At 45.9% G+C, this 71818-nt stretch overlaps 1 protein-coding gene across 2 annotated transcripts; it reads right to left on the bottom strand.

Annotated features, from left to right (window-relative positions):
* Positions 1-30027: 30027 nt before the first annotated feature.
* TMEM260 (transmembrane protein 260) lies at positions 30028-66946 on the bottom strand. 2 transcript variants are annotated; one of them, XM_051768815.1, is made up of 16 exons: positions 66752-66946; positions 61207-61238; positions 60229-60380; positions 46192-46369; positions 43660-43773; positions 40890-41069; positions 38586-38626; positions 38141-38224; positions 37654-37771; positions 37147-37319; positions 35669-35840; positions 34577-34725; positions 33100-33276; positions 32295-32348; positions 31781-31871; positions 30028-30694 (listed from the first exon to the last, which is right to left on the bottom strand). In XM_051768815.1, exons 1-16 carry the CDS (start codon positions 66804-66806, stop codon positions 30422-30424), a joined length of 2043 nt encoding a protein of 680 aa, XP_051624775.1. In that variant the 5' UTR covers positions 66807-66946; the 3' UTR covers positions 30028-30421. The 2 variants fall into 2 exon arrangements, with proteins under 2 accessions (XP_051624775.1, XP_051624774.1); XM_051768814.1 differs by having other exon boundaries at positions 66610-66752.
* Between the last annotated feature and the right edge of the window lie 4872 nt (positions 66947-71818).

The following is a 71818-nucleotide window of genomic DNA, read 5'->3' as shown; positions in this document are numbered from 1 at the left end:
TGCTTCCCGTGGATTGGCAATTAGATGTAATTAGGTCTTGTGATTTCCACATTTGTCCTCATGTCACAAAGTTTACTACTAAAAATGCTCATTTTGGTGGTAGGAGGTTTCTAATTGCTCAGGGCCTGCAGCAGTAATAGAAACCATTGGCAGCTGCAGCACCTGAGTTTGCTGTTGGATCAGGTCATTGCTCCCTGCTCCCAATATTTAGGGTGGATTTTGTAGCTCCAGAAGTCTCAGCCAGCTCTTTGTCTGGGTCGAGGACAGGAGACTTACATTTGCCTGCTGTCTGATAGGTCAAATCAACTAATAATTTGGGAGGTGGGGAGGGAGTTAGAACCCAAATTGAATAGCTGCTAAAAATTAGAGAGGAGGAATTGAGCTCTTTTTTTTTTTTTTTTTTTTTTTAACCTCCAGAAAAACACCTAAGTATTAAAGTGGTAATTTACTTTTGGGATTCAGGTCTGTATGTGACTGACATTACCTCAGTCCCATGCAAGGTGTTTTTGTGTAGTTTGTAGCAGGGACCAGTCTGCTTTGGTTTTCTAAGGACAAGGTGCAACAGGATTAGGATGCAAAGGAAAATATGAGCAACCTGGGCTAGTGGAAGGTGTCCCTGTCCATGGCAGGGGGTTGGAATGAGATGGCCTCTAAGGTCCCTTCCAACCCAAGCCATCCTAAGACTCTATGATTCTAAAAATTAGGAAAATCTCCACAGAGTGAGAATTATAACACGGTGAACTAGGCTGGTGGTGCCACAGCTGCTTCTAGGGTTTAGGTCTTTAAAAACATTTAGGGAAAGAATTAGCAGGAGTGATTTCTGTTTCGTTGGGTGCTGGAACCGGGAGATGGACTGAATAGCTTCCCAAAAGCCTTTTGAGCCTTATCCTTTGGTTTTATGAGCAGCACAAGTCTCTCTGAGCCCACCATTGTAGGTATTGTTTCACTGTGTGTGCATTTGTCACGTTAACTCGTATGGGCACCAGTCTCCTCTCCTGGCTGGGTCTTCTAAGCTCTTAAATGCATTCCCCTGAAGAGTGCATAGCAGAAGGGCGTATTTGACAAGCACAAGTGGAGATAAGCAGCCCCGAGGAGTTTCAGGACACTGAAGAAAGAAAATAATCTTCTGGTTTCTTCTTTGCACAAAAAAAAAGATTTAAAATGACTCCATCCCCTCTGGACTGGAGAAAGAGACACTCTAAACCAGATAATCTCCAGCTCTTAGACAGAACATTTTCTCAGTCGATCTCTGAGATCTTTGCTAAGGAGGTCGGCGGTGTGATCCTGTTTTGCTGATGCACACGGGTGTGCAGGTCTGGGCTGTGGCCACAGCCCCAGGTGAGGAGGGGCGGGAGCTGTTTTTCCCACTCAGAGGTGGATGCAGGCTGCGCTCAGCACCTCCTGCAGATGGAGAGCACAGCACCTCCAGCCTGTGCATCCGTGTGGGCAGACCAGCTGGGCCCCAGCAGAGCTAAGCTTGCCACGTCTAAGTCCATCAGCAGACACCATAAGACCAGCTCTTTCTTAGCCCAGTGCAGATGCTTTTTGTGCCTCTCCGACTGCTTGCCCAGAGGCATGCCTGGGTCACAAAATGCAGGGACTGCTCCTCGTTCCTCTTCCTCACCACACTGTGTGGGCACATCACTAACAGCCAGTTCATGTTCACCCCACAGGTCACTGGGGTGGAGGAGAAGTAGAGCTGGAGGTGCCATCCGGTTGTCCTGATGCTTTCCAGGCATGTGTCTTTGCCAGGAGCGGGCACACTCATGGATAACACATGTGGCTGTGCACGTTCCACCTGCAGAGATGGCAGCTCTTTGTCTCAGTAAATGCTGCTGTGACAAAGCTGTTCCCCATCACTCCCTTTTATTAAATATTTGCGACAGCGCTTTCCTTAAACTCCACAGTCTTGAATTTAGGGCTGACAATGGAGAAGGAGCACAGAAACAGTGCATGTGCAGAGGGATAACACCTAAAAATTCAAAGTCTGGTGGTCCTGATATCATGTGGGACTTTATTTATTTCTTCAGTTGAGCTTTGAGGGGGGAAAAAAACAACCAAGAACTAAAAACTATCTATTTTATTTTTGTCTGGAACTGCAGGGCAGATGAGTTTTGCAGGAGGAATATAAGGCTGCCATCGATTTTATTATTGAGTCAGTTTTAATGAGTCACAGTATTTTTGGAAGGCTTTTAAGATTACTGTAAAGTGCTTAGTTACAGTGGCTACAGGTGCCAAGGCAGGAAAGGAAACAACAAAGAAATGCACAGCAGCTGTATTGCTACGCTTCCCCTCAGAACTGGGATCAGCAGAACAACACACATGGCAAATGCAAAAGAAAATAGGAGAAGATGTAAGAGATGACAGAAGTCAGCATGGTCAGCTGCTACACTAAAGCAAAATGCATTTTATTTAAGGAACTGTCCAGTGCTCCTTGGCTGCAAGTTGGAAAGGGCCACTGACAGACTCCGGATTGCCAGACGTTCAGTGAATCGTGTGCTTGCCTTTCAAGCTGTCCTTTGGTTGTAAGTCATTTTCTCCCAGAGCTGCCAAGCTCTGCCACTGCCATCCTGCGTTGAATGAAACTGTGGAAACATCTCATTTAGCAGATGAGAGAAGGGAAGGCAGAGAAGGGGGAAAAGAGGTGGTGTGAAGAGAAAAAAATTATTTTTTCTTTGTGACTTGAACAGGCTTGCCTCTTTTTTTTTTTTGCCTGTACCATTCTGAAAGCATAGGGAATGACTTTCGGAGCTCATAAGGATGATCTGTGTTACGAAATTATTCAGTGTTTCCCACTAAAAAGAATTCTGAAAACATAAGGAATATATGTACTATAAAGCACATTTGAAACATCCAGAGATGGAAAACAAAGAACCTCAGAAATACAGGGGTAGAGAAAAAGCTTCCAGTCACCATATGATGCGCCACCTGGATTTTAAGATCCTTCACATGATGTTTGGACTCAGACAGAGGCAGGAACTGTGATTTTGGAGAGCTGGAGCTGGAGCAGGACCCATTAAACATGCGCGGGGCTCCTGCATAGCAAGGGATGGGATGCACAGCTGGACCCTCGCATATGCAAATACCAGTCTGTACATGCAGATAACTGCACTGCACTGCAGCCCAGAAATCACCTCTGAGTCTGCAGGCCCATTTTCACTCCCCTCCTGCCACCCCCACCCCTTTCACCCGTGGGGGGATGCACGAAATTCCCTCCCGGTGGAGGTGTCACCGGCGGCCTCGCGGTCTCCTCGGCGCCGGGCGCTGCTCGCCCTGGAGATGCCACACGGCAACCTGGGCACACAAACAGAGGCGGGGAGAGCAAAGGAAACCACTCATCGTCCCCAGTGGAGCAGGCCCAGCCTTGTGTCTGCTCTTCATGCGTGACTGGCATGAGTCCCACCGCTAAGTCCTTGGCCGGCGGCCAGGCGTGGAGTGGCAGGCACCTGTCCCTGCTGGGAGACCTGGCGACCCTGGCGTGCCCTAACGGTTAGTTCTTTTCTAACATCACGTCTACTCGAATTTACCTCAGGATTTCTAACACACACACACACCCCTCCCCGCCTCCTCCGGGTGCCAGGGAGCCGGGCTGATGCCAACTGCTTCACTATGGATAACGCGGGGAGCGTTCCCAAGCTGCGCGCGGGCACCCTCGAAGCGTTCAGCTGTGCCCTGCTCGCCGGAACAGATGGGGCCCATCAAGGTGTTGGTGTCCTCCAGCACATCAGCAAAATGCCCCAGCACTGGGGACAAAGTCAGGAGAGAAAAACAAAGCCCAGCAGGGATCCCTCTGGACTGTCCTTAAAATGCGGTTTGAGGCATGTGCTGAGCGCTCCCACCATGGGGGTGGCAGTGGGGCTGAGATCCTTCTCCCCCCACACTGAAATCCTTCACCCAAGGTCAAGGTCTCTGCACCCGGGGAATCACAACTCTGTGTTGTTGTTCTTTCCCTGGGCTGCATTTTGGTTCATTTCCTTCGGGAAGCCCGTTCCAGCATTTCCCTTTTCTTTTCCAGCACCTTGCACGCAGGGATCAAAACCTTTCACAAGTGACCCTGCTGGAAAAGGGGACAAGGAATTTCAGTTCACAGAGACCAGCCAGAAAGGGGTTTTTTTTCAGGAAGTTTAGGGCAGAGATAGGACTAGGACATGAATGTCCTTATTCTGCAGCCTGTTTCTTACATAAAACTCCACTTTCTTCAGCGTTTCAAATGTGAGTGGAAATATTTCCAAAGCGTGGAGAATTTTTGAGTGATCTCCCATTATTTCAGCTTTATTTATGGTCTCTCGTCCCAATATAGGCACAGTTCACTTATCCTTCTGAAGAAAAAGAACAGAAGCTTTCGCTTTCAGACAAATGATCTGCCTCGGAAATAGGGAAGTTCTCTGCACCTAGTCCTGGGTTTTAATGGCATGAAGTTCATCAGATAGAAGTAATGACAAATGATTTGTCTTTGCCAGTGAAAATGGAGTTTTATTATGTGCAGAAGAAGCTGCCTGCTCTGTGATGAGGAAGAGAGAGTGGCTGATGGCAGAGCATCCCAGCTCTACTGCCTTGTGTCAGGCACTCAGTGACTCTGCAGCCACCTTTCTCCTCATGGAACCAAGGTCTGCAGGTTTCTTTTGTCTGTCCTGTCTCCCTTGACCATGAAACTTTATGGCCCAAACTCTCGCCTGAAAGGAGGACGCAGCACTTACATCCTTGAAGCTTAATCTCAGCAGGCTCTACTACAAAAGAAATAACACAAGGAAAATGAAAGATCCAAATCCTCTCTCTTAGAAATCGATGTTCATTTTGTATTTAGGTTCAAAGAGGTGCAGAAGCCAGCAAAACCAAGGCTGGAAAAACAGGAAGGACTGAGCAAAAAGTGCTTCGTGCTAGAACCACAGCCCAAGACTGGAGTCAGTAATATCCTCAGGCCTGCTCATCTGTAAAAACAGGCTAAAAACAGCCTAACAGCAGCGAGATGAAGGCAAAGCCATCATTTAGGGCAGTGGCAACTCGTTAACCCAAATGACCCGCATCTCTGGCGAGCGCTGACCCAAGGACTCGCGAATTTACCTCCACTGCCCAATAAACTGTCGCTGCCCGGCTTCTCTAATTAAAATAGTCCTGGATTTGCAGGACCTACCCAGAGAATAAACTGGAATTTATCAGATTAGCTAAGCCAGATCATACGCAGAGCGTATAGGCTGGCCAACAGCCTACTTTGGACCAGATTAACCAGCTAAAATAATTGGGGATTTTTGCAAAGTCTGCCCCTAAAGACTGGCATTAAAGAAGCGCACCAAAGACTGAGCATATAGTGCAGCCCATTTCTCTTTACCCTATTTAGTTCTTAGCTTGATGTTTCTTGGCAATTGCTGGGAATCAGCTTTTTGTCTTTCACTAACCAGTGAAAAAATTTCTCTCTCCGCAGCTCCTTCAGGTGAGCTGTGCCAATGGGAACTGGTGGATCTCTGAAAAGGTAGGGAGGCTGTGTTTAATGTATTCCTACATCAAAACTCAGTTGCCCTCGTTCCTACACTCTGGTCCCTGCATTGTCAGCCTTGGGTAATGAGGAATGATTTCTGTGGAGGCTGTGGACTGATGTCTGAGTGAGAGCAGAGCTGTGTCTTGTCCTGATCCAGTCAGATGTCTTTGCTGGAAAAGGATGAGGAGGTAAGAAATTCTTGCAGCCAGAAAAGGACAGAACCCAGGTGGCTATGGAATGCCTTGGGGGGCTGTCTGCAAAACAAGGGGCTTTTTCCGGGGAATGTGGTGCAGTGGTGCATCCCCCCACCTGCTCTCACCCCGTTATGTGCACGGGAGCAGGCAGTGACATTCTGGCAGATGTTTCTCTGTGCCATACAGGCTTTGCTGCCACTCAGGCAAAACAGGTTTTGCTACCAGAGCCAAAGGACTGCAGCCACGGGGAGGAGCAGGAGGAGGAGCAGAGCCAGGAGACACCTGAGAGCTGGATATCCTGCTCGCTGTTCTCACCCTCCCTCAGCAGCCCCTGCCCAAGCCAGACAGACAGCAGAGCCATGGACATCTTGTTCCCCTCTGTGGGTGCAACCACCCACTTGGCTTGTGCCTGGAGCAGGCTTTGGGCATTCTCAGCACTGCTTTGAACCTGTACACAGCCACTTCAGAGGGGAATCAAGCCTGAAATCTTCTAGGACAATTGTGTGCTTTTCAGCATGACTGTTTCAACCTTTTCCTTTCCTTTCCTTCAGTATTTGCTGGGTTTTTCTTGCTACACAGAAGCCATATTTAATAAAATGTGTGAAATATCCTAAAAATGGGAATACTGTATTCTGCTAACTTCAGCTGTCAGATGCATTCACTCACTTCCCTTCTCCTTATCAAGGATCTGTCCAAACATGGGGGAATAGAAAATAGCAGGTGACAATAGCAGGGAAACAGCAGGGAAATAAGATGCTGCTGTCCTGAGCCAGTGCTGGTCTGGAGACCATGAGGAAATAGAGAAGAGGGTAAGTCATTAAAGGACAGAAAAAGACATTCTCCCTTTGTCAAGAACATCAGGAGGTTTCTGGTTTGTTATAAAATAAAAAGAGGAAAAAACCCAGCAGCCAATCCTTTACACAGGAGAACCACAGCTTCATGAGAGCTGTGACTGGTTCATCCAGTGTCTCATATCATCATGTCCTGTAACTCATTCCTCCTTCACTCACAGCTCTGGACAGGACTGGTTTGAGCCCCACACAAAAACATGGAAAACCTCACACCTCTCACTATCTGAAAGCCAATTTCCTTTCTCAGGAGCACACATCCAGCCCTGCATGTACAAGCTGAGTCCTCTTCTGAACCCCTAAATGGACACCCAAAACAATTCTGCACTTCCAGGCTGAAGTAAGGGAATCTGTTGCTTGCTGCTGGTTAGAGGATCTGACCCCAGGATTACCACGAGACAAACAAACCAAATGCTATCTGGCCTGCAAATGGATCTTTACATACCCCAAACCAGGGCAGGCATCTGTTTTTTGGGCAGAGGGACAGCTGCCACAGCAGGAGAGAACAGCTCGGCCCCAGCATTCCGTCTTGGCTGCAGAGACCTGGCTCCTCAGCTTCCACATGTGAAATTTCTTCTGATGTAAACGAGGGAGCTCCAGGTTCTGAGCAACTGCAAAACACGGATCTGAGCACTAAGGTGGCTCTCCAGGGTGCTCAGAGACCTCCCCCAGCTCTAGCTGTGCCCTCACCCAGGAGTGCTCAGAGGATTTGCTGCAGCACCCGGGGCTGAACCCTGGATTTTTCACCGGAGTTAGCATTTCACCCTCTTTTCTAGAAGCAATTCCAGAAGCTGATCTAAGACACCCACATGGGGGATATTATATAACAATGGAGATTGTGTGTGTAGTTTATGTAAAAACACTTAATCTCACAGCTGCTTCCCTCCCCTACACCCTCGGCAAAAATTCTCCCTTCCATCTCCCGTTTAAATACCTGGGATTTGATCATTTCACAGGGTTGGCAAAACAAGCACAATGGAGGCAATGTTTGCTCAGATCTATTTTTGTGTGTATGTGTGCGTGTGAATTTTTGGCAGAATCAGTGTTTGCAAGGAGCAGATAAAACTTTTCTGTTGGAGAGCCACGGACAGCCAGGAATTGCTGCCTGCCAGCAAATCTCTGCTTACTGAGGGAGATCATGTCACTGTTAGCCAGGTAGAGGGGCTGGAGACAGGAATCTAGAGAGCTTCCTTGTTAGGCTGTAAATGAAAGAGTTGTTTAGCAATTACTCTAAGACAGCAAATCTCTGCGTGTGAACCCACTCCAAGATAAAATCCAAACTTGGTTTGCCCTGCTTATACAGCACAGATGCATATGCATCCTGGAAGCTACATAACCCAGTAATATTTTATTCACATCACACTCCAAGGAGCTCACTGACTGGAATTCAATAGAAACTGTTCTCTGTGTGAAAGTAATTTCAGAAAGTAATCTAGTTTATGGAAATGAAAGGCATCAAAACACAAAAAACACTGTTTCTGTACAAGTGCTTTGCTTCAAATATTTGACATGGAAATTTATATAATCCCTCTGGGGCACATGGGTTTCACGAGTGTTAACATCTTTTGAAATGAATTTCACAAATGTTTATTTGGAATACCAGGCATACAAATAATTTAGAATATCAAGGCATCTTGTTGAATCAGTCTTAATGATACAGATCTCAGATGGCTGTGGAGGTTAAAAGGTATGAATTTTAATTGGGTGTATGGAAGATGTCATTTTCAATCATTGCACTGCACTGCCAAAGCTATCACTTTCCAATTCTAAGCTTCCTGCTACCTCCTCCTCGGGCTCCTTCTGTTACTTAAAGACCAAAATGAAACATTTTTCACATTTTATTTGTGTACTGGGCATGTATTAAGTACAGAGTTTGGCTGCCTATCTTGGTTTATACAGACCCCATCACCACTGTACTGCAACACTTCTCAAGCAATAAAAAGAGAGTTGACTTTTTCCAGGCAGATAGTGCTACATTGTCATTCCAGTCTTATAAAAAGTTAAAAGATTGAAGGCAAACAGCGTCGAGGCCATCTACAGCTCAAATGGTTGCTAAGACTCTGGTCAAAGCCAGATTTTACAGCTGCCTTCTCTCTTCCCTGCTCCCATGGTGGGCCCTGATTACATTATGGTACAAATCAGAAGTAAAATTATTTTGCCATTTAAAATCTGTCCTTTAATTAGTAGATCCATATTTACTTCTGGCTTTGGACAACATGATGGACAAGCATGAAAAGACAAACTAACGGGGTACCTGTGAAGGGATCTTTGTCCATCCTTTGTGGCAAAGTAGCAAGGATCCTGTGGGAAAAGATATCATGTGATTGGGTAATTAAAAATTATCATAAGCCATAGGCAGCAGGAAGACAAATTAAGCCTGAAGAGGCTGCCTGAGTTCTGAGAGCTCCTCAGCTACTGAGGGCTCAATATCCAACTTTAACACTCATTTTAAGATTGTTCATAGCCTAGATTTGTAATCAGCAAGATTTTATCCAAGATACTGGGTTTTTTTGCATATGAAAACAAATTTGAGAGAGAAAAGTAAGGTGTGGTTTGTTCACATGAAACGAAGTGTTGGGCTCTTTTGGGCTCACTCACTGGCTCCCCTTAGATGTGTTCAATCAACACAAGGGAGTAAAGTCAGGCCTGTTTTGGGGAAATAAAGTCCCTCTCCCATTCAACAGCCTTGGGCAGACCGTGCCTTCGGAGAAATGGAGCAGCCAAATTTCAACAAACCTCTAAAGAACATGCACATTACTGATAACTTGGCCAAACATGGGTGGATTTCAAGAAGGGCGTGAAAAGCACTTTGTTCCCAGGCAGCACACGGCCAATTTCCTTACTGCTCCCAAGAGCGATGATAAAAGCTCAGCAAATGGCTCTGATTTTTTTTTTTCCTTCTCTATAGATGCACATTTTATTCCAAGAAATCATCATTGTTTTCTTTGAAATGTCCACTGTCGGCAGCAGGAGCAAAATGAGCGAGAGGCAACCATCCAACCCACACAAGTCTGAACCACTGGCAAGAAAAAAACACCTTGGTCTTCTGGTAGGACACATGAAAGATGCCCTGGTATGGACTGAACAGTCAGCTCTACCTGCACCCAGAGTGATGCTGATTTCAACACTTTATATTGCTAGAATTGATGACCTTACATATTTAAAAGGAACCATTCTGGGTCAGGAAACTGATGGTCAGATCAATGACTTCAGCCACTATTTATGGAATCATATGAATCCTAGAATGTTTTGGATTGGAAGGGACCTTAAAAGTCTTCTCATTCCAACCCCCCACCATGGATAGGGATGCCAAGAACAAAAAGAGAATAAATATGTATTTGTGCTTCCTGTGAATAAGTCCCCATCATCTGGCAGTCTGTGCCTTTGGGATTTATGGATATACTGGCCATAAAAAAGCAGGATTGAAGGTGACTGTCTAGAGCATTACTGGGAGATGCTGCACAGAACCTCTGGTGAAAGGGGAATCCATGAGCCTTCAGGGCTGGTTCAGAGTATCAACACCTTCACAAGCAGAAAATATTTCCTGAAAACACCTTTAAGAAACTCCCATTTTAGAAGGCACAGGTTGGCCACAAAATTCCCTTTTTTTTTTTTTTGCCCTCAGTTTCCCGGTTATCCCCACATCAGTGGGTAGTTTGGCCCCGCTGCTGCAGCCTGTGGTGCACGTCCCTTCTCCACGGTGTGTGAGCACACCCTGCCCACTGCCAGCCCCGGAACTCCCCCCTTGTTAAGGCACTCCGGGAGGAACACAAAGTCCTGTGTTTTGCTTGAGTATCTCCCGTGAATAGGCGGAACAAATGATAAGCAAGGAAAGAAAGCAGGGAAGTTGTCCGAAGGAGGCATCAGTTTTCCTCCCTTGCAGCCCTGCAACATGTTCAGGTGGTGTCAGGCCATGAGCAGGGACAAGGTGGTTGGGTTGGCTTCCAAAACTCTTCAGTTAGCAGAGCAGAAGCATCCCTTGGAAGGAAAACACCAGCAGGAGATCCTGAGAAATGCTCATGAGTTGTGATGTCTTTTCTGTGGTACAAACCACCCTTTCCAGGCAGCAGGGCAGGGACAAACAGGAGGGCAGTATCTGCCACAAAGCTGCTGGCTGGGCTGCAGAAGGAGTTCCAGTGGCAGGGTAGAGGGAGTAAAACAATTCCTTTGTTGGAACTGAGGCGGAAAAATGGATCTCCTGTGGTGAAATGACTTTGCTGTTCTCAGGGAAGCAGATCACCTGGTGCTGCTGCTGGTTTTCGGTGACATTTGGCTGTATTTGCCATCAGTAACACGTGGAAGATCTGTCTTAAGGACACTCAAAGCTTTGGGGTGCAAAGGGGTCCCTGACATGGAGAAGAGCTGTTGCTGATATCTGATCCTGTCTGATCCTTCAGCAGCTGCCAACAATGCATCCCTTGGCTGAGCTGTGTGCTCGGAGTGTGGAGCATTCTTTTTGTTCCCAAGAATGTACTTATTTCTTAATATCCAGAGGGAAAAATACCTTTGCATGGGTTCTTGGAGAGGGTTTCACCATTTCAGAGATGAGTTCAACCCCAGCCTCTCATTGCATGTGGACAGCAGCACCATTTCACAGGTCAGTCCCACTGTGTTCAAGTCTTTAGTGCACTGCAGCTACATCTACTTGCCTGGCATTGATGGATGCATTTTTTCTACTGATGGCACTGATTTTACAGGTATCTAATGAAGAGGGAAACCAATTCAGAAAGAAATCTTCCTTGCTTAGACTGTCTGTATACTGTAGGATATAAGTCTCTGGGAAAACCCAGAGTCTTTATGAAGCAAAGGATCTGTAGGATCCCACAAGTGAGTTACTGAGGAGCAGTTGAGAAGCTGAGGAACAGAGGAAAAGGAATGAGTACCTTCCTGCGAGCCTGCAACAGAAAATGAGCATCAAGCAGTTTGAGTTATCAAATCCAAACTCCTGCTGGCAGTCGTGTCACACACTCCCTTACTCAAACCCAGTGCCAAGATGCCAGTGTGTATTGTAGAAAGCAGAATAGGCAGCCATTGGACTGGCTGCTTCAAACACAAAATTTGAAATGCTGGAAGTGCTAAAAATGGTCTTTTGCAATGTATGTGATGTTGCATTAGAGACCACGGTTCAAGGAAAGAGATATGAAGGCGGTGCAAACCACTAGGAGGTAATGATGGAACACCTGATTATACCAAAACCACAGCCCTTCATCTCACAAGCAGAGTATGACAACACTTACAAGGCATGTGTTTCTTCAACCAGGGCACAGACACTTCAACCAGGGCACAAACACTTCAACCAGGGCACACACACTTCATCCGTGTTCATCAGAACATGCCAAAAGCCTGAAAAGCAGTGTCAATTGCCATGGTCATCACAACATGACAGCAGCTCCAGGACTTTCTGGGAAGCACCTCCAGCACCAAAGAGGAAACTAAAACGTCCTAAAACCCATTTGAGGACAAGAAGGGCCTTCTTTAATCACCAAGTCCTTCCCGTCACATTCCCCGGCAACCAAGCCATACAATCCCATTTCACAGGCTGAACAAGCATCAGCTTCAAATGAGCTGGAGCATTTGCCCCAAGGCCATTCCCAAATCTCCCTTGTCTGAGAGTCTCAAACTCTCTTCTGATATCCAGCCTGAATATATTCTTCATCAGTTCATGTCTCTCTGTATTTGCAGCAGCACGGTCCATTAAAGCTCGGCAGCCTCACCCCTCTCACAGTCTACTCACAGCCTTCAGCACACAGCAAGCCAGGATAAATCATCTTCTGTGCCATCTTCTCTTTTCATTCCTGCCTGAATTTAAAACTGTCCCCCGTTCCAGTTCCCACCTGACATCCCCAGTCTCAAGCCCAGCCATTGCACCAAAGGAGCTCGTACAAAGGTTTATCCCAAAAAGCAGAGGGTGGTGCAAGAATGAGATGGTGTCCTTCACTGCCGACGTGAAGCTGGGGTAGACAGATGTCCAGATGATGGGACAACTGAACCAGCAAAATACAACCTTGAAGATGTTCATCCTTTGCAGAATGTTTCTGCTGCACACAGTGCTGGTAGTTTTGGGAATCTCTCTTAAGCTGGGCCAGGTGATCGCTGCTCTCATTGCAAAGGTTTTGGAAATGAGTTTCACAAGCAATCTGGATCTGGGTTGCTCACCTGGTAATTGGGACACACATTTTTTTTTTTTTCCACTGGATACAAAGCCCCAAATAAGCCAACTGTGCAGGTCAGCAGGAGTTGGAGTTTCTTCTTTTTTTTTTTTTAAATTCTCCTCCTCTTTTGTTGTAGAATTGGAGATGCTGGTTAAAAACAGCTGTGTAAACCCACTGCAGGGAGTGAATGTCCCTCCCTCAGCACTTCCAGGCAAGTCTCTATCCCAAATTGTCCCCCGAGACTGTGTGTGCTTTGGGGTCAGCCTGGGCCACCCATGGCACCATTCAGCACTGGGTGTAGCTCGGGCAGCACACAGACAGGCAGAGCAGGGCTGTGCACCCCTCAGGGACTCCTGATGGGAACCTGCCATCAGGACCTGTGTCTCTCCCACCCAGCAATCCCATTCCTCACTGTCCTTTAGCTAACAGCAGTCATGGGATAATTATTCTCCTTAGGTAGATACCAACCCTGGTGAATACTCTGAGCCCCCCCCCAGGTGAAGAGAGGCTGTCAGAGGACAGATCAGGCTCTTCTCAGTGGTGCTGAGCAATAGGACAGGAGGAAAAGGGAATAAAATGATGCACAGGAAGTTCCACCTGAACATGAGGAAGAACTTCTTTGCTGTGCAGGTGACCAAGCACTGAACACACTGCCCAGAGAGGGCATAGAGTCTCCCCCACTGGAGATATTCCAGAACCATCTGGACACAATCCTGTGTCGTGTGCTCTGGGGGACCCTGTTCGAGCAGGGAGGTTGGAGTACGTGACCTCCAGTGGTCTCTTCCAACCTTACACATTCTGTGATTCTGAGAGTTCCTGATCTGTCCATATATTTGGGACAGAGTATAGGAGTCCAGGTGGGCTTTCCAAGCCCACCCAAAGCACCTTCCTCCCCTCTGACAGATGTACCAATGATCAATTAGCCACACTACCCAGAGGGTGGTGGGGCACTGCCCAGGCTCCCCAGGGCAGTGGGCACGGCCCCAAGGCTGCCAGAGCTCCAGGAGACTTTGGACAAGGCTCTCAGGGACAGGGTGGGATTGTTGGGGTGCTCTGTGCAGGGCCAGGAGTTGGACTGGATGATCCTTGGGGATCTGTTCCAACTCAGGATATTCCATGATTCTATGATTCTACCTGTCAGGAGGGAGTTGGTCCTCAGGGCTTCACCCCTGGGACAAAATCACACATGAGAAAAGGGAGACCTCTAGAAAGGCAGGGCTTAGAATTAAGAAGATGACAAAGAATCACAAATTCCTTGTCACCCATTGGTTTTATTTCACTGTTGCTTGAAGAACCTTTTGGTAGAATTTTAAGCCCATTTCAGTATTTCTGTCAGTCTGATCACTCTCATTGCAATCAGTATTTATTTGAGTTTGGACAAGGATTGTTGGGAATGGTGGTAAGGAAAGGTCACATCTACAGGTTGTCATCTTGCTGGCAGAAAAATAAGTTACAAAAACCTCCAATCAGCCTCAAGTGGATTGCTTGGGAAATAATTTTCGTTCCCAAATGCAATCATCTATATTGGATACAATGTTTATTTGTTAAAAAGAAAATAAAAGTGGAGTTTGGGAGCTCTCATGTCTAAAAAAAGACTACTTTTCCCGGCATTTATAAATATTAATTTGGAATGCTAGAGAGGAACAATACATAACAATAATGAGAATCACCAAATCCCATCATTTTTGACATCGTCGTATCAACAGCTTAAGGATTAAGGTGAACTTTAAACATATTGCTTCCAAATAATAATAATAACAATAATAACAGTAATGATAATAACATCAAAATGAAAAAAAAAAAAATAACAAACCCCTTACTGCATTATATATTCCTGATGGCTCCCTTCTTCTAATAACGTTCACAGGATCATCGCTTCGTTTGGATGACATGCTTAAAAAAATTAACCTGGAGAAGGGGAAGGTCTTCTTATCTCTTCCCATTCTTGCAACGCTTTGCTTAGCCTTGCCTTTGTTTCCCACTAACCCCTGACATTGACAGAGTCAAAGGCCTATCAACTAATACCCTAATTTCGGGAGGATTTTATATATGCATATATCTATGCGCATCTGCACGTGGGGACGGTAAATGCAAAAAACCCAGCAGTGTTTGCAAAGATAAAGTTGCACCAGGTGTCAATTTTCACACCTCCTACTAAATACTCGTGGTGGAAAAAAAAAGAGATGCCACAATTTCATTGAAAATCCAAGCTATTGAGATCTAATCGCCCGCTTAAGCTGTGGCTTTATTCAAATCTGGATCACCAATAGGGCTCAGGATGTAAATGAAGTGCAAAGAGAAATAAAGCAAAGGAAGGGGGGAAAAAAATCTATGATAGCCCTTTCCTTCAGCCATTTGATTCCCAAGTCCTTATCAGTCAATTAATGCATACTAAAACTTTAGTGGCAGCCTCAGTTTAACAGACCTAATAGCTCCAGCGAGGCCCAAGCATTAGCCAAACAAAACACACTTTCAGCTGCCTTAATATGAGACTGAAAAAAGGTCAAAATAGACAGGCTTTACAGAATAAATCCTGAAGATCCATTCTAATTTCCACTCAAGGATCTTTTAAGCAGTTCTTGGATGCTCTTTATGGTACTTTGATCCAAGCATAGTTTCATTAAAACTTTGTGGCTTGGTATTTTTAAACCTGATAGCTTCACTAAACTAGTTCTCAAAATGTTAGCTAAGCCGCTATGCATAAAACTACTTTACTGTCATGGTGTCTTCTAATATCACCTAAGTACAGGCTGTTGCAATTTTGAAAATGAACCTTTTTTACATTCACCAGATCTCGGCTTGGGAATTTCTGCTTTCACACTTGAAGGCTGTCTCGTGGTATAAAGGGAAGGTGCTGCCTTACCCCCTTCCTCTCCCCCTCCTTGAAACCTAAAACTAAAATTAGCTGCTGTACCTTATTTGTTCTGGAAGCAAGTTACACAGTACTTTTATCCACTGTGGTTTCCAATTGCAGGATTAACACTGGATGCTGGGGGAAAAAAAAAAAAAAACATACCCAGGAAAAAAAACCAAAACATTAAATGGTGGTTTAAAATCCAGTTTAATGATGGCAGGATAAATTCCCTAAAGACCCAGGAAAACAAATGTTACTTGCCACCTTCATAACGTGGCATGTTAATAAATCTGATTTAACTGCCACAGATAAAAAACCCACCCTGTGTCTCCAGAGATTGTCCTTTGCTCCCCTGAAAATGAGGATGGCTGAAAGGTTAGGCGACAATTTTCTTCCTCACGCCTGGCGTTTCACAAAAGCCTTGATTTCTCGAGGAGCTTTTGTGGTGAGTTTGCATTACAGTAGTTAAGAGAATTACCAAAAGATGGCTTCAGAAGAGGCTGGGCTGGTTTTTTGAGAGAAAATACAAACAAAGGATTATTTTAAAAAAACAGCAATAAAACTGAAGAGGTCGGGTTGGCAAAGGTACCCTGTGCAACCCTGCCTCGAACATGAGCCCAGGGCCAAACTCACACTGGTTTTCATGGGAGCAACTTGGTCAGCATTGGGAAATAAACAACAAAAAAATTACAAGACAGCCCCATAAACTTCTCTGGGTGGGAGACTACTTTCATGAGTGATGGGCATGTAAGAACAATTAAGGTCAAAACAGGAGTTCATATAATTTGTGTAATAATAAATGGAAATGCAACTTCTGCTGTCTGCATGGTCACTCCATGTCCTGCATGGGTATAAAATATCACCTGAGATGGACCTAGTGCTGGTTTTAACCACGAGCCTTTGACCCTCCAGGGTCTGAGCCCAGGATCCCACCCTGTAACCTCAGCTCTGGCCCCAACACCATCAACAGAGGAGGCAGAAGTGAGCATGAAACCCTTGGGCATACAAAAATTCAGGAGATATTCATGGGTTTGGGATAAAAACTGTCCAACTGACCACTTCTTGGGCAAGGGTTGCTGTTGACTATGTTATAGGAAAGGCCACCAACTCTTTGCTCTTTAATTCTCTCAGATGCTCTCCAAAAAGAAAAAAAATAAATGAGGCGGAATTACCAATTTTTGTCAGCAGCCGCTGCCCGGTGGTTTGGGATAAGGCTGTGCCACTTCTCCCTGAGTCCTCATCACCTGGCAGGAATGGCTTGGTTGTTTTCACTGCTTCACACACCTCCGAGGGGTCAGCAGAAAATCCTGTCAACTGAATGGCGGACAAAAGCGTCCTGATGTCAGGTATAAAGAATGCCACCTACAGCTTAATGTCTGCACAAACCCCTCCGACTTCGGGCAAACAATGAGCGGTTTTGTCTCCTTAATGCCCAGTATGCAATCGAGTGGAAATGCTACTTCCATCCTTAATCTACAAATGAAATTAAAGTTGTTGAAAGACGCACGATAAACCGGGATCCTTTGTTTCTTGCGGGAGAGGAGGGGGGGGAAAAATTGAAACCACTAAATATTTTAGCAGATTTACTAAATTTCCAATTAAATCTGGAATTATGGGAGAGCCCGCGTCTCCCTCTCACTCCACCACACGCGTTTTTCTATTTGAATAAAGTAGGTTAAACGCGGCGCTCCCTCCACCCACCCACCCACCTACCCACCCGAGCAGGAATATTAATGAAGCAGATCCCTCGCCAGCGCGTTGGGCCAGCGGGGATGCTCGGGCATCCCCTGGCCCGAGCGCGTGGAAAGGGCTGGTTTATAGGGGAACAGCCTCGGCTATCCGGAGGGAGCGGGATATGCAAGGCAAGAGCACCCTCTGCCCGCTGGCAGGAGGGTCTGGCTCTATTAACATGCCCCCCATCCCTCCCCCTCCTTCCCTTCGCCGCGGAAAGGTCACGGGAAGCAGCTTACACAAGCCAGATGAGGTGGAGACCAAATCAGGACCAAGATTATGTGTCAGGGACTTAAAGGCAGGAGCGGAAGGACGGCGTGCAGCGCTGGTGCGTGCTCCCTGCCTGCTTCCAGCCTTTCCTCTCATCCCACAGAGCACTGGGAATGTCAAAGTAAGGATAACGGGCGTCCCCTCCCTCAAGGGTTTCCAGTACATGTGGCCAAGTTGGCTCAGACTTGGCCAAAAAACGGTTTGAGCGACACAGATGTGTTTATGGATCTTCTAATGTGGTCCAGTCCCGTTTGGAATGGAAGGGAAAAGGGATGTGGTGGTTGGGCCTCATGGGAGACACAACCTCACTGTCCCCTCGTCTGCCTGGGGGAAGGGTGGGGATTCCTTCCCTGCCACAGGTCAAGCAAAAAGGGACAATCAGTCCAACAGGGAAGTTCTGAGCCTGAAGCCTAAACCTGAAGAGAAGTGAGAGTGACTGTAAGGACAGAGTCATGTCTCTGCTAGTTTTGGGTCCAGCAAGTGCGTTGTTCTACTTCCAACACCAGCCGCGCTGTGGAAATGAGGTAAAGGAAGAAGCACGGAGCAACCTTCCCCCACCACATCTCTGAACATCCAGCAGTCGGTGCTTTAGGGGTGCCTTGAGCCAGGATTCTGTATTTTGGATCATCCCCTCTACATTTTGGCTTCATTTGTAATTTCTGACATCTGTGGGGACGTCATCTCAGAGACACAAACACTGGAGAGGCCAGGGAGACTCACCACGAGAGTGAGACCAGCCACAGGAGCATTCCACACAGGCAGCTGCACAAGGAATGTGTGAGGAAGGATTCCCACCTGCAGAAAGGCATGGACAGACCTGCTAGCACGGCTTCTGGTGTTCCAAAACGAAACAAATTTTGTTATCCTTAAACACCTTCATCCTTACCACCTTCTGTCACCCTAGGGTGACATCCACCGCCTGGGCACCACTCACAGGCACAAATCTCTGCTCCACCCCTGCATCCCTGGACATCCCTTCACACCTGCAGGGATGGCTGCAGCTGAATTTCCTCCAGGTTAATGCTACAGCAACATGTCTCAATGGAAAGTTTTGGAAGATGCTCTTTGTCCCCTGGTGAGATCTGAGCTCCAGAGGACACCACCTGAGCATTTAAATGCCCAGTCCTGAGTTTCTCCTCATCAGCCACTGGGATGAATCAGGACACACTGCTTGTTGCCAGGGCACGTGGACAGCTCTCGGCACACCAAACCTTCCTCAGAGGGACTGGAGGGACAGGAGGGACTCACAAAAGCTGCCTTTGCCTCATCACTGACCACAGATCACTTTTCTTATGCATAAGCTGGGACTTTCCCTCCCTGGACTCTCTGCATCCCTCCCTCCCACTCCATCTCTGCTCCCACCCCTTGCCACAGTGCTCAGGGCTCTTGGACACCGTCTTGCACAGGAGAGGGAGTTTCTTGGTGGCACTAAAACAAAATAAAAGCCAGGAAGATCCTTTTCTTTCCTTTGTGTAGCAGCTAAGCCCATGCAAAGTCAGCACAAGGCTTTGCTGTGGCACAGCAGTTGAGAATAAGGCCAAAGAAATCAGCAATTGCCCTTATTTTCTTCTCCTAAAAATGGCTCAATTGGCCCATTGTAACTTATTCCTGCTGTCTCAATTCACATCTTTTCTTCTAGGCAGCTGCCAGTTGATGTTGCATGTTTGCTTGGAGTGGAATATACCAGCGGGCCTGAGCTCTAAAATGTTGTTTCAGTCATATTTCAATATTTAGCTTATACATATCTGTATAAATCCTGGTTTTTTCACAACCTTGTACACCAAAAGAGCTAAATGGGGTTATTTGCTTATTTGCTGTGGTCAGAAAATGCAAATTCCAGCTGCAGAAGTGTTTGCCACCTTGTGTGGGATTTCCCACACTGCAAATGCCCTCGCCTGAGCTGCCAACCTGGGCTTCCTCCAGTGTGGACTGAGAAAAAGGGACTCCCAACCATGCAATTCCCTTGATTCCTCCAGGATTGCTGCCTTGGAATGGGGTGGATCACCCAGTTCTGTGCCAGCTGGGATGCAGCCTGGTGTCCTTCCAGGAGAGGCTTCCATTGGGCTGCTGGGCAGAGAGAAATCTGAGATGCAAAGGGATTCATGTGAGGGGATATTTGGAGAGGTTTCTTCATACTTCCACCCTGGAAAGCCAGTCAGGTCAGGAAATGTCCCATTTTCCATGAGACATCAGTGAAGCCGAGGAAACAGCTGTTTCCCTGTAGGAAATTCCAGGGAAACCTGCAGAGATGTGAACTTAGAATTGCAGGGATGTGCTGACCTTCCACAGTCACCTTCCAGCTTGAGCTGGACGTGACTGGAAACCATGGAAGGGTTTCCATTCTGTACCTCAGGGTGAGGGGGAGAGGGAGAGCAGCAACACAGGGGGTTTTCTGGTAGGCAGGAGCTGTGAGGAAATTTAGGGGAGTGTGGGCCAGCAATGACAGCTCGGACATAAGCGAAGTCCTCATCCTCTCCATCACCTCCCAGCACAATATTTGTGGCCCTGGAGAAGACCACAAGGCAAGTAAATTCATTTTTATTCTTCTTATATTTTTGTGTTCCTCTGCTCTAGCAATAAATGACAGGGAAATACATCCACCTGCCCCTCCAAGGATTTCAAATATTCTTTGCAGCGGCAGGTGAAGGTAAATAAAACATTTTGAATAGTCACTATCTAAATCAAAATAGCCCTGGGACACCAAACCCATTGCTCTATACAGGTTGATTCAGGACATTTCAGCCACAAGAAATGCATAAGAAATGTATTAAAAGAAAAAAAAAAGCAAACGTAATTATTATGATTTTATGTTTTCAGAATTTAGGTTTAAAAATTCAGGGGTGAGTTGTTTTTTTTTAAACTAAATGTATGACCTCTCCCTTTGAATGTGGACAGTTTCAATTTCAAAAAGGTCCTGTAAGAAGGAAGACTTTGAAACCAAAAGGCTCAAATAATGCTCCAAATGAGGCAAATCATTTCACTGCCAGTGAATGGAGCATCACAAGGAAGAACAGCAGAAAAAAATGACTTAGTCTGATCTAAACAGACTTCAAATAATTTCTATAATTCCCAGGGGTAATTCCTGCTTGTCAATGTCATATGAGTGGTAGAAATACCCACTACCATCAGCTTGATCTGGATAGTTCAGTGGGACATGGACAATCCCAGATATCGGGACATTCACCTTGGCTAATGCTGGAGGAAGAGCTGCAGAGGGAAGGTCTCTGATGAAGGATGTGGACAGGACAATGAAAACAATTTACCAGAGAAGGGTCTGGGTCCCATGAGCTTGTGGACAGCAGCCAGCCTGTCCTGACCAAGGGAAGGGGACACAAAACCTCCCTGTGATGGGTTCAGTCAATCTCCGTGTCTCTTACTCACTCTCAAGGGAAAGGGAGCTGCCTGCCAGAACTGCTGAACATTTCCAACATACTGGGTGAAACTTCACCAAAGGGAAGGGCAGGAGCAGTTTTCCCTCCTCCTCAGTCTCTGCCCCTCCAGTTCTGGGGGTTCCAGCTCAGCCACTACAGGACAGCAGCACCCCTTGTTTCTCTGCCTCGTTAGAGCTGTGGGTTTCCACTTCTCACCAGTCCCAAGCTTGGTAGAAGGTGTGGGAGGCTTTTGGGGTCTGAGGGACAGCTGTGCCAACCCAGTGGTTGCACAATGGCTTGGGATTGCAAGAGTGAGAATCACAGGATCATTTAGGCTGGAAAAGTCCTCTAAGATCATTCCTCTAGTGCCACCAAGCCCACCACTAACCCACATCCCTAAGTGCCACATCTACTCATCTTTTAAATCCTTTCAGGATAAGTGACTCCACCACTTCCCAACTTAACAAGTTCTTGGATGTTTTCTCCTTGTAGAGATCCACAAAGAGATCATGGACCCTACAAGCCTGGAATGGGGGACTCAGTGATCTCTGTCCCTAAAAACAGTGACCACGGGGGGCTGGGACAACTTGCTCCTGTAGGTCTTGTAGGCACTACCACGGGTTATGTGATTAAATAGCAACACCGAGTTTGCAAAGCTGTCAATCCCATACCTTTCATCAGCATTTAATTCACAAAAAAAAATTAAAAAAAAAAAAAGCCACACCAGCCCTTAAAAGCTTTGGAGCTGCATTTCTCATGGCTGCAATAATACTTACTTACAATATGGACTCTAGCTGCTTTTTATGTAACTGCTGCTCTTAATCAGCTCAGTATTAGCAGCTCTAACCTGCTCTTGCTTGATTTATTTTATTTTATTTCTAAAACAAACACAGATTTACAATCTCTCTGATTTCCCAGCTTTTATGCCACTCCACTGAGGCGCTTTAAACATCTCATTTATCTCCCATACGTTGGGAAATTACAACCCCCCTCCTCTCCAAAACAAACAAGCAAGCAAAAAAAACCTCCAGCTAAAATCTACACAGTTGGAAAGTGTTGATTTAAACAAAACCCCTGAAACGAGAGGGGGAGAGACTAGAACATGAAAACAGACTTCTTTTTTTTTTTTTCTTGCACAGATTGAGCTCTGAGGTTGTTTGCATCAAATGTTGACTTGTTCCAAGGCAGCATCTATTTAGATGTTGTGAAACTGGAAGGAACCAGCGTGAAATACGTTTTTCAGTTGTTTGAGAAAGAGTGTGCTGTTCTACTTCTTCTAGAACACGTTTCCCTCTCCTTCCCTTCCTTCCCACTTCATCCCAACTGTGCAAAGCGGGCTAGAAACACCGGGAATAATTTGAAGTATCAGGTTTTCCAAACGAGGACGGGTGGGGAGAACATGCTCGCAGGTTTCTTTTCTGATCTGTATCATTTATGAAAAGAATTCTCCCCTAATCAGAGAGGCTGATTTAAGGGTTGTGCTTGTTCCTGGGGGATGTGTTTCTGAATACTGACCATGCTTAAGAATATCTACCCATCCTGCACTAGCAAAAGCACTGCTGTGCCCCAACGTCCTGGTTCATTTTGCTGATTGCATAATTCATTGAATTCAAGTAATTTTAAAAAAATTATTAGCGGATTTTTAAAAGAATTTGTTGTTTTAGGCTTGTCTTGCATCTTTTCCCCAACTACCTCCTGCCTAATGCAATCACAGGATTTATTCTATAGTATGTAAAACTAATGGGAAACTTTCTCTTCCCATTTACTGTTTTGCTATATATAAACCAGCAACTCACATTTTTTCCATTAATAAAAGGGACAATATTCCCCTCCTTACAATTTTCTTCAACCTGTTTCTTTTTTTTTTCACTCTGAAACAACATTTTTATTTACCCACAGAAACCCACGTAAAAACACTGCTGGAAGAACACGCTGCCACAAGGTGCATCCTCTCCCTATTAGCAGCCAAGATTTGAATTTTTAATTGAAGATATCCAAAGACCGAACCAGTTCCCTTTACTTTTAACGAGCAAACCCATCAATTCAAGGAAACATAAAGCAGACAGAACATCAAAGTCTCCCACGTATTGATGGGGATCGGGGGGGGGGGGGGGGGGGGGGGAGAGGAAAGAACGTTTATAAATCTAAACCTTCCATTCCAGACCACATCCCCAAATGTAAATAAGCACCAAAGCATGTTGCTACATATTTTTGCAGAAATAATTACAAACAGCCTTATCAGCGGCGGCGGGTTCGGCGTCGCACCCATCACTTATCCGTTGTGCCCTCTGCTGGATACAGCACACAAGGCAAGCAAAGATTATTTCCAATTAATTTTTGGCATCATCCCTTGGCACCCGCGCTAGGAATGCGAAGCGTGAAATTTGTAGTAGCAGGTTTAATATTTGATCCAGCCAAAAAAATATTTTTTTTTGCTACAAGGACTTACCTTTGGTAGCGTTTTCCTCCTCCCCCCCCCTCCTCCTCCGCCCCGTGTTGTTCCGTTGCCACCGAGCCTTGTTTATGGTCCAAACGGGAAAAATCTGCCACCGAAACGCCATACATGGCAGGAATAATTTCATGCTGTGCGAAATTTGTTTCATTTCACATCCTGTAAGAATAATTACTTAGCATAATGCCACTTAAGCTGCATTTCTAGCTGCAAACATTAAGGAAATGGTAAAAAGCTAGATCCCGGTTGGGAGAGAGAAAAAAAAGAGGGTATTTAGGGGTCCCCGGGGTTTCTCAAAACTAGTGGCTTTCAACACCATGGACAACGAGAAGAATTAAAATGTTATAAATGATGCAACTGAATTGAAAAGCACAATAAACCCCAATATTTTCAATGATATTCGAGGTCACCTATTTGCTGGGGACCTCCGTAGGACACTGCCTTCAGAAATCAAGGACAAAACACCTGGCCCATATTGCCCACATTTGCTGTGTTTTCTGTAATTATTTGAAGGTGACAGCTGCCCAAATGGTCCTAAATAAAACAGCCAGTGAAGAAGCTGAATCCTCCCCATGTCATGTCATGGATTCCGATTTTCACGTGACAAAAAATGGGTCTCTGTAGGTCTCCTCTCTGGAGGAGAGTTGATGTGATGTGTGATGGGGTGTATTGATCAAATATCAGCGTAAGTTGTGCAAAACATACATTAGCACTTCGGAGCAGTGGGATACAACGTGCCAAAGGAGGCTCCGACCTCCCTCCTGGGCCCCCACAAGAGAGAAAAATCCTCTTTCATATCTAGTCAGAATTATTCATGGTTCTCTCTTCCCTTCCAGCAAAACCAAACTGCAGTCTTCAATCAAATGCAAGACTGGCATGGTCTAATTGAATTAGTTCAATTAAGTTTAAAGATCAAAATTATGATTGTGGATTTCTAAAATAAAAAAATCCCATTTTCTCGATGCCAAACCACAGCTTGTAATCGAGTGGTAAATTCTCACATTTTCTTTCCCAAATGCAGGCAGGAAATCATCACTTACAGAGAACTTTTCTTACTCCAGCAATGACAACAAGGCACACCAAGTATCCAGGCTGACCTTCACCTTCCTCAAGGCCACTGTGGTTATTCCTCACTCACATCAAACCCTGGATTTGCTGTAGTTTGACCATCAAGGATTTACTGATAAAATTCACTCATAACAAGTACGTTTGTCTTGGGTTTGTTCAAATCTCCAGTTTGTTTAAAGCAGGCTGTGAAGGGCGGCTGGATAGATGGATGGGTGGATGGATGGATGGATGGATGGATGGATGGATGGATGGATGGATGGATAGATGGATAGAGGTTCTCAATCACAGCACCACCTCCAACCAGCTCTCCACTGGCACAAATTCCCCCAGCTCCACTCATCTGAATAAAGTTATTCCAATTTACACTCATTCCTTGTTTTCCTCTGTTTCGAAAAAGCTTTTATTGAAATGTCAGCTTTGAATATAACAGGAAGTGTCAAGAGGCAGCAAGGGAGAAATAATAAATTTTAGGAAAAAGATTGGCAGCGATTTAGGCCGGCAAGTCCTTCTGGCCCGAAAGAGGCAGCAGATCCTCCCTGGGGAGGCTTCATGAGCAGCAGAGTTCTTCAGATGCCATTTTTTAAAGTGGTTGTACTGCTAAATCAAAGGACATGACAAAAAAAAAAAAAAAAGACCCCCAAACCCATCCAAACCCATGGTTTTCTCACGTTTTTTCCCCGAAGTTCAGCAAGCTGCTGCTGTGCCTGACCAGCAGCGATGTGTTACAACTCCAGACTGTCCAAGAGCACCTAAATGCTCCCAAAGAAGGGACAACATGGTGCCACCAGCACCCCTCCACCCTCGCTGTGTGGCCCTTGGTGGCCGTGGAGCCAGGCAGGGTGTCCCAGACACCTGGCAGAGGCAACACCACATGTGCTCTCTGTGGCTTTGTCAGGAAGATCCGAACCAAACAGCCTTTCTGAGGGTGCTGACAATGATGTCTCCATTCCCTACTGCACCGTGCCTGTTTGCTCACGTCAGGCTCCCAGTCCCGGAAGCCCCTGGAAAGGTGGTGAGGGCTCTGGAATGGGTGGGCTTTGCCAGGGTACATAGATTGGCATCCCAGTGGCAGATGTTGTCCTTAATGTGGGCACCTTGTTTCATGAGTGCCCCGAATGCAGAGGTTGGGGAGCACATCAATGGGATTTTGTGCTCTAAAATCCCCAACTCGATGTCTTCCAGGTGGAGGTGGCCCGTGGCATTGTCACTTATCAAGTATAAGATGCTTTCATGACCTGGTAAAAGTTTTATTCTTTATTTAAAATACACAATGGGGGACATGGGGAGAGAGGGCAACAAGGACCTTCAAATTAATGCAGCATTTACCAAAATCAACATTAAAAAACAATTCAAATGAGATCATCCAAGTGCCTCCACACTGAAATACTTCTCACCCATAAATCCCATCACCAAAACCAGGAAGGACTCTAAGGCAGACAGAATTGTCCCTGGCACATGGAAACCTCAGCATTGCTCTACTTGACCCTTGAGCAGTTGCAAACAGTCAAGAATGATGGTGACCCCTCCCAGACCATCTCCTAGACTCCTTTTGGGAAGCCTGTTCCCTGAGCAGGTCTCAGTAACACACACATAAGACACGTGGATTTCAACTGCGTTTGGGGGTGGATCATCCTGTGCCATGCTTGGCTCTGTAACTCTCTTTTAAAGTGCAAATACAAGTTGCCAGCATCCTCATGAAGGACAAGCCCAATAATTCAGCAGTTCCCTCTTTTTTTTTTTTGGTTTTTTTTTTTCTAATTTTTTTTTTAAACACCACATCGCATCCCAACGAGATTTGGGGGGGTTTTGTTTTAAACAGCGAGGCGAAAATTTGCTGATCCTCCCCGTGGCGAAGTTACTTTCAAGTCAGCGAAAGTTCTTGGCCCGTGATGAAAAGTCTTTGCCAATTAGCGCTCAACAACTTCAATTCATCCCTCCTGGTTCAAGATGAGTAGGAACCTAATAAGGCTGCGATAAAAGGGCAAAAGGCACCGAGTACCCAAAGGGGATTAATGGGCTCTTCCATTTATTTGTCTCCCTAACAGCTGAACTGTTACAAGTATTGACGGTCTTCAAACGGGCCCGGGCGCCGGGGTCTCCAATGGCCATCCCCAGCTCCCCGGCCCCGAGGGGCGAGGGCTTCCCCCTGGGCGATGCCAAAACCAACAAAGCCCCGGGGATCAGGTAATGAAACTTCAGCTTTGCCCCCCCCCACCCTCCCTCCTTCTTCTTCTTCTTTGAGATTTATTTACTGGCAGCTGACAAGGGGCAAATTCAGCTGGAATTGTGTAGTCAAGGCCCTGTCAAGCCTTCAGAGGCACCCTTATGTCGAATCACCTTCCTGACTGGCATGTCGCTGAAAAGCCCTCGGCGCTGGTCCTTAACAGCTCCCGACAGCACAAAGGACACTCCAGACAGATGCCTACATGGCATCCTGCAGCATTTTAAAAGAGAATTAGTGGTTTTAATTATGGTCGTCGTATGAAAGGAAACCATGCAAGCTCGGCAGGAGACCTTTGATCAAACCCTTTTGCCAGCACAATGCCGCGGAACTGTGACTATTCCTAGCAAGGGGCCTTTTCTCGCTGAATGACTCACCAGTGATCTTTGAATGCAGACAAGTTCCTCGCCCTCCCTCTTCATTAGCGAGCATTTCTATACAGGCCCTATATAGTGTTCGGAGTCTTGGAGCTATACAATGGGGGGGAAAAAAGAATCCCTACAGATTCTGGCCTCTACTTAGGAAGTGCTGAAGGACTCTGAGTGACTTTATTCATTAAAACAGGTTGCTATTAATTAACTGTCATAATAAAATAAAGAACTATTATTTGCATTTCTTAGTGCGCTCCCTTTAGTAATATGTATAAAAGATGCTTGTAACAAAAATGAATTTATAAGGGAGAAAAAACCCTTCAGAAGTCTTTTTTTTCCCCTCTCCCCCCACCCCTTTATTTTTTTTTTTTTTTTAAGGTCTAGGCAGCAGGAGACTGACTAATTATTAGGACCGGTTTTGCAAGAGAACAAATAGAGGTAAAACACAAATATGAAAGTAATTAGGAAAATGCAAAATCCTGTTTACTTGGCAACCGATTCATGCAACTGAAACTAACGAAGAGCAAATCAGCTTTGCTTGTTTGATAAACTTCAGGGTGCCACCTAAGAGGAGCTGATAAAAATTAAACTCTGCCAGCATCCCTCTGCCTTTTAGCCAACAGGCTCAGCAACATCCACGCAACGGCTTCGTCTGCAAGCACCAGCAAATCTCATTTGAACAGGTTCAGGGGGGAGGAATTTCGGAAGTTCCATCACTGTTAAACATTTTCCCCTTTGTGGGATATCTCTGAGCTGAACACCCAGCACAGACACCTCCATCACGTGTGCACAGGATTCACAGGGACACAGTACAGGTCAACACCACGGTTGTGCTTTGCTCCCTAAAAAGGCATCCCCTTTCCACTGCTCTTCACACCTGGGAAGGCTTTTGCCACTGGGAAAGTTCTTGTTGTAGTTTCCACCCCTGTTTATTGCAGTATAGGATGATGCACTAGTCAGTGCAGGCTGCAGGCTGGGATACAGCCCCTCTTTTCTCCAGAGCAGATAGTGGAATCCACAAAAGCTTCCAATTATTTCAAGACTATGGGGCTAAGGAGGGGCATCTAATCAAGATAAAGAAAACCCTCGGCTCAGTATATTTGCTTGAATGGATTTTCAATAATGCAGGTAACAAAAGCATTCAAAAATTGGATTCCTAATGCTTTTCTGCCAGGCTGAAGGACTGGTTTGGAGAAGGGAGAAGAAAGCCAGCCCTGAGAAAGCTGCACAGAGGAATGTATGATATTCCCCTGCTCTGTACAAACACTTCTGCAGGGATTGAGAAGAAGGAAGAGATTTAAGTGAGGCACGGCCGACCTGAAATGTAGTAAATTACAACACAAAGAGTTAAAATGACACCCCTGAACTGCTCCTCTTCTTTCTCACCCCTCTGCTTTGTGGCTTTGCAACCCAGCAGCTGCAGTTTTCCTCCTTTTCATTGCTCATTTCTCATCTGCTGCTTGTACAGGAATGGTTTATAGCAGTGACAGGGGGAATAGCTATGGAAGTCACACTACAAAAAATAAATCAGAGTGAGAGGGTGAAAAATAAAGGACGTTGTTGTGCAACTGGAGTTAAGAGATTCTTAGATATCAGCTTGATTTTTACACAGGAAGCATCCAATGAAGAGTTGGGAAAATCAGCACTTGGAGAGAAAAAGAGAAGTAGTCCACTTTTAAAAAGATCTGTTAGGAAGAGGGGCCACATGTCCCTACACACACCTCAAAACTACAGACCAACACCCTTCACTCCTGCCCACATCCCAGTCTGCTCCTCCAAGCCTCGGGGAAGCTTCCAGAGGTGCCATTTGATAACATGAACTTTACAGACTTACTTCTTTCTCCTCCGAAAATTTTACTAGTCCAAATGAAACCTGGCCTGGCAGCAATTTCTCTCCTGCAAAACACTGGGCTGAGACCTCAAAGAACCACAGAACAAAGCATGACAATTCAGATGAACACAGCTCTCAGTGACACCACCAGACTTTTGGGTCTGCCTTAAGCATTTGAAATACAGATTAACTGAAAACATTTTGAAAAACATGCTATTTTATATATTTTTTTTTTTAAAACAAGTAGCTGAACTCTTGTTAACCAAGCCCCTTGGTTTTTGGGGTAGACTGAAAAGCAGGATGGATTCGCACCTGTTCTTTTGGTTAAAGCCCCTGATATCTCTAAAACTGCAGTTCTGGAATCCCCAGTACCCATGAGGATGTGGCAGAGTAGATGAGCATTATGGGCTCACACAGAAATAGAGGCCACAGGACAGATGCCATGAACCACAGGGAGAGCAGCGTCCCATGGGAGCTGCTCTTGTGTTCCCTTGTGAGGCCTCAGGACCACAGACCCTCCACCCCAGGCAGAGGCAGTGCAGGAGGTGCCAAACTGCTGCCTGCAGAGTCACAGTGCTCTGCAAGAGAAAGTACACAAGTTGCTTGCTCGCTGTTGGAAAACTAGAGCAATAAGGTCTATCCCAAAAAATGTAATGTAATGAAAAAAACATCCCTGCAAAGCAAGGGGTACCTAAAAGGGGGTACCAGTACCTAAAGGGGCTCCAAGAGAGCTGGAGAGGGACTGTTTACACAGGCATGGAGTGACAGGACAAGGGGGTTTGGCGTCAAACTGACAGAGGGCAGGGTTAGGTGGGATATTGGGAAGAAATTCTTGGCTGTGAGGGTGCTGAGGCCCTGGCACAGGCTGCCCAGAGAAGCTGTGGCTGCCCAATCCCTGGAAGTGTCCAAGGTCAGGTTGGACAGGGCTTGGAGCAACCTTGCATAGTGGAAGGCATCCCTGGCCATGGCAGGGGGTGGAACGAAATAGTATTTAAGTTCCCTTCCAACCCAAAATATTCTCTGATTCTCTGATTATGATTCTGAAGAGCCCCTGAGCACAGGCACAGACAGGGCACAGAGCACATTCAAAATAGGCTCCCATGAGGGCACCATCCCATATCCTTGTCCTGAGGGAAACCCACCTAACCACGCTGTCCCGTGACCATAAAAACACAGACACAGAACAGCCAATGAAAAATGGCTGTAGAAAACCTCTTGGCTCAGTAACAGAGGAAACAATTAAATGCTAAATACATTTTTACATCTATAAAGGATGTTGCACTCATTAAAAAAAAAGATAAATGTTCATAGTACAACAGAATCACAGGTTCCTTTAAGAAGAAAAATTTTCCTTTTTGAAACCCAATTTTTTTTTAGTGATGAGCCTCCCCCCCGAACGTCCAAAGTTCATTTGGCAACAGCAACTGAAGACCAAACATCAGCATGTTCCTGCACACTTGATTTCCTCTCTGCTGCCAGTTCTGTCACCTTTTAAAACCATTCTCACATTGTCAAGGACTAACTCAGATGTTAAGCCTTGACTTCAAACTTCCAGCCCTCCAGCAGGCGGGTGGGGGACCGGGCGCTACCCAGCTCCCCGCCACAGGTCTGCTTTCCTTTTCCTCAGCCCCTGCAGCTCTTTCTCCAGGTGCTTCACAGCCTGCAGGATGTCCTGGCGCTGGGGGTCATCCTCTGCTTTCTCGGTGTACAGCAGGAAATGTTTCACAGTTTCAGAGAGCAACGTTTCGGGATCCACGTCCCCCCGACGGAGACGCAACATCCTCTCGCAGGCGATGGCGTAGTTTTTGTGCCAGTTCACCGGGTGATTGGGATGAGAGTTGACAATTTCTTTGTATGACTGTTACAGGAACAAAACAAAAAAAAAAAAAAAAAAAAAAGAAGGGGGGGAGGCAAATTAATTGAACTAAGGGGACCAACAGCTCTTAACAGTGTTTCAAAACTGCCCGTGAAGGAACAGATGCTATTTAGAATCGTCCAAGTCCAGAGTCGGAGTATTTCTGTAATTCACTCTGTGTTTGCCATTCAACAGCATGAATCAGAAACCCAAGGGGGGCTGAAACGTTTCCCTTCCGACAGCAGCTGTTTGTTTAGAAACATTACAGATGATGGTGATAACCCCACGGCACATTATGTGCTTCCCCCAGAGAGGTGTTACACCAAGCTGGGGAAAAAAAAGAGGTTTAACCGCCGAGCCTGGAAGACATTTATCCAATATTTCAGGAGATCAGGACGTCTTCCACAGGACTTAAGGAGTCTGTTGACTTGAGAGGGAATATTCATAAGCTCAACATCAGGCACGTGCCTGAGAACTTTGCAGAACAGCAAAAAAATCACAGCAAAACGGGTAAGAATTAAGGAAACTATTTGTTGACTCTCTGCTGGGGTGTGAAATGCTGCTCCTCTCTGCTGACACACACTGATCACTTCGTGCATCTGTTGGCATCTCAGGCAGTCCAGTATTTCCAGAGATACCTACACCAGCTTATGGGTGTTATTCTTTGGTGTGAAATGCAGCAGAATTAATTTGCACTGAGAAGACTGTCGGATTTTATACTTGCTGGCTCAGACGCACGACTGTGTAATGACAGAGGGGACAAGTGCATAGGGGGAACTTCAGGACAAGCAATCTCTTGGCATGGGTTTGGAGCCCAGCACAGACAACATAATTATAGCAAAAGCAGGGTGTTGACTGGTTAGCTTTTGGCATCCTCTGTGACCGAGGGGGCAAGTAGGAATGGATAAAATCCCCGAGCAAATCTCTTTGAATCGGCTGTGCTCCCAGTTTGGATAAACAAGGGGAATGCAGATTACAGGGCCTGTATGGAAACACGTTTCTGTGGAGTCAAGAAATGTACAAGAAAAGGGGAAAAAAATAAATGATGGAGGCTGCAGGGAGCGTTCCTAACCCAAACAGATGACTTACGTTGTATGCAAATGTGTAAAGTTGTGATTTCATTTCTGCAGTCACACTGGCACTCTCCGCAAGGTCGAATATAAAGAAAGCTGTTTTCATCCTGGGAAAACAAGAAAAACTTCCATGTAGTAACTGCTTAATGCAACCAGCTCACATCATGTGGTTATACACATTTTCAGCACAGCTATCCACGTATGGGACAGAACCAGCACCTCCATTTGAGTCATCAGTGACACAAATTTCTATCCATGATGTATTTTCTCACCCCAAGCCCCAACTGCTTTCTGCTTCTTTGAAATACTTTGAGCAGAACCTTCAGGGGAACAAATTGAGCACTCTCCTGAAGGCTTTGCTGGAGTCCTTGCGCGCTTCACCTCATCCTGCCAGCCTTTTCCTTCCAAAGCTTGGCACACGTGGATCCAATAAGGCCATGCCCCATCAAGCTGCCCGCTTTGGTGTGTGTTTCCACACCAGTGAGCTGGCATTGCCCACTGGTTGTTGGAAGGGAGCAATGGAGAATTACCTGGCTTGCCACATCTCCTCGTTGGCAACAGCTTCCCAGGAAGAGGGACTGAAACTAAATGGGAATGAGAATAAAATTCAGCCGTCAGATCCATGTCACTTTGCTTCACCCACCACAGCCCTTCTAACCTCTAGGCAGCTACAGACCTCCCAAGCAGAAGAAAACCCATCATGAAGCCTATGGCTCTGACAGCAGGGAGTTCAGCTGACCCTCTGTCATTCATAAACCTTATTCCACTCTCTCCACAAAAGGAGCCTCTGGCATATGAGGTGCTTCACAGCATCCCAGTTCCCGAAGTGAGAGATTTTATTTTTTTTACCATGGCAGATCAGTCTATGACATTTAAACCTTTGGATGTCTCAAGTCCTCAATGATTTTAGCTCCTGTTCAAGTTTTAAGGCCAGAACTGAAGCTGATACTTGACTAGAAATGTCCTCGCTATATTTCACACTAATAAAAGTCATAGATCATAGAATGGTTTGGGTTGGGAGGGACCTTAAAGACCACCCAGTTCCAACCCCCTGCCATGGGCAGGGACACCTTCCACTAGACCAGGTTGGTCCAAGCTCCATCCAAGCCCCTGGCCTTGGCCACTTCCAGGGATGGGGCAGCCACAGCTTCTCTGGGCAACCTGTGCCAGGGCCTCACCACCCTCACAGGGAAGAATTTCTTCCTTATATCTATTTGAAACACAAACCATCATGATCCTGGCTCATGTTAATTCCTGCAACACTGCAGAGGATGTGACAGTGCTGCTGGCAGAAGAATGATGAGAGGAAGGAGCAAGATCTCCTCTGTCTCGTACCTGCCATAATCTTCAGTCCAGTTATAGAGATTCCTGGTGAGACGAATCCACTCTCCTGGGTCAAACACAACACTGGAAGGAACCAACTTCTCACACGTCCCCCAGGGCCAGAGTGAATGGCTCCTTCTCCAGGTCGAGTCACCTTCATGAAGACCTATGCAGACAAACACCTCCTTACTGCCAAAAAAACCCAAGAGAGAGCAATTGTGAAGCTGTGCCAGACCTTGGGCCACCCCATGTCCCTGAGCAAACCACACACACAGTGTTTCTTAAGTTAACAACTAAAATATCCGAAATTGTTGTTGAATTTGAGTATGAAAAATTTCCATCCAGTGAAATCCTCTTTGGGAATGTTTCTGTTCCAGTATTCAAGACCTCAAAGAGAGACTAAGGCAATGTACAAACCTACCCTTGACACACATGGGGAAACTTTCCTGTCACAAGAAGTGGTGGTTAACCTCTTGTAAGAAACAAAAAAGCTTTTGAAAGATGTCACAGGGTGAGTTTGCTTCCCATGATCTCTGTTAGTGATATAATTTTGTGCATGAAATCAAATCTTGAGGTTAAATTTTTGGTTGAGGTGTGGTAGGAAGAAGAAAAGACACTGTTAAACAAATTCTCTTTTGTGTTTTTTACTGAAGCAGGGTCATACTGGAGATTGAGGGTTGGCTTTTACATGTGGATCTAAGTTGTGCAGCACAACTCTTCCTGTGGCACCGACACCTGTCCAGACCATCTCACATCAGAAAGTGCACATTTTGGACCAGTTTGCAAAACAGCTCTTCTGCTGCAAGCGAATACCCCATCTGGCATTGCCCATCTTGTGCAGCCAGCACAGGTGGCACATCCTCTCCCCTCTCCTGGACCTCACGAACATGCCAGAAGCCGTAGGAGAAGCCCATTTCTTCCTGACAGCACCTGGCTCTGCTCTTCTGCCTCCCCACCCTCGCCAGGCTCACCCCGGCTACTCTAAATGCAGATGCTATTCTTATTCATGTGAGTATCTAATCCTTTCTCCACTCTTACCAAGCTATTTTTATATGATGATTATTCCTGGAATACATTCATTCTATGCTAATCAGTTGGCCACAATGTTCACAAAGGAGAAGCAGCAGCAATTTGCTCTCCAGCCATCATCGTTTTGAGTGCAGGGGAACTGTTCCTTTTTCTGTGATGAATTGTATCAACAACAACAAAAGAAATGATCAGTAAACACTCTGATCATCACCTTCTTATTTTTCCCTCCTAAAAACCAAACCAGGCTCAAAACAACAGGCAACATTATATCCGGATGGAGTTACTCCTGCACAGATATTTGCTTTAATTGCAAGAATAATCTCGCCACCAGGGAAGAAGTCAGTGGAGAAAATTGGTCTTTTGGATGCAGTACCAAGCTGTTCCATAAACAATTTGTAGGGGGGAAAAAAAAAAGGTCGAAGATTTTAGGAAAGCTGTTACATATGAAAGAAATGCTTACTGTTTATTTACTTTGAGGAAACGATGGAGATTAAAAGCAAGTGTCCCGTCGGGTAATACGCCTTCCACAGGATTCCACCGGTGCCCAGGAAAATAAACGCCAGGTAAATGCTTTGCCAGCTTGGGTAAATACCATTCATAAGTCATCATCTGTCAATAAAAAGATATTGCCATACTTAAAACAAGAATTCAAAGTTTTCATCCCTTTTACATCCAGAAGAAATGGGTTTTGAGGGAGTAACGACTGTTTGCCAGCAGTGGCTGTGACCACACCACCACACTGGGTCACCAGTTTGGTTTCTGATCAGAGGCACGTGGTCCTCACTCTAACACAAAACAGCTGGTAAGAGACACAACAGGGATTTGGTTTGGTTAAACACGAGGTTTTGGGTTTGGGGTTTGCCAGCAAGTCACAAACTCCTGTTGCAAAGCCAAGCGCGAGCATGACGCGGTGGCAGAAATGTAGGTGTTCTGTTCTGTAAGAGGTTTTTGGTTTTTTTTTATTTTTCCATTGCTCAGTGAAAAAGGAAAGAGTGCAAACATCACCCAGGGACACACAGCACCTCAATCTTAGTGTAAAAAAAGAGGACAGAAGTCTGCAAAACCACCAAGGTAACAGAGGGGATGCAGGGGATGCATGATAAAGTCCTCGGGGGAAACCCGAAAGCTGCATCATCCATGGGGTAACTGCTGCCCTGCTGCCCTCCAGGTTGATCCCAGAAGTCTTCTTCTGCCCCAACATCTGTATTTTGCGGCAGTTGCAGAAAACAGCTGGGACAAACTTCCTCAGCAAGGCAAACACCAGCCCTGTGGCACATCTGGATATCTGCAGTGATGAAGGAATTTGGCTTTCCCATCTCTCTAGCCACTATTGCCTCAGTAGGGGCGCTTTGGGCTTGAATGGGCCTTGCACACCATGTTCCATCCTAGGGCTACCCACAACCCTTTTAAAAAATATCAGTTTTATTTATTTCCACATCATGAGTTTTATTTGAACAATGAGACCCTCTCAAGGAGATAAAGGAACAACCGAACTTTTGCTTCCTGTTTCAATCTGCCTGATGACTCTTTAAGCAGCACTTTCTGAACCTACCTCCTGGTCCACTAAGGTGATATCTGGCCTCATCCCTTCGCAGTAATGAAGGTAACGAAGAGCATTCCCAGGTAAGTCTCCTCTCAGCAGGATCACTGCACCCATGGGCATAGAGGACAGCAGATTCCTTGCAAACTTGTCAACAACATAGTTGTTGCTCTGATCACAAGCACTAAAGAGAACAGATAAAAAACAGTATCTCGAAACCAGGTATTTGCATGGCTTTGCACATCTTCAGAACAATTTTATGCAAGAGGCAACCACAGAAATCCGCCCTAGTCAGATCTTGTTGGAAGCATCACAGAATCACAGAATGGGAAGGGAGGGAAGGGACCTCAAAGCTCATCTTGTTCCACCCCCCCTGCCATGGGCAGGGACACCTTCCACCAGACCAGGTCACTCTAAGCCCTGCCCAGCCTGGCCTTGAACACTTCCAGGGATGGAGCGTCATCAACAACTTAATCATTCCAACTCAATCATCTCCATTTCCAGAGAAACTGAGATATAGAAATGAAACATTTAGACAACAGTCCCCCAGAAACCAGAACCACAGACATGAGCCACTACAGTTTAGCCAAAATACACACTCACTGCACACCTTCACCTTAAGTCTGATTCTTTTTATTGGGCTAAACCAAAAGTCTTACTTGTTGGTGCTGGAAGTGCCAGTACGATGGTTCTGTAAAGTACCTGAAATCTTCCTCATCCTATAATGTTTTAATTAAGCATTAAAAGTGCTTTTAATTAAGCATTGAAAAGCCAAGTTTTTGTAGCATCAGGCAGAAGCAGATTTACATCACCTGAGATTATATCCTTTTTGTTACACATCTGTGTGTGCACACAGTGGACTCAAGAAGAGGACACTCCATGACTTGGCTCAGGACATGAGCTATGACTGGCCCACCTACGGACAAGCCTTTGGAAAAGATGTGTGCAAAGGAAGAATTCCTGAGGATGAAGTCTATGCTTCATTGGTCAACCTCTACCTGAGCACCCCTACTAGGACACTGATTCCTATTCAAGTGACTGCAGGTGCTTGTGGGATAAGGAAGCCCCACACTTCAAAAGGGAAAAAAAAAATAGAAAAAAACACAGGGCACAAGGAAACCTGAAGGAAAGCCAGAGAAGTTCAGGTCAAATGAATTCTGCCAACCTGCTTAGGAAATAAAGCACAGATTTACAAGCAGGTTTTTTTAGAAGTTTAAGTATCTACAGAGTTTTCTTCCTTCAACCTACATGACACCCTTATTTACAGCCTGGAGTTGGTGCTTGGTGACCCTGAGGGAGAACAAACAAGGGAGTCCTGCAGGTTGTGACCATGCAATCTTAGGTGGGATGTAAGAAGTGCCTTTTCCACTTCCTGACACGGATAGAAACCCCAGGAGCAGGAGTGGGGGGTTCATAGGAGCACCCCAACTGCACAGCACCCCACAGCCCTGCGGGGCTGCACCAAGACACGTGCCCAGGGGACTTCTTACCTGTAATTTGTCCAAACTTGAGAAGCAACAAGAGCAAGGGCAGAGAGCCACTCCAGCCAGGGCAGCACCCGGCTGCCCTCCAGCACAGTGTTCCCGAGGGAGGTGAGGGTTGCCAAGCCCAGCCCTGCCAGCACAGCCACCACAGCACTGCTCTGCAGCCAGAACCTCTCCACCTGGGACACAACACCACAGAATCCCAGAATTGGGATTGGAAGGCACCTTAAAGTTCATCTCATTCCACCCCCCTGTCACGGGCAGGGACACCTTCCACTAGCCCAGGTTGCTCCAAGCCCCATCCAACCTGGCCTTGGACATTTCCAGGGATGGGGCAGCCACAGCTTCTCACAGGCCCTATTTCTGTGTCCCCAGAAACAGAATAAGTAGATATATTTTTGTACCTTATGCAGCTTCAAAACAACTATCTGCCCCCTGGTTAGGTGGTTTTAAGGTTTTTAATGTTTCTGCCAAAAATTAACATGCCAGACCAGTTTTTAGAGTGCAACTCACCACGCCTAGAAACAGAGGCTTTGTAACATCCAAGTTTGCTCTCCAAGCGAAGAAAAGGGAATAAAGACAAAGCATTCCAGTGAAGAGCCAGATCACAGCTGATTTCTGCTGCCTTGTCCTATAAAAAAAGTAATGTATCACTCCTGAGGCACGACGAAAATCAAAACAGAAGCTACATGTGCTTGAAAACCACTAACTCTTTGCACACCTAAGTGCATTTAATACAAGGAGCTGATGAGCCTTTCTTTACCTTTGCCATTTATAAAACTTCTGTTTTCAAAGCACAAAACCCACCAAGATTTCAGGATATTTAAGCTTGCCACCCACAAAGCCACAGGGTTAACCAGGAGTGTAGGGATATTTTGCTCTCACCAACAGATGACCACAGCCAACTGCTGCAATTTTTGCCCCAGCAAGGAGAAGGTAAAACAAGCTGCCCACGAAGTGAGAAAGTGAATATCAAAGCAAATATTCTCCTCCTACTTACAGCAGTGCTGTGCTCACACAGGCCACAAGTGCCAGGGCAAGGACGGGAAGGGAGAGCTCCGACTTCATCTGCGCCAGCTGGAAACTGTGGAGAAATTAGTGCATGGATGTGCCACCCCCTAATCACCCCCTGCACACAGGTAAAGTGTCAGGAGAAACTGGGAATAAGCACAACATAACATATTCCCAGTCTTCTGTGATTAAGTTTACCAGAAACGGGAACAAGGCTGGTTCACGTGGCAGGATTTTGAAGGAAAAATCACCGGGGAGGGGGATCCAGCATTTCAATGGGAAAACAAACAGGCATGCATGCTGTCCCTGTGACACACACCAGGCCTAGCTCTGGATCAAGACCAGGAAAAGAAGGACAGGAGCCACTTTGGCCAAAATACCAGCAGCAGCAACAGGTTCCTCTCTACTAAAAGGCATATCAAGATGTTACTCACAGCAGCATCTCTCTCATACTGGATCCTGTCTCAGACTTGGCCTGTATTGAAAAGAAAGAAGCACATGAGAAACCTACACACTGACTGACTATCACTGGGACAAGGAAAGTCTTTCAATTTTCTCTTTGCAAAAAGGCAGCAAGCTCTACTCAAACCTTCATTGCAGGATATTCTCCCACATTCCTGTTTTATGTGACGGGTTTACTTCCTGGATAAGCATTTTTTCAAAGTGCTGACAACGGATTACCCTGGTGATTTGAGCCTGATCTCTGCTATATCATAGAATCATTTAAGTTAGAAAAGTCTCTGAGATCATCATCAACCATTAACCCAGCACTGCCAGGTCCACCACTAACCCATGTCCCCAACTGCTACGTCCACACGGCTTTTAAATCCCTCTAGGGAAGGTGATTCCACCACTACCTTGGGCATCCTGTCCCAATGCCTGACACCCTTTCTGTGAAGAAATTTTTCCTAATATCCAATCTAAACCTCTCCTGGCACAACTTGAGGCCACGTCCTGTATCTGCACAGTGCAATTATTTTCTGGGACATCTCCCCACAGCCTGAGAGAAGCTGCAGGCCTCAATTCCTCCTTGCTTAGCAGACTTGCCCCCATCTCCTCTGCCCTGACAGAGCTGTACGAGATCTATATGAGATACATGGGAATTTTTATTGCAGAGACCTGCAATCTGTGGCACAATTCTGGGAAAGAAGACATGCTCGGTGGAGGTGAGGAATTAACCTTCACAGCTGCTTGTTGGAAAAGCGGTGGCTACCAGAAAAAAAGATAAGGTAAACAGATTCAGGAGGACTGGAAGGAATACTTAATCTCAATAAAAATGGAATAGTTAATTGCATTCAGGTTTTAATTAAAAAATAAGTGTTAGAGGATGGAGAGCCAGCTCACAGCTCCTGAAGCCCCACTTTGCTGGCGGCTTCTGGTCCCAGACACGTCCCTCGCAAGGAGATGACATTTCTGATCCTTGGCTTACAGGTGGAACCTTCTCCTGAGCATTTTCTGAGGTGATTTAAGACCCTGTCTGCCCTTAAAACAGAGCTACGGGATGCAAGGGCTGGCTGTCCATCCAGGCAGTGCTCTGGAATTAGCCCAGCTGGCACCGGGACCAAACGCTTGGATTTTGCTATATTTATTGCTCCTGCTTCAGACAAGTTCAAATGTGATTTGTGGTGTAGGATTACACGCAGTCCATCCCTAAGCCTCCTGAACATCAACTTGAATTCATCATATTTGATGGAGAGAGGAGTTAGGGGATTTGCATGCCTTGGTATTGCTCTGCCCAATGGAGTCTTATCCTCGGGAGGCGGCTGGGAATAGGGCAACAGGGGAAATCTCAGAAGTCCTTCAGAGGGTGGATCTTATCTCTGTAGGAGTTTTGGAAAGATTTAGTGGCAGCAGCAGGAATTATCGTGTCTTTTGACACACATCCTACAGCCACACAGCTGTAATAGGACAGTGATGGTGCTCGCTGCATCACGTTGGCTGCATGCAGGGGCTTAACTTCTGAGGATGTGGGGCTTCAAGGAGTGACATAACAAGTAGATCACACCTTTTTATCTTTTTCTTCCCAGTGGTGTCACTTCCCAGCCCTCTGCACCCAAATCTCTGAAGCAGGAGGACAGAAACTGGGGCGATGGGCAAGTGCTTTCCTTGGGTGGCCACAGCCAAACATCCTAGTCAGGGTTGGAGGAGGCAGATGCAAACCTTACACTCTGCAAGCAACCATGCAATGCTTCCCTTCCTTGGCAAGAGCACAGACCTCAGTAACTCAAATCAGAGGTTCCTGAAACCCCCTCAAACCAACCATTCATTTAAATTCAGTATTAGCAAGTTAAGAGGAACAATTTTGAAACGAAAGCTGCTTGTGACCTCTTTAAATGTCCGAGTTAAAAATAGAGAAATAAGAAAATATTTGTCTTAAAACAAGAAAACCATCAAATTGATGTCACCATCTCCCTCTAGCACAGTTTGCTCTTTGGGCTCTACATACACAAGACACCAGACAGGTGTAGGTGGCCTCTACATACACAAGACACCAGATACAAGACAGCTCCCAGGAAATAATATGGCTCGCCCCATGAAGGCAAACAGAATTATCTTTCCGCTTTCCCAGCCACGTGATCCATTTCCCAGAAAACCTGACAGGTCAGAAGGTCGAAATCAGAAACAAGCGCTTAAAAAATGAAACATTTTCAATTTCTTTCCCCGCGAGCCCTTAATCGTCACAGAGAGCAGTTGCGTAAGTCAGAAAGAAAGTAATTTAGAAAACGACCCTTATTTACCAGATTGAATGTCCCATATTCTTCCCTGAGAAAGTGGGTCAAAAATCCTTGAAGAGTCGTCTGGTCTCCCCATGTCCAACGGGCTCGACTGAGGTAGGACGAAGCCGGCAGATAGAGATAAGGCAGCAAACCAGCCAAGAAGCATAAACCCAACTTCAGCAAATGGCCTGGGGACAATTCCTGCACCAAAAAATGTCATATTGCATAACAATGTTTATTTTAGTTTAATCACGCTGGAACTTCAAGAACAGATAAAGAAAAAACATCAAATATATTTACACAGGGCTGATCTCTCAATTTATAGTAAGTCCCTACAAAATGCTATGTTAAACCTTACGATTTTGTGGATTACTAGGAAACTGCATCAAACTGATCTCCTTTGCATGGCAGGGTGAAATTTAAGTGAAGCAAATAATATTAGCTAGGACTCATGAGTATCATACTCATTGCATCTTTCACATTTAAATCATGGCATGACATGCATAGATGGCTGAAGCACTGCAAGGCTGAGATAACCCACTTTGCAGCGATTAAGAGTTGGCTGGTATTCCATCTGGCAAAAAAAAACCCCCACATAAATGCTGCTCTAGTACAACTACACACATCACCACCATCATCAGGAGTCAGTTTTGCCATTTACTTTATCGTGATTACAGTGGCTAAATTGGATAGGCCAACTTTTGGGGTGGGATTTTCAAGACTGCCTAAGGGGTCAGGAAGACAAGACTTTCAAAGGGACTTCTGTGCCTAACTCCTTTAAGTGCTTTGGAAAATCCCACCCTAGAATATTGCACGCTGGCTTTATCTTTTAGCCACTGCCCTGTCAATCAAAGCACTTCCTCGGCATTTGGGGTTACAGGGAAGAGGCACCAATTCAGAGGGATGATCTACAGGCAGAAAAAGGAGCTTGATAAGGGTGATGGCCAGATTCTTCAGAAGAAAGATGGCTCATTTTTACTTAAAAAAGGCACTTTTTCCATCAATTATCCTTCTTATTAGGTGGTTTTCTGCAGCAGGCACTACTGGGCTGTCTAAAGCATTTTCCAGGATTATTATATTGGCACAGTATTGTCCTTGTTGGAAATCACAGAGGCCTCTCTGGACCTCCCTGGTTAAAAAAAAAACACTAAAAATTCTGTTTGAAGAACACAAATATATTGCAGAAGTGAGTCTTCATCGTGTTAAGGGAATTATGTAGCCAGAAAGAGGTTTGTTGGAGATGCTGAACAGATTTTGGACCAGGCTACCCTGAGTTGCATTGCATCTCTTGCAGCCTAAATGCTTTACCCTGTGCCATTACTGAGAACCACACAGGATTTTTCTGGTTAAGGGTGCCCAACTGTCACCTTCAGAGGGACAAAAGAGAGAGGGGGAAGTAGGTGGAGGCTTCCCAGAGCCACTTCCAAAATGGTCAGAGCACCTGCATGGCTGAGACGTGCCACTGTTTCACGGGCAAAGCAGAGTTCCTACAACACATCTGCATCCAGCCTGGTGCACTGACTCACAGAAAACCAGCTACAGCAGAAAAGAGCATGGCAGGGTCCCTGAATGGCACCCAGGAGCCTCATCCAACTGGATGCATATCACCTCCAAACACCAGGAATGCAAAAATGTGTTTTCAGCTTATTACACAACAATCAAATTTAATAAAAAGAGGTGTAAAATAAGGGACATCTTGAGAAGGGGATAGATTTGAGGGGATCAAAAGCTTGCTGTTGCAATGAAGGTCAGCCTTTCTTTGGTCCTCTCCAGCTCTTCACCTGAGAGTTGATCTCTTCTAGGACTCTCAAGTCCTGAACACATCAGAGCTGGAGGCCACCAAGCCTGGGACATCCCAAGGGAAGACAAACCTCCACGCCTTTCATGCCATGCTGCTTGTTCTGGCTGCACCGTCAACTATCAACAGCAGTCAGAAGATGCTCTACCATGAGTGGACATGGCTTTTGTTTGTTATCACCAGGGAGCCAACATACAGAAACTCATCTCCAGGTGAGCTCATGGCAGGAGCAAACCAGTGTCACCTGCCAGGAGAAGCAGCACACACAGACTGCATATGGCTGTGACTCTCCCCAACAGATATTTATCTGCTCTCCTATTTGGTAGGTCATTGAACTTGCTCTTATTTCCTACAGGCTGAGCAGTTTTTAGCTCCCAGTATTATTTTAGCTTACAGGGTATTTGGAAACAGGTGGGGCAGAGTGTTCCTGTGCCAGGAGACACAAGTGGGTCACAGACTGCTGGCACAAGTAAAGCTCCTAAATTGTGATCACAGAATCACAGTCATTGATAATTTGGGTTGGAAGGGACCTTAAAGATCATCTAGTTCCAACCCCTCTGCACCTTCCACTATCTCAAGTTGCTCCAAGCCCCATCCCACCTGGCCTTGAACACCTCCAGGGATGGGGCAGCCACAGCTTCTCTGGGCAGCCTTCGCCAGTGCCCCACCACTCTCACAGCCAACAATTTCTTCCTAATATCTAAATCTAAACTTGCCCTCCTTCAGTTTAAAGCCATTTCCCCTTGTCCTGTCACTCCATGCCCTTGTCAAAAGTCCCTCTCCAGCCTTTTTGGAGGCCCCCCCTTAAACCAGGCCCCATTTAGATCAGCGGCTCTGGTGTCAGACAGATGAACTGTAACTTCAGTGGTTTATGACCAACAAGTTCAGACAGACCATTGACTCTCTCTGTTTGTAGATCAACACAGAGGTGGCAAGAGTGCTTGGAAAGAATTACCCACTGATTCAGAAAAAGAGGGTCAGTAAAACACGTACCGACTTTCTGAAGAGCCGGGCGAGAACCCAAGGCACGATACAAGCGACGTAAAGCACTATGGTGTGCTGATTGCACAGACTGAGCCCACAGCAAAAGGCACCAAGCTTAGAGATCTGAGAGGGGAGAAAAAAACATCCACAATCACTGTTTACGGTTTGCAAAAACACCCAGAGATCAAAAAAGCTTCAGCGCAGCCCACGGCACCCTTAGAAGAGAAAGGCAAATACATCAGCGAGCACTGGTCAATTATAACATGGATAACAGGTTATTTTTGGCTATTTACAGAGAGATTTCATTTGTTTAACAGAAAATATTCTTTAAGAAGTGTCCAGTTTAACTGCTGTGTGTCCATGCACACAGAGATCCCACATAGCATCATCCCATCCTAACGATGAGTCCAATCCAATCCCCAAACCCCAGCTGCACAGGGGAGGTTGCACAGGGTGCAGTTAACTCCAAATGGTGCAAATTTTTTCAGAAGTCATACCCTGAAATAATACCTCTATATACAGAGACCTCATTTTTCATAACAGGAATGATTTTTAACTCTTCTTCAGGCACAGAGGGATAAAGTCAGGGTTACACAAACTTCAGGAATTAAGGCTGATATCCCTCATTCATCTAAAAGATTGATTTCAAGCATCTTCAAAAGAGTTTTATGATAAAACAGGTAACACATCCAGACTATGGAGTACAGTGCAGGGGATTTTTGATATTCATTTAGGAAGGCTACAAGGACAACTCCATACAGAATCCTTGGGTCAATGCCACCTACACCACTGCTCCTCCTCTGAATTTGCCTCCTCCTCCACCATCACTGCCCAGTTGGTCCATGTTACATCCTGAAGCCATGCCAAGGGCAGCTCCTCAGTGGGCAAAAAGCCACCAAAGTCCCATGGACAGGAGCAGACAACCCATCCTCACCTTCCCAGCCAGCCCCAAGGCGGATGGCATTTCCACAGAACCACAGAATATCCTGAGTTGGAAGGAATCCATCAGGATCATCGAGTCCCAACTCCGGGACCTGCACAGGACATCCCCAAAAATCCCACAATGTGCCTGAGAGCACTGTCCAAATACTTCTTGAACTCTGTCAGGGTTGGTGCTGTGAACACTTCTCTGGGGAGCCTGTTCCAGTGCCTGACCACCCTCTGGATGAAGAACCTTTTCCTAATATCCAACTTAAATGTCCCCTGCTTATTTCAGCCACTGGTGAGGGTGGTGTGTGAGATGCAAACACTTGCCTTGGTGTAGTGATGGGATCACCCTGTAATTATAAATCAGCTGCTCAGCATTCCACGTTGGATGCTCCCTTGTCACGGAAACACCTGCCATAACTTCAGAAAAACCTTTTCAGAGCTGCCTGGCAGGTCTCTGAACCACCTCAGTGATTTTATAAGTATACTGATGAACCCCAAGCACACCCCTGGAGATGTTTGTATGCCCATCTGATTTATGAAAAGCACCACGAGCTTGCTGTTGGCAGCCTGGCTTCTTTGAGGTGTGGGATGCCAGACACCCAAAAAACCACTGAAACAAGTTCCTTAACTGCTTCTGAAAATCTCATTTGAAAATCACGTTGGAAATTGGGCACAGGAAACATGGGAGCAGGTTGGAAAATGCCCAACTCCGTGTCCGTGGAGTTCAGGTTGTGGGGATCTTGGGGTACTGTTCATTAGAAAATAAAAAAAAAAAATAAAAAATTCCAGTGGTGAAACAAGGTCTCTGTAACCATTGATAAAACATGTTATTTGAGAACTCACGAAGCTGAGTAAACTACCACTGCAGGCTCCTGAAATTCTAGCCTAGCCTGACAAAAATCCTTTTATTCACACAATTTACAGGAGTCACAGCAGGCAAGTCTGTTGGAGGAAAAGAGATCAGATGTTCAGGCAAACCAAAGTAGAAAGAACAAGACTGCTGAGCAAAAATATCATTTGGTTGCCTAGTCTGTTTAGAAAGTAGAGAATAAAGCATGAAATTTAAAGTCTCTGTGTTTAACAATGGCATTATTTTAGGGGTACATTTAATTTCAAAAGAAAAATTGATTGAAAATTTGGTTGTTTCTGTTTTTGAGTAGAAACTTGGGTTTCTGATTAGATGAAGTTTTCTGTAAAATACATCTATTTACCCCAGAGAAAAATATCAGTTCTTAAAACAAAACCTTGAGCACCCACAGCCTAGTTTGTGTCTTTGATGCAGGAAGAACTAAAACATTTATATGAAAATGATTTTGCTTCTCATATTTCCACGCCGTGGTATTAAACAAACCAGCCCCAAATGCATCCAACAGGTCCCAACTCAATCTTTAAACAAAATGTACAGGTTTCTTTCAATGTCTGGCACTCTTGAACATCCAGGTAGGTCAGGAATGGACATCACCCAGCACAGGTGCTGAACCAGGTCCCAAAATTTGGCCTTTTTACTTAAACAAAACTAAACCAGCAATAAACAAATAGGAAATTAAACAGACAGGTGACAATTAAATAACAGAAGATAAAGAACTATTCGCTTTGCTTGAGATGTTTTACCTTTGATCTCTCTTTTGCAGTGGATGCCTCCTCAAAATGAGCAGTGAGAGCCATCAGCAGCCCCACAAACAGATTGTTTAAGCTGAAAACCTCCGCCGTGATGGACCACTGCCATGTTAGACGAGAAAATGAAAACACCCCCGCAGCAAGGATTCCTCCAGCATATGAGCCAGAAAGCCTGCAAACACAGATAACATGAAATCTTCTTTTCCAACAACAACAAAAAAAAAAGCCTACTTTATTGTCCTTCTTTTTTTTTAAGTTGTTTTTTGTTTTTTTTTTTTTAAAACATACTGTAGCAGTAGCGACGGCTGCCACCCCGCCAAAACATTATATGGTTGATATCTTCCTAATAATTTCTCTGCCAAAGGATTGCGGTCAGGAAGAGCCAGCCCGTTTGCCAGCCACCCCAACACCAAAGAATTTGCTCCTTGCAAAAGCCACAAAAACTTCCAGAGTGGAATTTGGCCCAGAGTCCCTGACGAGTGATGGCCCGGCGGGTCGGGAGTCACGCCGCTAACGGGATACTCTCCACCGGAGGAGATGCCAGCAAGGGTGCAGCCCTAAATAAAGACTGGATTAGAGTTATTCATGATGGACAGCATTAGCAGAGCTTTCCTGGGGAGGGGGGAAGGTGTTCAGTGGGTTTGGTGGGGATTGTGGCACCCGTGCTGCCAGAAGGGAGAGGTGCCCACCAGGGTCGGGAGCACAGAAAATGGGTGTTGGCTCCAGTAAGTGTGAGGGAGTGGGTGAAGCACCCACAGTTGGGATGGCTGTGAGCCCAAAAGCCAGTCATCTCTGCGACTCCCAGATGGGATTATGGCACACATCCCCCACGGAACTGTTCGGCCAACTCAGTTTGAGGCTGCAGCCGGCGTGCAGGGAGCCCACAAGATGGAATTCAGCCCAGGAAACCTATTAGGCCCGTTCCACAACAGTGGCTCTTCCCACCCAGTCCCACTGGGAGCAGCTCCAACTCTGCCTGTCTGAAAGGTCTCCCCTCCGTGAAGTCACCCTGAAAAGATGCCACATAGGGCACAACCAGCTCAATTAAGCCTTATCCAAATCCAGAAATAGCTGTGGACAAAGCTTCTCTCCAGAAATTCACCATCCCTCTGTAAGACTAAGCCAGACTCTGCCACAAATTGGGCATTTTCCGGTTCCATCCCAGAGACGCACAATTCCATTCATTTCTAACATTTCCAGCAGGTTTAAAACAAAACTTATAAGCTACCAAACTTCTTTAATCAAGCTACCTGTGTAATTTGGTCCTAAATAGTGGCCATATCCTCTAGGACAGCCAATGTCCCCAGGTGACTTGTTCTACCCAGCATTGATGGGAGAGGGGATGTCCACACGAGACTTACCCCGACATAGCTCTGACACAAAAGGCAACCAAAGGACACAAAACCTACAGCCCCTAAGAGCAGAAGTGCCCTGCTGGCAGAGTACTCTTTAGCAAGGGCTCCTCTCCTTGGGTAAGCTTCTCTTCCACCTTCCCGAAGTGACCTCAGTTCAGACAACCTATTTCAGTAGATGTCAAAGAAGGACAGTCTGAATAGGAATTTTTAATCCATTAAAAATGAGAAGCAGGGTTCGTGAGACCAGGTGTCTTGTCCTCCTCCTGCCATTGACACTGGACATCCTGGGTAGCCTGGGACAAGCCACTCTGCTGCTTCTGATGAAGTATCTGCAGTTATCTCCAAAATAGAACTAATTATTTTTATTTCCTTTGCAAAGCACTTTGAGATCTGCAGCTGCAGGAGGCAGCTGGAGGGTGAGAAGTAAGGAGTTAACAGTGGGGAAAAAAGAAAGCACTCTGAGGTGTTCAAGGCCAGAGCAAGACAAGCTAAAGGTGGCAGAGAGTTCAACACCAAGACTGTGGGAAGAAGTCTCAAAAAATCAATGGAAGTGGAAAAAAAAACAGCCTGAAAACTCCCAACTGACAGCAAGTAGGACTGTTTCAGATCAAATGTCAAATCAAGGGCAAATATTCAAGGTCAGGTTGGACAGGCCTTGGAGCAACCTGGTTTAGTGGAAGGTGTCCCTGTCCATGGCAGGGGGTTGGAACGAGATCATCTTTAAAGTCCCTTCCAACCCAAACCATTCTGTGATTCTATGACTCTAAACCTGTGTCTGCAAAGTACAGATTTAAACATTAAACTTTTGAAGAAAGGTGACTTGGAACCTCTTCAGTAGCAAATCGGGTATCTGCTGTTGTGCTCACCAACACATGTCACTGTGGTGGACTCTTCCAACGTCTAAACTTCCCCGTTGTTCAACACAGGTCCAAGTATTTGGTATGAAATTCTCCAAGGCAAGACCTGTCACTCACTGCACTAATATACTGTTTCAAAATCACACAACTGCAAACAGAAAAGGCATTCAGGGGCATGAACACGGCTGTGTTGGTTTTGCTACCAAACCACCCCAGCAACCCCAGGTCCACCTCCTCTAAGGGAGAGGTGAGACAAACAAAACCTGTCTGGCAGAGTTTTCAGCCTCGAGAGCTCTGGCTGTGCTCTCCTCCTCCCTGTCACCAGAAAGATGTGGCACACAAACAGAAAAGGGAAAGATGCAATGGAGTTTGCAGGAATTGAGTCAGGAGTGGCTTCTGTTCCTAAAGAAAAACACCAGGAAAGGGCAGCCTGGCCATGTATAATTAAAACCCGAGAGATCCCCAATACACAAACCCACTACATAATATCCCTACGTTTGCACTAAACTTTTGAAACAATTCAAACTTTCAGTTATAAAGAAACAACTTTGCAAATCCCTTTGAAATTCTTGCAGGGAAAAAAAGGTAAAAAAAAAGGTAAAACAACCTTCCCAAAAATCTTCGGATGAAAAGCACCATTTTAGGCAAACGTTCCAACCATTCACCAATTCTCCTTGTCTTTCCCAGAAAATACTTAAGCATATCATGAGAGTTCAAATGGGATGAAAGAAATCCCATCCTCTTGATAAAAAGTCTCAAACCTGCAAGTCGAGTTTTATGAAATAAGGCTTAAGTAAAAGTTACTCAACCCAAGCTTAAAGACTTATCCCAGCTATGTGGGACAGAGGACACCTCTGCTCACCGAGCACTGGAGGGTCAGGATCCAAAACCAGGCAGAGTTCACAGACCTGTTTGTCAACAGAGCTGGTGTTGCCTTTAGTTTCATAGAATAATAGAAAGAATCATGGAATGGTTTGGGTTGGAAGGGACATTAAAGATCATCCAGTTCCAATCCCCTGCCATGGGCAGGGACACCTTCCACTAGACCAGGTTGCTTCAAGCCCCATCCAAACTGGCCTTGAACCCTTACAGGGATGGGGCAGGCACAGTTTCTCTGGGCAACCTGTGCCAGGGCCTCACCACCCTCATAGCCAACAATTTCTTCCCAATATCCCACCTAAACTTGCCCTCTGGCAGTGGGAAGCCATTCCCTTTCTCCTGTCCGTCCAGGTCCTTGTCCAAAGTCCCTCTCCAGTTCCCCTGGAGCCCCTTTAAGTACTGGAAGCTGCTCTAAGGTCTCCCTGGAGCCTTCTCTTCTCCAGGCTGAACAAGTTTCCTATGAAACTCATGGGAAAGCCAGGCTGTTAAGCTCACTTTGTGATAGTCCATTGCATGCACAGAGCACTAAGCTCCTGTAAGAACACTGGATGTTAAAAAAACAAATGGAAATGTGTTGCATTCCTGAAGAACATCAAGATAACAGTTTTGGGAAGTGGAAGCTGGAGACCAAGAGGTTTTCTGCAGGTTCTGTCAGCAGAAAAGCAAATTACGCATTTGTGAGTTTGCTGATTCAGAAAAAAATCTCTCAGAAGTGGAAGCAACCAGAGCAGGTATCTCCCAAGGTGGATGAAGACCACATGGCAGAAAAAAATGCCATGTCCATCAGGTCCACCCAAGGCAACAGCTCACAGTACCAAGTGACACCAGAAGGACAAGTAGAAATGAATCCCATGCAACTGTCAGCATGATGGTGGGGCCAAATTAAATCAACCCTGCCTCGAGAATGGGGTAACATGGTCATACAGCTCATTTTGCTCGACCTCCATGCACCACTGCCTCTGCCATCTGGCAGCCTCTTGGATGTCTCCAGCACTGAGTGACACTGTGATGACCTCAAATGCACACACTGCCCAAAGAGGTGACAAAAAATCTCAGGCATGGACAACACAGGTCAGCCACCTACACCACTGCAGAACAAAGAACAGCTTCAAGGTGGGAAAGACACTGATGGGTGTATAGTGAAGGAGGGCAGAGTGAGATGCAAAAACTCGTTGGAAAAGGCATAAAAATGTGAGTAAAATAGAGATGGGAAGAACTGAAAGTGCAAAGGGATGGGGCAGAGTTCTGGAACTGAGGTCAGGAAGCTTAAAACCAAGAATTTTTTTCCTCATCCCTGGCAGTGTTCCAGATCAGGTTGGACGGGGCTTGGAGCAACCTGGCCTAGTGGAAGGTGTCCCTGTCCATGGCAGGGGGGTTGGAACAAGATGATCTTTAAGGTTCCTTCTAACTCAAGCCATTCTGTGACTCTGTGATTCTACAAAAAGGATGAAAAGCTTTGCAAAGCAGGACAGTGCAATCTACAATCGCAGATGCTGGTGGTGACACGTCGCATATGGAAGCAGGACATTCGGGAGCCAGAAGATGGTGGCTGCTTCAATTACAGGCACAGGCAGCACTTCTGTGGTTAAGACACAGTATGTTGTAGAAGATTAACACAAGAGGTAAAGGAGACTTCCCATAACTCCAGCAAGACTTCAACAACCCAACTACCAGTGTCGAGATGGAGAGGGAACAAGACCAGCACGCCATTTGTTGTGTGGAAGGCAGGAAAGGGTTTTCTCATGGTACGTGGTCACATTCTTACCGAAATCAAACACCACAACTCACAATGACAATGGAAATATTTCCTGCAGTGAAGCCCTGCTGGACAAGAAGGAATCACAGAGCCTTCAGGCTCTGCCACCCAGCCTGGAGACCCACACTCTTCCATCTACATTGGCTGGAGGCTTGCAGGTGCACCGTGGTCAGAAGAAGGAAATAGTTGGGTTTTTTCCTGAAAATACCTTTTATTTGCTTAACACTGTCTGTCCTTTTGATAGCACATCAGGGTTCTGGAGCAGAGAGCAGCAGAGACTTATCCTCACTCAACTTCTACTCATGCTTTTGTCTTTGAACACATTTTTCAAACTGAGTTGAGGTGCCACAAAAAATATGGCGAAGGCCCAAGATCCTCGACTGGCCTCATGTAAAAGGAACATCTAGGAGGGCTTTATCCCACTGATTCTAGGGAGCAGAGAGGGTAACTATCTGCTCCCCCAAAGCCAGCTTGTTTCCCCCAGTCTTTGGAGCCAGTTTGAGAAAGAACAGATGACTGGAACAAGAGGATGAAGGGGTTGCCAACAACAAAGCCATGGCAGTGGAAATAACCATCCAGTGTTCACCTGTCAGCACATTGTAGGCATAAGGCTGCCTGGCAGCTACTCCTTCAAGAAGAGAGACTTTATAAGAAGGAGCAAAAATGGGCAAAACCCCACTGTAAGGTTCAGTGCAGTGGAGGGGGGATCCTAGGCTTGGGCTTGGCAAGGACCATCTCCTGGAGAAGAAGGCTGAGTCACCTGGGAGAAAGCATTCAGAGTAACACTACCTTGCTGTTGGAACAGCCCCAGCACACACAAGTCAGGTCACGAAAGAAGAAAAGATCTGAAGTCAAGTCAGCAGTGGGAAAGTCTTCAAAGCTTCTCCCGGGGGTACTACAGCTACCACCTCCTGTCCCACTTCAAAGACTGAAACACCTTCCAGGCCTCTTTATCATATGTGGAGGAAAAGCCAAGGGAACAGGTGGTATTTCTGATTTTGCAAAATAACTAGTTTGGAGCAAGACCTGCTCAAAGCACGTGGAGCACTTTATCAAGACAGGACAGGTCGGAAGAAGGTCCCTTCCTATCAGTCGACCAACTTCTGAACGTGGGCAGAAATTCCCATCAGCTGTAAACACACTCAGAAGGGACAGAAACAGTCAGCAAAGGAGAGGGCACATGGTCCTTTGTGAGAAATATTTTCCCATGGCATCCCTAAACATAAAAGGAAAAGACTAAAACCAAAAAATAATTGTTTTGTTTTCCTTTTCAGGCACGCAACTGAAAGACTGTGTGGTTGGGTCTCAGTTCCAAGGACACAGGAAGTACAGATTTGCCTTAATCAGGACTATTTCACCTGCAGGTTTTTATCAAAGAGTTTGCAGGAACATTTAGGGAAAATGAAATTCAAAATTTTAATGTGGGGTTTTTTTTTTACCATTATAGTTTTTAGCTTCTCATTTGTTGCCAACCACTAAAAAGTCAGTTTGTGATTTAAAATTTAGCCTTTCCTCTAAGTTCGGTAAAACTTTCTGTTAGCCAAGAGCACAGGTTACATCTACGTGGATTTAACAAAAAACTCCAGCAGTGTTTTTACTTTTTATTTAGAAAATAATGGTAGACATTTTATATTTCATAATTTGCAAAAAACGTATTAGATGAGTGGTATAAAGCCATACATGGATGGGGGAATTGGAATTTAATTAAAATGTTTTCCTCCAATGCAATCTTCGGTGCACTGGATTCATTAAGAAAAGTAAGATAATTGGAATGGTTTGTATTTGAAGCTGATGTATTTAACACTGCAAACACCTATCTGTACCTAGTGAAATAAGCTGATTATTTCTGCCTTCTGTTCCCTCCAAAACTTTACAGGCAGCAGATCTCAGCCTTCCATCTTTTTTTTTTTTTTTTTCTTAGGCAGTGGAATAAGAAAAAACTCTCCTTATATTTTAAAATCCACACTAATTAACTAATTAATGGGGTTTTTTTATAATTTCAGTCTCTCCCTGCATCTGCAGATGATGACCCTGATGTCAGTGGTTCCCTGTACACGTCCACAGGCTCCAGGTACATCATCAGCAACTTCTGCCTCTGCAATGTTGTGACTTCACTTTGCAGTAGCAAAGACATATCCCTTGAATGCATTTTTATTTCAAGTGCATTAAAGATTTAACATTTTGAATCTAATAAGTTCCACTTGTTAATAAATTAATTTAAAAACCAATTTTTTTTAACGTAGGCTAAAAAGAATGGGATGTAGAAGACTCAACAACCAAGCTTCCCACGGACAAATTTTAAATGTATATTTTCATTGGTGCTGAAATAGAAGAATTACTTAAAAATAAAACGCAAACAAAAACCCAAACATGAGTTTAGGACCGAAATAATAATAATAATTATCCCAAAAAACCCAATCCCTCTGGGTTTTCCTGCCTCTTAGTCACAAACACTCAACGACAAAAGGCAGTTTCTCTTGCTCTCAGCACTGAAGAGCCAGTGCAGGTACTACAGGGAATAGCAAACCAGATTTTATTCTTCCTCAAGGACCTGGAGCTGAATAGCCACTTAAGCCCTGCCTGCAGCCTCCGCTCCCAGCGCTGGAGGAGGAGGAGGAAGGAGAGCAGGGCTTGGCTTATCTGTCCTGGTCGAGTCTTCATGGTCACGAGGAGAGAAGAAAAACCAAGTAAAGAGGCAAAAAACCCCATTAAAAAAAACCAAAACAACAAACAGGCACTTTGGTTATAACTGACTGATGTCCTTCGTGCCAAATGGGACTTCAGCACCCAACTTCAGCATCCCCACAGATTCCTGGGATTTTTGGGGTGGGGGTGAGCAGGCAGCACCCTCACCTCCCACCACACACACGGGATACCACTTCCCCCACACCCAGCCAGGGACTGCCACCACTTCCTGACTTTTCTTTCTTTTAGTTATTTCACCCAAACACTACAAGCTGAAGAGATGGTTAAGGAGTGCTGAGCTGGTGAGGATTTTGGCAAAGGGGAGCTGGTCCTTGCACCCTCTTGTGTATGTCCTCCTGGACTGGAGGTGTCCAGTAAGGACACCACCTCTGTAGGATAACACTGTATCTGCTGGTACCCTTAGCAAATATGGTACTGTGAATGTCACCAGCACATGCAAGAGGCATCTTGCACCCCAGCCCTCGTGCCCTGGGGCCATGTCACCTTGGATCCTCTCACTGGGAGGATCAAACTGGCCCTGCAGTGAGGTGCCCTGGATGGCAGTGAGGACCTTGGTGGGTCCACAGTGGGTCTGGACACCAGGGATGGGAAGAGCTCCCTGCGAGGACTCGTCAGGGGAGCAAGGAACGGGACATCCCAACCTCACACCTTGCACGCTCCTGGATGCCCACCACCATGCTGGAGCAGAGCCTGCCTCTAGCAGCGCCTTCCCAAGAAAGTTTGGTAATTAAATTCGATGCCTTCATGCCAAGCTATTCCAGAGCAGTTCAGCGAGTGGAACAGCTCATGACAGACCGATAAAATGCACACACGGCTGCGCCGCTTTAATAAACATCCCCCTGCACTCACACTTGAGTTGTAAAAACTGTGCTTCCAGCCATCACAAATGAGAACTTCTCTCCTGGTGTCTTTGCAAGCAGAAAGGGTATATTAGTTCAACCCATTATTTGACTCACAATCCTTAGAAAATAGGTACACCTTTATCCCGGGTGCCTGTAATAACCAGCAGTCAAAAAACCCCAACCCGCAGTAGGAACCGGTTCGAGCTATTTAAATGTTTTATAAGTTTTTTTCCCTTTTTTTTGGTAATTGCAGAAACTTTTCCTAATCTGACATTTTGTTAAAACCCCTTATTAGAAATTATGCAGCCGCAGAAGAAGAGGGGAAAAAAAAAAAAAAAAAAAAGAAGAGAGAGAGAGAGAGAGAGAGGGGGGAAAAAAAATAGAATAAAATATAAAATAAAATAAAAATGAGCTGGCTTCACAATTACCAAGTCAGCCCATGCAGCCCTTCGCTATTGTACGAGTGGCATAAACCCCCCGGCGGCCTATCAGCTCCCTGGCAGGCAGGGGGCTGCGCTATTCAAAGCGAGAGATACAAGCTGCAGGGCAAAAACCTGGCAGCTCCCATCTGACCCCCCAATCCCCGGCTGGTGACAGCTCCAAGCTCCATGGCAAATTAGCCCTTCTCACATTACAATTGCAGGAGACAGATTCCATTAGCGGTATCTGAAATTGAGTGGAGAGCTGCTCCGTTATCAGACTTGACTCATAAGCGCCGCTATTAATCAGAGCTATGATAGCATTTATATATTTCAAGCTATCTGCCGCCGCTGTGATATTCTGCTACAAAGGGTTGATGGGACTTAGGGAAGGGAACAATGGAGCTTTCTGGGAAAAGCAGAGTAAATCAAGAAAGTCTGTGACTTCCGCACATTCTGAAGGGATTGCGGTTTACATAAATTTTCTCCCAATTGGAGATTGAGCTCTTCCTCATCTTACACATGGGATTTAGTTGTCACTCAATGGTAACAGCTGTGAAAAGGTGAAGCGGCCCACCGCTCAGAATATTGCCTCCGCTTTTAAAGCAATTAACCCATGAACAGGAGGATACCTGGTGATATCAAAGGGATTAAGCCAGGCAGTGCATTATTAACATTTCCTTGAACTAATTCTAACTCTGACTAGCTGTCAGAAAAGACTCTTCAGTCTTTAAAAAAAAAAAAAAAAAAAAGAGTTTTTTTTTTTGCCCTGCTTTTTCCTCCCCCCCTCCCCTCACTTCAAAACGAAGCAGAGTTACTGCAGCCTCGTGTGCCTACTTTAGAGCCAAATGCAAATGAACAGATTTGGTAATGTCTTCAAACAGACTAAACTCAGCGCCGGTTTATTATGGCGACAAGTGGGAAAGAAAATAAAAATATACATAAGATCAATTAGCCAGAGGCCAGGGGAGATATTTTAAAAGCTAATTAGTACACGAGTACCTTCCTTTCTTCTCTCCCTCCTAAAAGTTTGTAACTACTTATTACTAAGCACATCTGTTTTCCAAATGCCCAAGATCCTCCTGCTGTGCTACAACAGCGGTAATCTATGATAATCTGTAATCTGGAAAAACCCAAATATGCCCTGCAAAGAGATTCCTCCTTCCTCAAAGCCCATTTTTTTAATTTCCCACTCCAGCTGAGCAGGCACTGGCTCCTCTCTCAAGTCTCCATCTTCCCCTAACCATGGCCACAAAAAAAGGGGTCAAACTGTTCAGGGATGACTTCTGCTCTGGTAAACCCATGAATCCCAGGGATATGGAGTATTTCCTCACTCAGCAGAGGTAGAAGACAACTTTTCCCAGCACCAGTTAGTTTTAAGGGAGCATCAGCCATGAGGTCCCTCTGGGATGGCCATGAAGGTCACCCATCCTCCTGGTCCTTCCTAGGGACCTTCCCACGAGAGCTCCAGGACACACAGCCCAGGAGCCAGAAAGCTCAGTGCCATCAGGATGGTCAAGTGCCATTTCCAAAGCATTATGATGATAACAAAATGATAAAATAATTTTGATTATTTCACTATGCAACACGACTAACGCTGCTTTTTGTTGGCAGTGGGAGAAGAGCTGGCTCCAGTTTTTAAATACATCCACAGCGTGTTGTTTGGAAGGTTTAGGGGGCAGAGAATATATATATATATATATATATATATATATACATATATATATAAAAAAAATATAAAAAAAAATATATGTATAATGTATTAGTCCAAAAGTTAATACAATACCCAGAGCAGCATAATAAAGAAATGTGACAGGCTTAATTTAATGCAACATTTCCCCCCTTTTTCAAACCCTGTGTCCAACTCAGACAGAATAAAGCTGGCAAAAACTTACTAGAAGCACCTGTGCAATGACACCACCTACTCTGCTACTGCCCCTGCAATAAAACAGCTTTGTATATTTAAATACCTCAAAACAGCCAAACTATGAAAGGTGTACACTGGAAAAGAAAAAGCACTTAGAGGAAAGCATCCTATTTCTCTTTGCAAGAGAATGCAAAGAATGCATCCCCTGTGCAGAAAATGACACTCTGGCAATCATATTATAAGAAGATAATTGGTTTACTTTGTAAACTTGCTATGCTTTGCCTCCCACAGTAAAAAAAAAATAAATAGTTGTTTAAAGAAACAATCCTACAGCCGCGCTCGCTGCGTCCTAAAAACATAAAGCAGCTCCCCCCTCCTTCAAAGCAAAGATGAATTATTTGCCTCACTTACAAGCAGTCCGAGAAAACTCTTTGTAAATGCCATTTTACGATAATTACAGGCGGTTTATTACAACTGTGAAGTGGGGGGGGGAAAAGAAAAATCCGTATTGGAGAACTAACTCAAAGGAGCGAACGGCTCGCTCCGAAATAGTCTGGATTACTGACAAAGGGGCTTTTTGCATCAACGTGGTTCGACGTAATTTTGCTTTAAGAGGAACAATCCAGGCTTAAAAAAATGTAATTAAATGAGTAACATAATATACTATAATATAATGAAATTAATAAGCAAACATGCGGAGCATCCCGCCAGCCATCACCTGGCAGAGGAGGAATCTGTTTAAGGAAAAAATTCGATCCTAATCCCGCACGTGCCGTAACATCCCAAACGCCACCCGGCCACGGAGGGAACCGCGACTCTCTCCTTAAGCAGCAAAATTATCCCGACCCGCCGAGGAATAAACTCGGGAAACGACTCGAACAAAAAGAATCGATGGGGAAATAAAACAAAAAAAAAAAAAAAAAGGGGAGAGATTTACTGTCCGGGGACACTGGAAAAACCCGGCGAGGGTAAACAGCAACCCTGCCCGGTTGGTGGGGAGAAAAGAAAGGTTTTAGAGGTTAAGTTCAGGTCAGACGACAAATGAAATTGTAACAACCCAACTGACATTGTATAATGTCTTCTTCACTCGATCAATAGGGCAGCGTCGGCCCCATTTCCATAGAGATGGCTTCCTCCCCGCTGAAGGGTGGCTATTGTTTGAGGAGAGAGATTTGCCACTTGAACCGTGTTGCTCCCGAAGGATGTGTACTTCATCAATTATTTGTGCTCCTAACATCTACATATTTTCATATTAACGTCCACGTTTCGTGTAGCACGAGGAGCAGGTGCTGATTTTTCCCGCCGGTGCCTCGTAGGGGTCACCCCGTCAGCTGATTTTATTTAGAGGCAAAAATGAGGGGGGATTTGATAGACCCATTTGGATTCGTGAGGATAAACAAGCCCAGTTAAAAACACACCACATCACCTTCAGAGAGTTATGGCTTCATGCAGTGAACACTTGCTAGTTGTTTTTTTTTTCTTTTTAAAGTAGATAAAAAGGCAACAAAAGTAATTTTTTTTTTTTTGGTCAAGTGAATGTTGTAAAAAATAAAGCAGCTTTAAGGTGTTTAAAAGGAAAAATGTAATGTTGTAATTTGGAAATAAAATTGACCTGAGAATTATTTTCAAAAAAACAATCAATCCTTGCCAGGTTGAATAATTCATCCTGTCACTATCTGTGAAATAATTTCTATAGGTCCTAATAGTTTTTATCATCTCTTGGTTCCAGGTTTCCCATTCCTTCGTGCTAAATTTTAAATTTGACAGAAGCACCGTCTTCCAAATCCAATTAAACAACAACAACAACAACAAAAAATTAAACCTTTAGAAGTGCAAAAGTAATTCCCAAAATAATTCCCAAATTTAGCCTGTCATTGGTCTCCCGTATCCTCATTTCTGCAAAGCGACGATCGCATCATTTCACGTGCAACAAACTGGGCAGGAAAGGAACTGTCTCGCTGCAGTTCAAACTAAAAACTGGGGCAGAGCTTCACAGTAACTGCAATAATGGGAATAACCATCATTAAAAAAGAAATCAGAAACCAAATATTAAAAACCCTCAGCAACTCCTCGCAGGAGTTTTTAACACAATCGGGTTGTGCTCCGACGCTGCGCCGGGCACTGTGCACGGGAGGGCAGCGCCACTTCCAGCTCCCCAAATACGCTGCAAAATACAGGATATTAAATTAAATAATGCTGACTTAATTACATGTATTACCCACCAGTAAAAGCAATCACTTTAAATGCCTACGGAAATATTTAGGAATTACTTAAGACACTCCGGTAGGTGCACTTTGGAGCTGATGCTACGTGAAAGGTGAGGCACAAAAAGCAACTCCTCTGCAGCAGATTTTGGGGATTTTGGACCCCATGGACCAAAGTTTAAGCGAGCTCAGGGCTCTCAGGCTGTGCAGGATCTGGCCCCTCACCCCCCATTTATTCCTGCTTTTATTTCTGGGTTGCTCTCGCTCTCTGGGAAGGTTTCCCTGAGGGGCGACGCAGCTCTGGGGACGGGTGGGAGAAAAGGGCTTTTGTCAAAATAATCTGGGCGAGGAAGCGCCCCCGCCTCATCCCGGAGCGCCCCGATATCACTTGCAGCCTCCAAACGTGCCCTATTTTCCCTGCAAAAGAACATCAGAAATTGTTTATACGGGTTGTGATAATCCTCTCAAATATGGGTCAGGCTGAGGTTAAGAGCAGCCAGAACTTGCACATCAAAGACGAGCGGGGTTAACAAACCCACCTCCCCCCCAGCCCCGACCACGTGCGCATCCCGATTGTTCCCTTTCCTCCCAAGGTTAGAGGTCCGGGGAGAAGGGATGGACTCGGGCATCTCCCGAGCCTGCAGCCAGCAGGGAAAGGCAGGGATGCTCTCCCTGGTGCTTGGGTACCACCGGCAGGCAACTGCCCATCCGCCTCCGCCGGGAGCTGCAATTAAACCAAGTTCACGGTTTCCCGATAGGTGAAGCTCATCCTGTTAATTTAAACAGACCATCTGCATCTTTCGAGAACGACAAACTTCATTAGTTCTGGTTAGTTAAACCGAGCGGTGATTTGTGATAATGAGCCTGAACAACCTGTCACGTCTGTGGAAGGGAAAGGGCGCACTTTTTATTATTGCTATTATTATTATTTAACAGAAAAGAAAGGGGGAAAAAATAAAGGGGGGACCTTTTGTGTGAGAAAGAAGGTCAAATTCAGATTAAATCGCTGTTAGGTTAATCAGAGGAACTAATTAGGGACGGGGAGGGGGGGGGGGGAAACACTAGTCCGAAGGCCAGAGGGGAACAGAGGGAGCCTTCGGAAACGTCCCGAGCCGACAAACAACAAAACCCCCCGGATGACTTTACCTGAAAACCGTGTAAAAAAGCAAAGAGGCGGCAGCTGCTCCCAAGAAGCCGCAGAGGAGGTTGACTCGGGAGGCGGGGGAGCCGCCGGGCAGGAGCCCCATCGCCACTTTGGCCAGCAGGGTGAACAGGGGGTAGCCGGGAGGGTGGGCGACCTACGGACAGACCGACACCGGGGGGGTTGGAAAAGGGCTGGAATTCGACCAGATCAAAAGCAGAGCAGCGCGGGATCCAGGGGGATCCCCCCCGGGGATCCAGGGGGGTCTCCGAGCGGCACCTCTCCCCCGACCCACCCTTTGGGTACCAGTTTCAAGTCCGCAAATATTTTTTTTCTTTCCCTCGGTGGATTTGGCTCCACGCCTCGCCCATAATAACGAGGCGGCGAGAAAAAGGAGGTGCCACGTTTCATTAGCGTGCCTTAAAGGGCTCCTTGTTTGGGTTCACAGTATATTAGGGTCATTCAAAAGGCTGTTGGTTTTTTTTGGAGGCGTTTTTTTTTGTTGTGTTTGTTTTTTGGTTTTTGTTTTGTTTTGGTTTTTGTTTTTTGTTGTTTTTTTTTTTTAAAAAGCAGCTCCTCAACTATTTTATTGGTTAGCAAGTTGAAAGACCACACTGCTATCGGATTACCACCGCGCTGACAGTCCTAAGGTCTTGCCTAAAGGGATCATGCACCATAATAAAGTTTATTAAATAATAAAACTTATTAAAATTGTTAACCCGATTTATTTTATTCTCCCCAGCTTATACAAAATTTGGGTTGATAATAAGCCAGCTACTGTATATACAGTAAAGCCTTTGCTTTATAATTTAGTTTAATTGGATTTAAAACTTGAAGTAAATTGTCGCGTGCTGTACTTATAAGTTAGTAAAAACTGTGGTTTGAAAATAAATTAATCTACTTTACTCCATGCTTAATTAAACTTCCTTAATTCCTAAAACTGTTAATGAGAGCATTGATTAAACAATAAAACTAATACTTACTCCAAGCTCATATGCGGCTGTGATCAGCTCCCCTGTGAAAAAATAATGTAAAACCAATAATTACTATTAGGAAATGACACTCCTCCAAAGTTTTCAAAATCCAAATGCTTGCATTGGGGTTTTGCATTAATTTGACTGGATAAAACTGTAAATCTGTGGAGATTTAACAGCATGAAATTTTCTAAGAATATTTTCTCCCTCTGATGTCATTGCACAAAATATCTTTTGTGTGTTTTCGCGAGACTTTTATGAACAGATAAGTGAAAATATAGGTAGGCTCGGGCAAAGAATGGCCTGAGATACTCAAAATGCAGACATTTGTGTGTGTGTGTGTATTTTTAATTTAAAACCAACTGACTCAATAACTTTCAAGCACTACAGTTTACAACACTCAAGCTGCATTGTCTCTTCGACAACCCAGTCGTTTCTCATTAAAAAAAAAAAACAACAAAACAAACAGCTTTATAGTTTTAAAGAGGGAAAATACAATCACTAATCGTGCAAATCTACATCCCCATATTTGGGAATGCTGCTCTCCCCTGATGCTAAAGCAATTCTGCTTTGCAAGTAACTCTTTTACCTGTCAGTGGATGCTGCATCCCATTAGAAACCCCATTCAGATTTTGCACTTCATTTGTATTTTACACCAGGACAAATAACTGCCACAAAAAGACCCACGTTAGCATAATAATTAATAATAACTGGCATTTTTAGAGTGCTTGATACAGAGAACACTCTCTTTGCAGAGAACACTCCCTAATGATGTATAATAAATACATTCAATAGGCACAACACATCCAGGGATGAACCAAGGGAGGACAAAATTTAAAAAGTACCGCTGGTTTTCCTCCTTTCCCTCAAATTTCATAATCCAATTTTGCAGAGCCTGGTTTTACTGGTCCTGCTAATTTTGCAAGTGCCAAGGTCGCAGCAGCTTTGTCCCATCGTTAGATGGGAAAGACACAAAGCAAGGGCACTGATGGCTTTAAATCCTAAATTAAGAATATTTTAAATTTCTGCACAATTATGTCTTTAACACGCAATGCAAAGGGGGACATTTCTACAAATGGCACCTTTAAATGCTGACAATTCAGTAAATGGTGCATTTTAAAAGGAAGATGCTGTTGGCATTACTGCTGTTGGTTGGGACACTGTTCCCAAGCCAGGCATGGCTTCACCTTCATTGAAGTCCTCCTGGGATACAGCAATAGGTCCATCTAAAAGGACTAAAGATTAAGATTAAATCCATGCACATCACTGTGATATTGGTTCATATCACAGGCAAGAATAACCCCAAAGCAATACAGCCACAAACCAACCACAAAGCTGAAAAAAAATAATATAAATAAAATATTAGTGGCTGCCACTGCCAAGCTTTGAAAGACAACAGCACAACTTTGCCTTGTAAGAATTAAGGAAATAAAAGTAATAAGACCTGCAAAAAAATGCTCCTGGGCTGTAGGCCTGTTGGATTCCACTGGGAAAACCAGAAGGAAAACTGACTACTTTGGATCAGGTTAATTCTCCATCTCCCACCCACATACCTGGGCATCACTTACAGCCTCCATGGACTAGAGGAGTAAAGAATACTAATATTAAAAAACAAAACACACAAAGGGAGAGTGCAGCACCCACAAACTTGATTTCAATGTATTTCTCGTGAGAGAGAACGACCTCAGGCATCTTCAGAGGCCAGCTCGAATTGAAGGGTTTATTCCCTCCAACTCCACGGGGCCAGGAGTTGGACTCCATGATCCTTGTGGGTTCCTTCCAACTCAGGATACTCTATGATTCCTGATGTAAACACCCTTCTGACTGTCCAGACTGATTCCCTAATAAAGGTGTTCGGGCAACAGGCCTAATGCTGCCTGAAAACCAATTTATCCCCAGCAAGGTTGGAGCTGATGTTTGAAACACCACAGGGAATGTTTGGGGTTCTTTTCCTCTTAACTTTATTTGAACCCTTTTTAAGTTGTTTTAACATCTGTGCATGTTTCTGAATTATAATTCATTCCCTCATTTCTCTATTGTAACAGTAAGTAACACGAGAGAGCTGCCAGTGGAAATACCGATTGCCTTTGACACTTTTGGATTACTGCAAACTTTGGGAACAATTAAAAAATACACAGATAGCTTAAAAAATAAAAGAAAATACCAGGCTCCCTGCCTGAAAGCAGATCCAGCAAATCCTTAAGCTGGTCTTTACTCACACAAGTAGCTTCAGTGCTTCTGGTGGCACAAGTTTGAGTTCCGTGCTCAGGCGTGGGCAACTTAATCCCCTTGTGCAGAGACTTTCCAGGGGACTCCAGCTGAAGCATCCCATGGGCTGCTCAAGCCATGAGAAACATGGGAATAACCCCCAAAAAACACCTAAGTGATGGGGAGGCTGCTGGCTGGGACAGGCATGAGGGTACAGCAGGGACAAGCAGCAGATTTAGGAGAAAAGGCCAAAAAAATAAATATAAATAAGGACAGACAGGGAGCGAGGAGACCATCCCAAGAGATTTCTTTTAATATAATTCCCTCTAATGTGGGTTCTGGAAGCCTGTTAAAGCAGCCAGTGACCCCAGGCCACTCCTGGAGCATCTCTCCGTGATACACACCTAGTTGGTGTCCTTGATACCTCTGACTCCTCCTGGCAGGGGAGTGATGCACACACATATACACACAGGTGCTGTGCTAGGAAGAGCCTTTGGAAACTAGGGAAAGAGCGACCCCCCTCCTGCCTCCAAAATGGGATAAAATAACCACAATAACCCAGGGAAAGTGGGGTCAACCCATGTGCTGTTTGGTTGCTCGCTGTATTTACCAGGATAATTCACATCAAGCAAAAAACAAATCCCAGCATCGATCCATCACCTCACTGGGAGAACCTGCATCCCTCTTTGTAATGGTTATTTGCACCCTGGAGGGAAAACCCAAGCTGAAGGACAATTAAAAACCAGGTTCCAAGGCTTTGCTCAGCACAGAGAACAGGGACCCTGCACATCCACAGACATGTATTTTCCATCAGGAAGAGCTTTAACGGACAAAATGAGAATAACTGCAAATATATCAACCATCACATATTAACTGATACACCCAGAAAGAGCAAAACCAGCCCTGTCAGAAACGTGGGAGCAGAAGCAAAAGCTACTGGCCAGCCTTGCCAGCATCTCTCTCTCTCTCCACACATATTGAGGCTATAAAATCCATGCATCCATTAAAAGCCCATTTATTTATAAGGAATTTCATGCACAGCTTGGATTCGAAGCCAGTGATGGCCAAGAGGCACAGAGTCAAACAGACCCACCCAACACTCTTCTGGCATGCGAAAGAAAGAAAGTATCCTGGACAAAAAATTACCAACACATTCCCTAAAAAGATCCAAGCCCTCCTATCCCCAAATCCCAGCTGTTCAACGTTGCAAAGCAAGGTATTTTTTTAAGCAAGGCCAGACTAAACCAGTAAAACCACAGAAGGACCAGACAGGAGAATTCTGTCCCTCCTGGGTGGGACTGGCAGCACCAAACACAAAACACCACATGGTGGAAGCTGCAATTCCAGACAGGCAGATCCAGAGGTTTCACTGCTGCACTGGCTGTGGCTGCACAGGACAGAGAAAGGGACAGCCTGGGCAGTGGCAGCACATCTGGCAGGGCGGCACATCTGGCTCCTGATGTCACCAGCCAGGGGACCCGATCAAATCCTCTGCTGGAAAGCTCAAATACAGGCAAACTGCTTGGAGAGGGTCAGGGCAGCACGGGGTGGCCCCAGGGCACAGCCCCAGAGGGACATGGAGCACTGACCGCACGGGGGGAGCCCCGGGCAGTGCCCCAGCCCCGGGGGGTGAACACCCCAATACAGGGTGTCGGTGGTGCTGTGGGGCAAGTGCCCCCATGGGGAGGTTCAAATGCACCAACCCCAGTGGGGTGAGCACCCAAAGAGTGCCTGCACTGCACCAGTGACTGTGGGGGGTGTGAACTTATGGGATGGGCAACCCTATGGAGTGAGGAACCCTATGGGGTGACAATGACCCAGCAGCTGCTATGGGGGAGCAGCCCTATGGGATGACAGCAACACTATGGAGTTAGAAACCCTATAGAATGACAGGAATCCAAAGAGGGTGACAGCAATGCTCCAGCCCCTATGGGGGAGAAACCCCTTTTGAGATGACAGGAACCCTGCAGGTGTGACAAGAACACACCAGCCCCTCTGGAGCAAGGAACCCTATGGGGTGACAACAATCCTATAGGGTGACAGCAATGCACCAGTCACCATGGGGGAGAAACCCTATGGGGTGATAGCAACCCTATGGAGGTGACAGCAATGCACCAGCCCCTCTGGAGCGCGCAACTCTATGGGGTGACAGCAACCCTATGGAATGCCAGCCACCCCATGGGGTGACACCAATGCAACAGTCCCTATGGGATAACAGCAACTCTGTGGCATGACAATGATCCCAGCCCCAACAGGATGAGCACCCCTATGGGATGACAGCAACCCGATGGGGTGACAGCAGTGCACCAGCCCCTGGAGTGAGCAACCTATGGGGTGAGAACAAACTTATGGGGTGACAACAACCCTACAGGGTAGCAGAAATTGGTGACAGCAACCCTACAGGGGTGACAGCAGTTGCACCAACCCCTCTGGAGTTTGCAACCCTACGGGGTGACAGCAACCCTGTGGAGTGGCAGTGATGCACCAGTCCCTATAGAATGAGTATCCCTATGGGGTGACACTGATGTTCCACACCCTATGGGGGAGTAACCCTATTGAGGTGACAGTGACCCTACAGGGGTGACAGCAATGCACCAGTCCCTATAGGATGAGCAACTCTATGGGGTGATAGCAACCCTCTGAGGGTGACAACAACTCACCAGTCCCCCTGGAGTGAAGAACCCCATGGGGTGACAACAATGCACGAGCACCAAGGGAGTGAGAGCAACCCTACGGGGTGACAAGGATGCACCAGCCCTTATAGGATGAGCATCCCTGTGGAGTGACACCAACCTGATGGGGTGACAACGATGCAGCACCCCTCATAGGATGAGCATCTCTATGGGGTGACAGCTACCCCACTGGATGACAACAGTGCACCAGCGCCTGTAGGATGAGCATCGCTATGGGGCGACAGCAAGCCTCTGGGGTGACAGCAACCCCACGGGGTGACACTGATGCACCAGTCTCTGTGGGGTGACAGAAATCCTATGGGGTGACAAGGACGCACCCGTCCCTATGGGGTGACAGCGATGCTCCAGCCGTAATGGTTCAACCCCTAAAGGCTCAACCCCCCCACCTCGCCCCCCGAAGGCTGACCGCGATGCAGCCCCTACGTGGTCAGGGTCCCCAGGGCGCCACCTCCCCGTGGGGTGACCGCCCGCCCCGGCCCCAGGGGCTGTCCCGCCGCCCTGGGTACGTTACCCGCATCCCCGCCGGGCAGGGCGGGCGGCAGTGTGGCCGCGTACAGAGCGGCCACGGCAGCGCCCAGCGCCCCGGCGGCTCCTCCCGCCCCGGTCCCGATCCCGATCCCGATCCCGGTCCCCGCTCCCATGTGCGCCGCCACCTTCCGGGTTCGGCCGGGCCGTGCCACTCCACCGCCCGGCGGAGGGGGGAGACATCCCCCTGCCGCTCGGCTCCCCTCTCCCTCCGGGCCTCTTCCCGGAAGCTCCCGTTATCCAAAAGCCTCTGATAGGAACAGGGAGAGCCGTCAGTGCGCTGAAGCGACTCAGCGCGGGCACTCGTCCTCTTCATCCACCCCCCCCCCCCCGCATGGAGGAGTTGGTACAGCCCAGGAGGGCGGGTGCGGCCGGGCGGCTGGGCGGGACCACCGCGCTGGGGAGGGGGGGAGAGGCGGGGCGAAACCACCGCGGAGAGGCGGGAGGGGGGGAGGCGCGTCCTGCCCCTCCAGCCCTCCCGGGTTCGTCCCATCAGCGAAAATATATATTTGAGGATCAGCACCTTTTGCCCTCTCTCAGTCACATCAAACCCCTCTTGTGCTGCTGCGGCTGGTGCCAGTGGGTGCTGGGTGCAAGACCCAGCCCGTGGGCACAGGCTGCAGCCCCCACTCCCACCCCCCCCAGCCCCAATGTACCAGTTCACTGATAATAAAGATTTTAACCCCTAAATGGGGGGGTCCTTCACAGACAAGAGATGCTGGTGAGGGAAAAGACTGGAGGTGTCAGCGTATGGAATATTAAAAGCAGCGTTTCCCGCTGTGGGAGTAGTTAAGGAAGGCAAATAGCATCCCAAGACCTATCGATAGAGGACTAAAACACATCCTTGGAAATCATTATGGGATTGTACAAAAGAGCGGTGAGGCCATACCTGGAGAATTGAGGCAGATTAAAGAGAGGCTTTTGAATACAAATGAAAAAAAGGTGTAGGAGAGGGTAACGAGGATAATAAACAGCCTCGTGGATTAGATCTAAGTGGAGACGTTAGAAAATTAGGTTTGCATTTATTAAGGAAAAAAAAGAGCAGGATTAAGGGTTGACACGACTGAGAAAATACACCTGTCGTGTTCTGGGGACTGGAGAAGCTGCTGCTGAAGGGCTCTTCTGAAACAGCAGCACAAAACCCCCAAAAATGCACAATCTGAAGCAAAAAAAGGCATTGAGGGAGTTCTGGGGTCTCCAGCACAGGAAGGACATCGACCTGTTGGAGTGAGTCTGGAAGAGATGATCAGAGGGGTGGAGCACCTTTTCTACATGGAAAGGCTGAGAGGATTGGAATTGTTCAGCCTGGAAAGGAGAAGGCTCTGGGGTGACCTAATTGTGGCCTTCCAGTGCCTAAAGGGAGTCAAACAGAAAGATGGAGAGGGGCTGTTTGAAAAAGCATGGAGTGACAGGACCAGGGGGAATGGGTTCACACTGACAGAGGGCAGAGTTAGATTGGGTACTGTAAAGAAATTCTTCCCTGTGAGGGTGGTGAGGCCCTGGCACAGGTTGCCCAGAGAAGCTGTGGCTGCCCCATCCCTGGGAGTGTCCAAGGCCAGGTTGGATGGGGCTTGGAGCAACCTGGGATAGTGGAAGGTGTCCCTGCCCATGGCAGGAGAGTGGAACTGGATGGTCTTTAAGGTCCCTTTGAACCCAAATCATCTAGGATTCTATGAATTTAGGGAAGGTCTTCTCACGCAGTCCAGAGATGGCCAAAGAAGCTGAAGTTTGACCCGCTCAGAAGTTAACGGGGTTGCTGGAAGGAACTGGTATAAACACAGGCTCCAAACAGCTGGGCCCACGTGGCTGCCTTCCTTCCACCCAGAAGGCTCTGTGGTGGCCGAGTAAGCCTCAATGTACTCAACTTGTTGGCAGGTTTCTGCCAGTTGTTGGCTGAGGTTCATCGGGGAGAAGAAAAAGATACGTTGCAATCCTCCACTGCCAGCCATTGTCACTATGGAAATGAGCGGGGTCATTGTTCCCGCACCCGTTGGGGCTCCTAAAATGTAATTTTAGCAGCAAAGTGCGCAGCCTGTGTGTGAAAGCAGGCTGGTGGCGAGGCTCTTTATCCGGAGCGTGGCTTTTTTCTTTGCAGTATTTTTCTTTCTTTGTGTTCCCCTCGGAAAAGGCATCCAAAGACAAATGTTCGCCGGGGCTGATTACAATTATATTGATGGGGGAGGCAGCAATTTGCAGGCGAATATCGAATGGCTGGTAATAATATGGTGAGGACAAACTGTTCTTTAATTGTCCTGCAAGTTGTTTTATATCTTTGTCATGCGGAAGCTGGAACTTTTAGGGTGCCAGTGACAAAGTACTTTGCTGTAGTGTGGTAGGGCAGGCTCACAGCAGCCTTTATCTTATTGAATAACCACCACCATTTCAAAGGCTGGGATTACAGACACACTTTATGTTGAAAAGGGCATTTACATTTTTCTTCTGTAAACAGAAATCTATTAATTCGTGAGATTTTACTCCCCTTTCTTCACCAGCCATGACCCAGGGGTCCAACCAAGACAAGAAGGACATGCAACCCCATTTTTTTTTGTTTTGTTAGAGACAGGTAAGGTATTTTTTGGCTCATTTTCATCCCTGCTCTGGAAGTTGGGAGTTGTCCAAATCCAAGTTAGATTCACCTCGCTGCAGAGCAACCCTCCAGGATGTCCCAAAGTTTTGAGGATGGGCTCAACAGCAATAAAAAAAAAGAAAAAAAAGGCATTGCTTAAAAAAAAAACAACACAGGGGCAAGTGGAAAGCATGTGAAAGATGGCCTTGTGCTGCACATAGTGATTTATTTAAAAAAAAAAAAAAATCCCTGGAACTTGTAGCACGAGAGCATACTCTAGTGGCAACTGAGCAGAGAAAGTGCTTGTGGTTTGTGCGGTGTCTTGATGAAGAGCCGCCTCCCACTTTTTCTCCGGAGGCTTTTTCTCTCCTATCTCCTCCAGCTCCACGCTCCATGCTCATCCCGACAGGAAATACCCAAGGCAGGCAGAGAAAATAAACAGGAACCGCTAAAGTAATTTTAAAAACACAGCTTGGGAACATATCTCCCCAAAATGACTGTGTACTTAGAGAGTTGTCTTTTTACCAGGCTCTGTTGCAGATTTTCTCCTGAGAGACACAGTTTAGAGGAGGCAGGAGATAGGCAAAGGGAGAATAATACTTAAAGCAAATTCTATTCACCCATGGCAGTGTCATTACAAACTTGAATGAGCACAGTTATTGCAAATAAATAAAAACAATAGACCAGAACCAGTTTTACATAAGAAAATACTGAAATACTGTTCAATTAGTCCTAAGCTTTAGTTAAACCTTTTCTTTTGCCCATCAGGTGATAAGGTTAATACAGAAAGCACTCAACTGCTGTACTTGTGTAACAACAGTCAGCACCCATTTAATGAACTTTCACGTACACACGTTTAGCAAAGCTTCAATATTGTCAGCGCTGGGCTGGCACGGAATTTTAATGGCAAAGTAGCCAGCCTAGTCTTCATTCTAAACAATATCCCTGTGTAAGGAAAGCAGGTCCTCGTGGGGACCACTAACAATACAAATAAGCACTGCTTCTATATTTAAACAAGGAGTTTGGCAGCGTTTCCACTCACGATATCTGGCCGCCTGCAAAGCACCAAAAGGAAGGTTAGGCTGCTTTTATTTGTTCTTAAGTGGCTTGAATAAGCTGCTTTTTATGACTTCTTAGGGGGTTTGTTGAGGGGGGACAAGTCCAGGCTGCTATCCCACATTTATGGCAGCATGGCTGCAGTGGACATGGTGCAGAGGGAGCTTCCAAGTGGGATAAAGCAGAATAAAAGCACACCTGGTCCAGTGGGCATCCCACTGTCCTTGGCCATGGGGGTCTCCCTGCCCAATCCTGCAAAAGCATGTGTTCAGATCAGTCCAGGAAGGGCCACCAAGGACATGCTGGAATGTGGCTGGTCACCCAAAGCACGTGGGGACCTCTGTGCCTGGATACACTACACACTCCTTGTGTTCTCCCTGGACATCTAAGGGACTTGGGATTCATGCAGCTGTGATACCCCCAGTGCCTTGTGAGCCCCTCAAAGTTCAAAAGGAAGGTAAAGGTCTCCCAGATGTGAAGAGGACCCAGCAGTGGATGTGGTCAGAGTTCTGGGAGAATGTGGGGGCTCAGTTCCATGGGAAAACAGGCTTGGTTCCAGCGCTGTCAGCAGAGCTGGTTCATTGTCTCAAAAATCAGTTTCATTTTATTCCCCAAACAGGAAAATAGATTGGACTCATTTCCCCACGGAGATCTTGTTTCCCACAATTTTGCACTTTTGTCAGAGAGGCTTTATTGTCTTGTAGAAGACCCCCAGTCTCTGCCTCCACTGATCTCAGTGGCCTCCCAGCTGATTTTCTGGCACATTGAGCACTCATAGATCCCATTTGTCTCAGCTGGTTTTCCCAGAACTCTGACAATCATCTCTATGTTTTCACACCTGACTTCCTTAAACTAATATTATTTATTTGTCCACATGCCTTATTGGCAGACTCAGGTCTGGTGTCTGATTTGCACAGTGACTCCAACATCATCTCAAAGACCATCTTCTCCCAAGTGCAGCTGCTGCACCACGTGAGGGCCCTGTTCCCTTCATCCCTGGACTGCTCAGTTACTCCGTGATTAGTTTATGCAAAAAGGGAACACTTTTCCCTAATTTGTACATTTAAATGCTTTTCATCCTTCTTCTAATTACAGGTGTAAGACATCAACTGCCATCTCATGCCTTGGTGACAAAACTCACAGCCTGGCCCAAGAAATGCCCACACACAGGATGTGGTTGAAGATCTGCAACAGCAGTTTGGGGGTCTCCAGGGTTTCAAACTCTCATTTCTTCACCTAGGTTCACAGATCCAGTAAAACTCATCAAATAACTCATTTAGGTAAGAATTTTTTCACATTCCATCAGTCCTCTCTGTTCCATTCCCATTTATTAAGCTGTCATCAGATTGTATCAGCTGAGGGTCGTGCTCAGGGAATTTGCAGAAAGGATGTCAAGCAAGACAAGAACTGCACCCTCCAAAATCACTCTCTTTACCTGGTTTAACCTGTGTTTTCCTACCTGGCCTGCCACATCTTCATTGTGTTCTTCCACTGAAAAAATCCCTGGTGCTGCTGTTGGTGGCTAGGATACCACAGGTTGTCTTTTATTCTGGTTGGAAACCGATGGAGTTCC

The sequence above is a fragment of the Manacus candei genome, unplaced genomic scaffold (assembly GCF_025592945.1).
Source record: "Manacus candei isolate 608988 ecotype Guabito, Panama unplaced genomic scaffold, ASM2559294v1 h1tg000097l, whole genome shotgun sequence".
NCBI classification, from domain to species: domain Eukaryota; kingdom Metazoa; phylum Chordata; class Aves; order Passeriformes; family Pipridae; genus Manacus; species Manacus candei.
This window is presented reverse-complemented; position numbering and strand designations above follow the sequence as displayed.

What these genes read in the sequence shown, in the direction of transcription:
- TMEM260 (XM_051768814.1), bottom strand. Translation starts at nt 66,739, where the DNA reads ATGGGAGCGGGGACCGGGATCGGGATCGGGATCGGGACCGGGGCGGGA. An exon ending in CCCGGCTCTTCAGAAAGTCG is followed by an intron (nt 41,070 to 43,659) that starts GTACGTGTTTTA and finishes TTTTTGGTGCAG; the next exon opens with GAATTGTCCCCAGGCCATTT. An exon ending in GAGGAGATGTGGCAAGCCAG is followed by an intron (nt 31,872 to 32,294) that starts GTAATTCTCCAT and finishes TTGTTTTCCCAG; the next exon opens with GATGAAAACAGCTTTCTTTA.